We start from the raw sequence: 72089 nt of genomic DNA, 5'->3' as shown, positions 1-72089 counted from the left end.
TTTAGAATTAAATATGATGATAAAAGTAAAAGGAGCTTTTAAAATTTTATGATGACATTCAAATGTGAACTGTTACTATGCTTGTTCTTATTCCTTTAGGCATAGCATTTCCTTTTATTTTTCCATTTAAAAATTAAGAAACTGAGGTTGGTGGAGGTTAAACAATTTGCCAATTAGTTGAATAATGGAATTTGGCTTTAATCTACATGTTGTGGCTCCTATGTCAGGGATCTTCATATTACTATTATTATTCCAAATCATTTTATGACTTTGCACCATTCCCTCCAGACTCCTCCATAAGGACAAATGCTAATTGGCCTTGCATCTCTCTGTGAAGGAAGACCATCCCTTGTTCCAGGAGTCAGCATACTGCAGCCCATGGGTCAGGTCTCATCACATATCTTTGTACTGGATACAACCACACTCAAATGTTTGTTGTCTGTGTCTGCTTTCACACTTCAAAGGCAGGGTTGAACAGCGGCAACAGAGACTATAGGCCTGCAGAGCCTAAAGTGTTTATTATCTGACCTTTAGCTCAGCCGGTAAGGAATCTGCCTGCAATGCAGGAGACCCCACTTTGATTCCTGGGTTGGGAAGATCCTCTGGAGAAGGGATAGGCTACCCACTCCAGTATTCTTGGGTTTCCCTGGTGGCTCAGCCGGTAAAGAATCCACCTGCAAGGTGGGAGACCTGGGTTTGATCCCTGGGTTGGGAAGATTCCCTGGAGAAGGGAAAGGCTACCCACACCAGTATTTGGAGAAAGAAATGACTCCAGTATTCTGGCCTGGAGAATTCCATGGACTGTATAATCCATGGGGCTCACAAAGAGTCGGACACGACTGAGTGACTTTCACTTTCACGTTTACCTAAAAAGTTTACTGACTTCTGGCTTTTATTGTCATCTCAAATACTGTAGAATACATGCTCATGAAGAGTGATATTCCAGAGCTCTCTAGTAACATCAACAAGTGCACTTTTCAGCTCTTCAGCCCTTGATCTTTCAGATCAAGGTGGGAAAATGATTCACTTTAATCTTCATGTATGTCTTTCCCAGGAGACTTGGTTTCTCAATATACACTCAGTCGTGTCTGACTCTTTGTGACCCCATGGACTGTAGCCTGCTAGACTCTTCTGTCTGTGGAATTCTCCAGGCAAAAATACTGGAGTGGGTTGCTATTCCATTCTCCAGGGGATCTTCCCAAGCAAGGGATCAAATCTGAGTCTCCCACATTGCAGGCAGATTCCTCACCATCTGAGCCACCAGGGAAGCCCTCTCAGTACACTGGAAACATTTGTTCTTAAGAATCCCTCTGACCCTAGCTTCATTGACTAATAAATCAGGAAGGAAGGGACCTTAGAAACGTGGTTCAGCACCGTCACTCGAGGGATGAGAACACTGAGACCCACAGAAGGAAAGCACTGCCCCTCAAGTTAGGCAGTGGTTGGCAGTTAGATGAGAACCCAGCATCCTGACATCTAGTGGTTCTGTTATCCTGAAAACTAATTTAGACTGAATTATGGTTCCTCACTTTCAGATTGCAGGTGGAATTTTTATCCATGTATTTTGTGCTGGGAAAGAAAAAGCCACAGATTAAAAGAATCACAAGACAATTCACATTAGGATCTGGAGCTCTTGAGCCTAAATGTGTAGACCAAACATTTCCTTCTTTCGCTAAGAAAAATTACAAAGAACAGCCTGGACTATTCATTTTGGTCTCTTTTGCCCCTGATTTTTCTCATCTCCTAATTCTCTCCTGGCTAAGCACATTGTTGATGTTACTATCTGACCTAATGTCACAGAGGGTTCAGAAGATCAGACTGAGCCTGTGACAGCTGTTCAAACAGCATAAGGGAGTCATGGAGAGAGAAGTTCATGGAGAGGCTACATTCCTGCTCTGGTTTCTGAGTTTCTTTGTGTTGTTTCTGGGTGAAGATCACAGTTTCTGAATTTTTTCATCCATCAGTTATGTGGGGGTTTTTATGGTTCTATAACTGAAGAAAACCAAGTCTTTTAAGGAAACCTAAGCCTACCCACTGGATTAATGGTGTTTTGTGGCCCAGTTAACCTTCGTGAAGAGTTGGGTCCCTAAAGACAATTAAACTCAGCAGACTGGAACTTCCCGGGTTCAGTGGTTAAGACTCCGTCCTTCCAACACAGAGGGCACGGGTTCAGTCACTGGTTGGGGAAGCAAAGATTGCACATGGCCTGTGGTGTGGCCAAACAAAACAAAGAAAAACAAACAAGCAAACAAAAAAACTCAGCAAGACTTTCAATGGGAAAGTGGCTGGAACCATAAAAGGCCCAACAGCAGGCAGGTTGGGGAGCAGGAGAAATCATGGCAAAGTCACACCCAGAGGGTGATTTCATTGGACAGGCCATTACAAACAACCCCAAAACCCAACAGTAACTTTTTAGACGGATTGTGTAACATTGATGATAACTCTCATGACTGGGTGTGGAATATAGTTTCTCCCTTCCCAGCAGCATCTGGTCTCTGATTCTAGTAACAGGGCCTCCTTCTTTCAGGGAGTTCACTCGTATTCAGTGTGTACAGCCTGAATGGGGTTTTCCCTCACAGGGCTCTTGCCCTTTGATCAGATGTAGTCCAATGATCCAAGCTAAGCCACCTGGATTATCTCTCTCAGCAATTCTATCCTAAACACAGAGGGTTGATGGGGCAGAGACCCATGTAGGGACATTTATCCTACTGTGCGGATACCCCAGTCTGCCCTGAGCCCAGTCTTTACAAGGTCTGGTTGCTCTCCTGTTTCCTGAGCTCACTATTCCCATTTATTTATTTTTATTTTATTGCTTAAGAAAGTAGCATTCTGTTTTTGTTGCTTTTGGAGTGTTTAAGTGACCCCAAGGGGCACAAAATAACTGGGCTTAACATATGTTATCTTATATATTTAACAAAAATACCAACTATTATTACGTGTGTAGGTTAAATATATATGATTAGTTGCATGCATGAGGAAATTGAAGTTATAGATAGCTTAAGTAAGTTGCCAAGATTTATGCCGGTAACAGGGGAAGGAGCAGAGGCTGGAGCTCAGGACTGTTGCACCCTGGATCCAGGACATCACAGAATCCATGAGTGGACAGTGTGTCTGTCGGAAGGCAGAAGTCTGGGTCTCAGGAAGCACCCAGGATTGCTGCTGGGAAGCCAGTTGTTCCTTGAGGAATAGGAGCCTTGCATCAATCCCACCCCTCCCCCACCCTTTTTTAATTTCCTGAAAGTGGTCAAATTTTACCTGCTGTGTTTTATCTCTTGGTATAAAGGGGTTAAGGTGCATTTTTCTGAGTCAAAAATCATTTTACAGGTGAGGGAACCAAGCTCCAGAGATGGCAAATGGATTTTGACACACAGCAAGGTCATGTAGCAAGTTAGTGCCAGATCAGGGATCGAGACTAGGGGTTCCTGACTGCTCATGTGTCAACCTTTCCAGTTTTCCACATACGCTTACTTCCTTGATGACTCTGGAAGGGGTGGCATGTTATGTTTTCCTGCAACAGTAGAGTGAAGTTGCACCAGATACACATTTAACTTTTGTGAATTTAAGTGTTTAAATACTTGGCAATGGAAGGAAACAGGAATAGAGAAAGAGCAAATTTTAATATCATGATTCCATCTGTCAGTCTGGCTTACGGGCCAAAGGAAAAATGAGATGGAAGAGGTGAGTATGATGATCATTTAGTAGGTTTCAAATCTCATATATCTCTTGCAGTGTGAGCATCTAACCATTTATAAAACACATGGCCATGTGTGTGTGTATTTCTTTTAAAATTCAATGTGGACTCTGATACACAACCTATCTATTTATACTAACCTCTATCCCTCCCAAACTCTAGCTGTCTGTTCAATACTGGAGGAAAAAAACTGACTCTGGTGGACTTCCTAACAGCTGGTGTTGTAATTTATAGGCAAAGACATTTTCAAGGATAATTTGAACTGCAATTATTTGCTAGTGTACTGATTTTAAAATTTCAGCCCAATATAAGTTGCAGTCTGTGCCTTACCATAGTGGGAGGCAGTCAAATGTAGTGAGACTGTAGGACATGGGTCCTTGTGTTACAAAATTCATATTGATAGGCATTCCAGGTGTGATTCTGAGAATCTTTATTTCCCGATATTATAGGGAAAACCCGATGTAAAATTTTTAGTATAAATATCTGTCTATATTTAGTGCCAAAGTGCTAGTTAGTAATATATTTATTGTAATAGAACTGATCAAGGAAATTTTGTAATATTAGCTAAATATAGTAAAGAAAAGAGCTAGCTGGTGCTTGTAACTCTTAGTTCCTATTCTCTATATTTTATCTTTATTTGTCTTCATAAACTGAGGAATTCAGATCCAGATTCTTCCCAAAGGTCTACATCTCTGATGATGGAAATATTGATACTCTCATCTATTTATGTTTTAGTTATCTATTGCCTAACAATTTGTATGAAAGCAAATCTTAATTGTTTAAAGATACAAGTATATTTAGTTTGAAGTCTGTCGGCTAGGCGGTTCTGGTCTCCCATGGGCTCATTCTGTGTCTGCGAGCAGCTGTGGGTTGGATAAGCAACTCTGCTGGTCTTGCCTAGGCTTTCTTACACGTATGTGGATCAGCTGGTTAGAGGCTGGGCTAGGACAGTCTTGGCTAGTACAGCTGAGGTCTCCTCCAACAGGCTAGCTCGGGTTTGTTCATATGATTGTGGCAGGGTTCCAAGAAGGAAAAGGGAAGCACAAAATGCCTCTTGAGACTTCAGCTCAGAACTGGCATAACATAGCTTTCTCCATATTTTATTAGCCAAAGCACATCACAGGACTGGCCTAGATTCAAGGGGTGAATAAAGAGACTCATTATTTTAAATTTTGTTTGTTTATTTATTTTTTACTGTGCTGGGTCTTCATTGCTGCACTCAGGCTTTCTCTAGTTGCGGCAAGTGGGGGCTACTCTCTAGTTGCGGTGTGCAGGCTTCTCATCGCAGTGGTTTCTCCTGTTGCAAAGCGCAGGCTTTAGGCTTGTGGGCTTAGTTAATCCTCAGTATGCGGGATCTTCCCGGATCAGGGATCAAGCCCATGTCCACTGCATTGTCAGGTGGATTCTCTGCCACAGGGCCACGAGCGAAGTCCAAGAGACGCATCACTTTGATGGAATAGCTGAAAAAAATATTTTTAAAGAGTGTAGATACAATAAGCGGAGAAGGCAATGGCACCCCACTCCAGTACTCTTGCCTGGAAAATCCCATGGACAGAGGGGCCTGGTGGGCTGCAGTCCATGGGGTTGCTAAGAGTCGGATACGACTGAGCGACTTCCCTTTCACTTTTTACTTTCATGCATTGGAGAAGGAAATGGCAACCCACTCCAGTGTTCTTGCCTGGAGAATCCCAGGGACAGGGGAGCCTGGTGGGCTGCTGTCTATGGGGTCACACAGAGTCAGACACGACTGAAGTGACTTAGCAGCAGATACAATAAGAGCTATACTTGGGACTATTTTATTTTACACCGATTTTTCATAACTTCAAGTGTCTTGGTATCTGTCAGTGAGCTCTGATGTGTTCTCCAGACACATTTTTGTTTTCCCTGGGGGAGAATTCAGGTTCACCAGTGGCTCATGGTGACTGATGCATGTAGGTTATTAGCTTTTCTTTCAGTCTATTCTCTCCCAACAGGGTTCCTGAGGTTGAGGCAAGGTTTTTAACAGAGAGAGTTCTAGGCCTGTCAGAACCTGACCTGGAGATACATTTATTTCAGATTTGTAATCAAATCCTGCGCCTGTTAACTCAGAACTTTGACCATCTGGACATGGCGCAAATTGACAAATACATTTGTCAATTAGGATTGTTCAGAAAGGCAATTATCGCTCAAAATAATGATAGAATAATCATTACTCTCTTTCTTGATCTTCAAAGGAGAGGAACATAGATAAAAATATGGCAAAGAATACTACTTTTGATAGCTACAGTATAATTGTTTTTTTCCTTAGCAGTGGTAGAGATGGTGGAAGTGGTATGTGTGTATGTGTGTGTAAATGAATAAACTAAGAATGTCAGCAAAAGTTCTTTGAATAGAACAGTGGCTCATTATCATTAGAAGTCAGCCAAGAGGTGTATAGTGTTCTTGTGGCTGCTGCTGGTGCTGATATGGGTAGAGTATTAGTCACTGATGAAGATGAGGGCCACTGGCTCTAGAGTTCAATAATAGCTTGACTTCATAGTATAAGATCTCTCAGACATACTTTAAATTATCTCTAGATTATTTATCATTTATAATATAAAAGCTATGAAAATAGTTGCTGGAGTGCCACCAATTCAAGTTTTGCTTTTTGGAATTTTTGAATTTTGTGTTCAAATATTTTCTTTTTTTTTTTCCTTTTTTTTTTATTTTTAAACTTTACTGTGTTCAAATATTTTCGATCTGCGGTTTGTTGAATCTGTGGATGTAGAACCCATGAATATGGAAGGCCGATTGTATTTGTTTTCTTTTTCACTTTGGTTTTTGTTCCCCTTTTCTTTCTTTCCTGCCTTTTTTTGGATTACTTGAATATTTTTAGTATTCTATTTTAATTTTCTCTTGGCTGTTTGGCTATATCTTTTTGTATTAGTCTTTTTAGTGTTTGCCCTAAAGATTATACTGTGCACCTATGCTAGGTCATTTCAGTCTTGTCCAATTCTTTGTGATCCTATGGACTAGAGCCTGCCAAGCTCCCCTGTCTGTCAGTTTCTCCAGGTGAGAATAATGGAGTTGGTTGTTATGCCCTCCTCTAAGGGATCTTCCTGACTCAGGAATTGAACCTGTGTCTCTTTCGTCTCCTCCATTGGGAGGAGAGCTCTCCATATAAGCTTAATATTTCAGTCCTTACATATTGTGCTGCTGCTGCTGCTAAGTTGCTTCAGTCGTGTCCAACTCTGTGCAACCCCATAGATGGCAGCCCACCAGGCTCCCCCGTCCCTGGGATTCTCCAGGCAAGAACACTGGAGTGGGTTGCCATTTCCTTCTCCAATGCATGAAAGTGAAAAGTGAAAGGGAAGTCACTCAGTTGTGTCTGACTCTTAGAGACCCCATGGACTGCAGCCTACCAGGCTCCTCCATCCATGGGATTTTCCAGGCAGGAGTACTGGAGTGGGGTGCCATTGCCTTCTCCATACATATTGTATGTCTCAAAAAAATGAACAGTCTGGTTTTGTACGTCAGGCATGTGAGTTTGTAAGTCTGCCCCAAGCAATTAATCCATATGTATGTACCCTTATTGTCAGTGTTTTGAAGCTTGCAGAAATCAACATATCCACATACTAATTCCTAAATCTGTGTAACCTTATATGGCAAAAGGGACTTTTCACATGCTACTAATTTAAAGATCTTGAGATAGGAAGGTTTTCATTCTCAATTATCCAGGTGGTTGCAATGTAATGACAGGGGCCCTTAAAGATGGAGGTGGGCGATTAGGATTGGAAAAGGCGGTGTGACAACAAAAGCAAAGACGAGTGGGGTGGCCACCATCCAAGGATGGGGACACCCACGGACAGCCACCATAAGCTGGAATAGGGTAAGAAGGAGGACTCTTTACCCTTGGAGCCTTCAGAAAACACCCAGTTGACACTTTGATTTTACCTTCACTTCAGACATCCAACCTCCAGAACTAAAAGAGAATAAATTAATGTTTTTTTTAAAGCCACTTAGTTTATGGAAATATGTTACAGCAGCAATGGAAAAGCACAATGCAAAAGATCAAGAAAAAAGTCAGAAGGGTCAAATATTTAATGGAATTAGGCTAAGATGGTTTGGTTTTTCCACCTAATACTAGGGATGAGTAACTAAAGTCTGTTGAACATAACTTCCTAAGGTGTGGCCGTGCCCTATTATAATTTGATTTTGTGAAGTCTTTTAAATGCTACATTGACTGATCTATCCATTCATAATTGTCACAGTCTTACTTTGGATATTTATTATATTCATGTGGACCTTAGGTAAGTTGTGCTTTTATGAGACCAGTTCTATTTCTGTAGGTTTGATTTTGCATAATTTCACTTTGATCAATTCTCTGTTGATTTAAAATTTTACTCTCAGAGGTCAAGGTAATTCCCATTATTACCAGTGATATGGCACAGTTGTATTCTGGACTCTAAACACCAAGGCTACTTATCAAGAAAGGTTTATATTCAAACAAGCAAATCGTTTCTGAAATTCTGAACTCCCTTTTTCATCATGTAAAACAGAAAAGTTGGTACCTAGTGAAGTGAAAGTCGCTCAGTCGTGTCCTAGTTTGCGACCCCATGAACTATACAGTCCATGGAATTCTCCAGGCCAGAATACTGGAGTGGGCCTTCTCCAAGGGGTCTTCTCAACCCAGGGATTGAACCCAGGTCTCCCACATTGCAGGTGGATTCTTTACCAGCTAAGCCACCAGGAAAGCCCTTTTGTGTACTGACTTCAAAGCCTTATTAGTAATCACGTGGCTAAGGCAGCAGTAAATGCTTAGTTAGATACATCTTCAGATCATCCCTCTTCCTCTTATTTTTTGGCTGTTACAATACATTTTTCATGTATTGTACAAATTTCATGTATTTTCATGTATTAGTGAAAAACTAATATTTGCTGGTATTTCTTAGTTTACCCTTTACAGTGAATGTTTTATAATTGACATCTTTAAATGAGGAGAAGTGATGAGAAGAGTTTTTTCAGTGTAATGTCACATATTGCAGCTCATTACTCAATCGAGTAATGCTCGATTCTATAACCCTCAATTATTACACAGTGAAGTGTAAAATATTATGAAACATAAATTCCTAAGACAGTTTACAGGAATAGATGTTAAAATAATTCCACTGTAGAACCACACAGGCCAAAACTCTATAGTACATGTGTATGGATGCACATTAGCAATCCCAGGCAAACACCATTTCTTTATTTTAGTGTGAAAATTCTTTATTTTCTTTCATGCCTTCTGAATTAAAATTAGCTAGACGTTCACAAACTCTTAAAGAATCCATGGACAGACCAGGAAAGATGCAATTTCCTGAAACTCTTCATGAAATGTGTGTGTAGATGTTTGTAGACTTTTTTAGGGGGTAGATGTCACATAATTTATATCAAATTCTCACAGGGGACATGGCCTCCAAAATGTTAAGACTGCCAACTCTAGACTCAGAGGTTATAACGTATACCATTATTTGCTATTATTTTCTGACTGCGAAACATGTTAAAAGGCAAGTGATTGAAGCTGGTCTGAAGCTTAGTTCCAACCTAACCAGCTTAGTACCTGTTTTAAAATTAATCTATTTCAAATATTTATATAACCACATGCCCTCCGCAGGCATTTGGGCTGTGCCACCTCAGCTCATTGATTGAGTGTAAGGCTGGTGATATAGATACAGTCAGAAGGGGCCTGTTGAAATTACAGATCTGCAGGAAAGTTTGCAGTGGTACTTTGGAATTTGTAATTATTTTTATAAAGTTTTCTATGTGGTCACTACTTAAAGGGGGAAGAGTAGCACTGTGACATCACTTAGGGACTTATAAGAAATACAGAATCCATCTGCTTTTCCCCTTTGCCCCTTCTCCTTCCTACTAAACCATAATCTGCATTTTAACACCATCCTTGAGTGTTTTGTATATTCATTAAAGTTTGAAAAATACTGGAGCAAGTTTTAGAATCAACCAGTCCCAAAGGCTTTTTTCCCTCTTTTTCTCTCTCCTCACTGATAAAAAAGAATTCTAATTAGGGTAATAAGAATATTTTATTAGGTATGGCTGGTTGCTTCAAAGCATTTTTTCTCATTTTTTTAAACAAGCTGTATTTTAGCTTCTTAATTAAGTAACATTGTGTATTAGTTAATGCCCTCCTAAGAAATGAATATACACATTCAAATGTCATTAGAAGCAAGCCTGAATAAACAGTAACATCTAGGTAAAAGGAGTTTCCAGTATTAGAAGTGTGTTGATCTCTTCACAAATGTAGTTTCAACGTCACTTGATTCTTTCAGAAGCAGCAACTTGAACCTTCGAAACATTTAGCTCTATCTGTGTAGCAACCCTTGTAAGGATCTTTTTTTTTTTTTTTTTTTAATCAGAATGAGATGCCAGGAGACTGTCCGTCTCTCCTAAGGGCATTAAGTGAGTGGACGTTCTCTAAATACCAATTCAAATGAGAAACAAAACAAAACAAATATATTTCTGCATGGGCTTGCCGTGCTCAGAATTTGCCAAGTGGTTGGTTGGTTGGTTGGTTGGTATTCCTTCCCATGACAAGGGCTTCTTAGCACTGTGGATCTCTTCTTTTCCACAGTTAGAAGATAAACCTTACAGGAATATGGAGCATGTTTTCTTGCTATATGTGTTTTAATCAGAACATGATTAACTGGCTCAATGGATTACTCAAGAAGCTGCAGGTTTTCTTCTCTCCTTTAATTCTCTTTGCTCCCTTACCTATTCCCAGTGAACTGCTAATAGTGAATGTATTTATTTAACTGCCCTCTGCATTTTATAATCTCTCTCTCTCTCTCTCTCTTTTTTTTTTTTTTTTGCAGCAGATTTCAGGCTGCTTCTAAACTCGAGGCCTGGCCCTGTTCTGATCACTTGGAGGAAACCGTTTTAAAATATGCCCATCACAGTGGTTCCTGCACAGACGTTCATTCAAGCTGCTTAGTAACCACCATCACTGCATCCATGTGCTCCAGAAAGTTTCCAACCATAAGGAAAAAAAAAAAAAGAAAATCATTGCTTAGCCATGAAATTAAGCCCTGGAAAACCATAAATTCATTGGAAATTGGATGCAGGCAATTACAATAAAGGTTAGATCCCTTTCCAATTTAATTTAAAATTTTGTTTCAAGTAAAAAAAAAAAAAACCTGTAAATGTTGGTAATTGCGCTAGACACAATAATGGCCTAAAGATGTTTATGTCCTAAAATCAGTGAGTAAGTTATCTTTCAAGGCAAAAGGGGCTTTACTGTCGTGATTAAATAAGAATCTTCAGGTGGGGAGGTTAGCGTGGGGTAGCCAGGTGGGCCCAATACCATCACAAGCATCCGTTTAGAAGTGGGGCAGGAAACCCAAAGTCAGTAGTGGATGTGAAGGAGGTAGCGAGAGGCTGTGGTAATGCCGGGAAGCAGCCAGGAGCTGAGGGAGGCAGAAGCTGAAAAGTCCAGGGAAGGAATTTTCCTTCAGAGCTTCCAGAAGGATGCAGCCTGCCAACACCTTGACTTCAGCTCTGTGAGACTGTTTTTGGACTTCAGACCTTCAGAGCTGTAAAAGAACAAATTTGTGTTGTTCTAAGTCAGGTAATTATTTTTTTCTAGCATTAACAAGAAAACTATTACAGTTACATAGATATTTTATTATTCTATAATTTTATGTAAGTGAATTTTTTATTTTAAAAAATGGCTGCATTATGGGTTATTACTAACTTTTTTTCCCTAAAAATGGTGATTAAGAAAATCCTTTCTTATTTCAACACCATTATCAACCTGGAAATTTTTTAGAAATAACCAGCCTGTAGAGGTTATGAGTAAACTATGATTTGGTCTGAGTTAACTGTGCCACCTACTTGGCACAGAGTGCTGCATTGTCATGGCAAGTTCTGAGAGTTTGTGTTTAGCTGTTTGCTTTGGGGAGTCAGAAACGTGTACATTCAAATCCTGGTTCTGCAACTTCTTGTACCTTTGGGTAAGAATTTAACTTTTCTAAGCTTTGGATTCCTTATACAAAAGAGAGGGATCACAGGGGTGTTGTGAAGGGTATGTGAAGTAATACATGCAAAATACTTAGCAGAGTTTCCAATAAAAGTAACTACTGCAGGTTGGTTAAAGCTACAGTAGGCTTGGCCATGGCCCACCAATGTTTGTTACTTGTAATTACATCTGAGCTACCCCGATAGGCCATGGATGAACCTAAAGTTTCTAGGCAATGAGAAATCTAATGATAATCAGCTGCAAAGAATAATCTTAAGTGTGGAAAGAAATGGTATCTTAAAAGTGTGTATGTTCTTTGAAAACACTGTATTCCCTCAATGGTGAGATGTGTATCCAGTCTGTTCTCTATGTGGCAAAAAACACTGCCTCCTGTGCTTAGTGTGTGGGAGGTCATTTTTCCTTACAATATATTAATCTCTCAGCAAAAGATAACATTCTGCCTTGTTTTGCATTAGGGAATTAAATAACTAGGTGATTGTTGACATAAAAAAATAGTACTGTTACAATATTGGATGTAATTATGCTATTGTCTAATTGGGGACTGCTGCTTAATTTCAAAGGAGGGGCAATGGCACCCCACTCCAGTACTCTTGCCCGGAAAATCCCATGGATGAAGGAGCCTGGAAGGCTGTAGTCCATGGGGTCGCTGAGGGTCAGACACGACTGAGTGACTTCACTTTCACTTTTCACTTTCATGCATTGGAGAAGGAAATGGCAATCCACTCTAGTGTTCTTGCCTGGAGAATCCCAGGGACAGGGGAGCCTGGTGGGCTGCCGTCTGTGGGGTTGCACAGAGTCAGACACGACTGAAGCGACTTAGCAGCAGCAGCTTAATTTCAAAAGCATTTTTTTCTTATTTTCTCACTTGTGAAATTGAGGCAAAACATTCACTATCCTGTAATAGACTCACTTTATTTCTCCTTATTTCTGAAATGAAGGCCTAAATGTTAATATACAACCTAGAAGATGTACATAGGAGAAGGAAGTCACTTTTTTGGTAGCAAATTTGTAATTTTATTTATTTATTCATTTATTTTTAATTGAAGGATAATTGCTTTAAAGTATTGCATTGGTTTATACCAAACATCAACATGAATCAGCCATAGGTTTACCCACGTCCCCTCCCACTTGAACATCCCTTCCACCTCCCTCCCCATCCTGCCCATCTCAACCCTGGTTTGAGTTCCCTGAATCATACAGCAAATTCCCATTTGCTATCTATTTTACATATGATAATGTAGGTTTCCATGTTACTGTCTTCAAACCTCCCACCCTCTCCCGACTGCCCTCCCCCAGCTGTGTTCATAAGTCTGTTCTCTTTGTCTGTGTGTCCATTGCTGCTCTGCAAATAGGTTCATCAGGATCACCTTTCTAGATTCCATATATATGCATTAGTATGTGATAACTGTTTTTTTTCTGTTTCTGACTTACTTCACTCTATATAATAGTCTCTAGGAAGTCTCTTTTTAAATGCTGCACCGGAAGGTTTCCCAGCCAGGTGTGAAGTAGGTGTAGTAGTCCTGACCAGGATACACAAGCACATTAAGACTCACTATGTTCCTCTTTTACTTTGTCAAGCTCCTAATGGAATTATGGAGCAGCACTGACTCAGGGTTGAAAGGCCTGGTTCTTGTCTCAGCTTCACTATCAACCAAACATTGCGACCATGGGCATCAGTATCGTCATCAGGTCCCCAGGTGTCATTGATAAAATCAGGAGCTGAGTTTCAACTTGTGTGTTACCTTGGCAAAGTTTTGCAACATGAGTATGCTTGTATTCTAACTTGCTACTCTTTTAAGTTGACTCATTTTAAATTTTTTAAAGGAAATGTTCTATAATGACTGAAAATTAAAAAAAAAAAATTGTTCCAACATCACAAATAGCAGGTAACCATAAAATGAATACATGAAAATAAAGCCTTGTTAATCCAAGATAGACAAGGTAGTCTGAAGATTCTGGGACACAGGCTTCTCTGTAAAAGGCAATTTAGAAAGTGTAAGAGAGGTGTTGGAGATATATTAGCACAAAACTGAAACCTTCTCCTGGACCAGAGAGGCTGGAAGAGATTTGAAGAGAGAATAATATTTCACCATGTGACTCACTGTTGTTTAATGTTCTATGTATTCCCTACAACTTATCATTTTCTAGTGGAATGTATCCCATGCTTTGGGAAGCACTCAACTAGGTTAGTTCAACAGTGTTCCACTGGCAAACATTTTGACCCTCAAATATTATCAAGTCATACAGAAAGGCAGACATGCTCAGATGGTGAGAAATTATCTTCCAAGGGAATTCATGATGGGTAGAGAAGTTTCTCTACTGGGAAAATGTGGATTGGGCCACATCTCCTCTTATGCAGTGAAGTTTGGAAACGTGACCCAGAGCAGTGGAAGTGGCTGACCTTCTCCCTGGGAATCCAAATTCAGGAGTCCATTGTCTGAACAAATACACATATGAAGATATTGAATAAATGAAGAAAAATTTGCAGCCCCTCACCGTTGACTTGGGTTACTTCTATTATGTTAAATATGGAGAAGCTTATAGTTTTAAGTAATATAAAGACCAAAAGAAGTTTATGAAATGTTTACAAGCCATAGAAGGCCTCCCCAGGTGGTGCTAGTGGTCAAGAATCAGCCTGCTAATGCAAGAGACATAAGAGACCCAAGCTTGATCCCTGGGTCAGGAAGATCCCCTGGAGAACAGAATGGCAACCCACTCCAGTATTCTTGCCTCTGGAATCCCATAGACAGAGAAGCCTGAAGGGCTACGGCTCATGGGTCACAACGAGTCAGACACACCTGAAGTGACAGCATGCACACATAAGCCATAGAAAATGGATTAAACTTGGATCCTGATCTTTTGCTACAGATTAATCTGTTTGTCATGGAATTGTGTACTGACTGCTGTATTTGACATCCATCATATATTAAATGATTCTTACCCTGAAATATCAAAGTCGAGTGGAGGAGAGTTGGGAGCAAGAGGAGAAACTCACATGTGCTAAAGATCAAAGATTTGATCAGCAGGCAGGTGAGGGATAGTGTTTTGGAAGCAAAGGTGATTAAGATCCCCAGTGTAAGCGTGACTCTGTGGGACACTCATAACTCTTACTGAGGGGGAGGGAGCTAGCTGGACCAAAGTTAAACTAACTCTTCCTTCTCGTTAGGGATGTGAGGAGATATATTAGAACACCAGACTAGTAGGTAGCCTGGCAGCTGAATATCAAGTCAGAGAATTGAGTCCTGTGTAGGCTGGGGGTAGTGGCTACTTGGGGAGACGTCTGTTTTGAGGGAATGCTTTCAGTCAGGACTTGGAGGCATGAAGATGGATGGGGTTGGTCATAGACCTGCCCCCTAGAGGAAAGGAGTTTGCATGAATTAGGGCAAAGGTTCAAGCCCTCTAAGTAACTGGCTGGAGTTGAGGGCCCACTTCAGTTTTTGAGATAGACTAGAGAGAGATTGGGATTGGAAACCAGTAGAGTGGGGACTGGTTATACATTTGATATGGCAGAAAGATGAGTCTACCATGTAGGACTGGGTCCACCTATTGCTAATGGCTGATGTGATGTGGGCATGGGGTGATCCCTAATGGGCCACCAGCTTGAATTCTCCCTGGCTTGGGGTGTGGTGAGACTAAGCTAACAGTTAGTATTCATGACAGGTTGCCCAGACTCTGATGGGACATGAAAATTCCTTAGTCACTAGTTATAATCCAAAACACATGTACTTCTGGGAGGTACATTTACATTAAGAATAGCTAATGTTTATTTGAGCATTACTCTATGCCAAGCACTGTGCCAAATAACCCTTCCACACACTTTATATCTTATAATTACAAAGCAACTCTAATAGGCAAGTGCTATCATTACTGAGCAAATAAATGAGAGAGGTTAAGTAATTTGCCCCAAGTCACATTGGTAATAGTGGTAATGTTGGAATTCTAATTTGAGTTGTGGCATCTGGACAGCCTATGTTCTTAAACCTCTCAGGTATATCACCCCTGAAAGTCCCGAGTCTCCCAGAATTGACCCCATTAGTTACGGGAGACAGGACCTCGGGGAGAGGAAGACTTTGGGCTTAACTGCCTCCCCCTGAAAGATGCCCCCTCTAGGCCCAGCAGCAGCAGCAGATGGACTAGTGTCCATTTCTGTGGGGTTCAGAAAACTGTTTTGCACTCCATCATCCCTGCCTCTTTGTGGGAGCCCATTTGGCATAAACCAGGCTGCTTCTGCTTTTGTAGGTGGGCTGCCTTGACCATAAGTGGAAAATCCATTGCCTCTTACTGTGAGGAATCTGCAATGCTCAGTTCAGTTCAGTTGCTCAGTCATGTCCAACTCTTTGCGACCCCATTAATTGCAGCGCGCCAGGCCTCCCTGTCCATCACCAACTCCCGGAGTTCACTCAGACTCATGTCCATCGAGTCAGAGATGCCATCCAGCCATCTCATCCTCTGTCGTCCCCTTCTCCTCTTGCCCCCAATCCCTCCCAGCATCAGAGTCTTTTCCAATGAGTCAACTCTTCGCATGAGGTGGCCAGAGTACTGGAGTTTCAGCTTTAGCATCATTCCTTCCAAAGAACACCGAGGACTGGTCTCCTTTAGGATGGACTGGTTGGATCTCCTTGCAGTCCAAGGGACTCTCAAGAGTCTTCTCCAACACCACAGTTCAAAAGCATCAATTCTTTGGCACTCAGTTTTCTTCACAGTCCAACTCTCACATCCATACATGACCACTGGAAAAACCATAGCCTTGACTAGACGGACCTTTGTTGGCAAAATAATGTTTCTGCTTTTGAATATGCTGTCTAGGTTGGTCATAACTTTCCTTCCAAAAAGTAAGCGTCTTTTAATTTCATGGCTGCAGTCACCATCTGCAGTGATTTTGGAGCCCCCAAAATAAAGTCTGGCACTGTTTCCACTGTTTCCCCATCTATTTCCCATGAAGTGATGGGACTGGATGCCATGATCTTAGTTTTCTGAATGTTGAGCTTTAAACCAACTTTTTCACTCTCCTCTTTCACTTTCATCAAGAGGCTTTTTAGTTCCTCTTCATTTTCTACCATAAGTGCAATGCTACCTCAGTAGAAGAAATAAGCTACACAATTTTACCCATTACTTTGAAAAATTGGTAACAAGCTTGGGTGAGAGAGGACAAAGCAAGTGGATCAGACATTGATATTGGGCTCTGTCATTGAAAACAAACAATGGCACCAAGACTGAGGAAGACAGAGCAAGTGGGAGTGGTCCTAGCAAGTGGCTGACACACAGGCACGGGCCACTGAATCTCAGACCAAAACTTGTTATCAGTGGCAACACTGGGCTGATTCCCCCCAGCCAACTGGACAGCTTAACCAGGTGTTCATTATCAGTCCTGTACCGCTCCTCATCTTTATCAGCTACCCCAGCAAGAATGATGAATAGAGTACAGACAAGTGCATGTGCGCATGCTCAGTTGCTGAGTTTTGTCTGACTCTTTGTGACCCTATGGACTGTAGCCTGCCAGGCTCCTTTGGCCATGGAATTTTCCAGGCAACAATACTGGATTGTTGCCATTTCCTCCTCCAGGGGATCTTCATGATCCAGAGATTTAACCTGTGTCTCCTGCATTGGCAGGTGGGTTCCTTTACCACTGAGCCACCTGGGAAGCCCCACAGGCAAGTGACTACTTGAATAATTACAATCAGAAGCCTAACACATAAGATTGTGTAAATTAATGTAAATCGGTGATTCTCAACCCTGGCTACACATCAGAATCACTTTGGGAGCTTTTAAAAACTATGAATGCTTTGGCTCCACCCCCAGATGTTCTGATTTAATCAGTGCTCAGGCATAAGTGGCTTTTAAAGCTCCCTGGGTGATTTTAAAAGTACAGTCAAGTTTGAGAGCCTTTGTGTGAATCATTCCAAGTAAATGTTTCTTTGATTTCTCTGGGAGGAAGCATTTCTCCCTAGCAGTATTGTCTAGAAATGAAAATCAGAGTGAAGAGTCCTGCTTGGGGGCTCTGCTTGGGCATTTTCATGTTGATTGTTTCCAATCATGTCTGTGCTGCCCCAGCTCACTTGTCCCTTCTGTCATGTGGGTGCACCCATCACCTTGGCAGAATGTTAGACCCTATGAGAGAAAAGAGAGAGAAGCAAGAGAATCTGTAATGCCTGGCAGATAGTATGTCCTTATTAAGTGTTTGTTGAGTGAATGTGAGGAGAGAGGGGATGATCCATTCACTTTAGACTTTTACATACTCAATGTGATAGATTTTATATGTCAACCTGTTTGGGCACATGGTGCCCACAATATTTGGAAAAAACTGTCAGCCTTAATGGTTGCTGGAACCAATTCCTTATAATAAACCCCATACATGTACCTGTGTACATGGACCTACACCACTGATTCTTTGGGGAACACTAACATAGTTAATTCTTCATTGTCTATGAAAAATCAAAAGCTTGGGTGTTTCTGTGAGAGTGTGCTTGGATTAGTTTAACGTTTAAATTGATGGACTGAGTAAAGCAGAGTGCCCTTCCTAGGTGGGTGGCCCTCATTCCATCAGTTGAAGGCATAACGACAACAAAAAGGCTGACTCTCCCCTGAACAAGAGGGACTACTTGCTGGACTGCCTTTGAGTTGGGATAGAGACTTTTTCATGCCTTTAATCCAAAACTGAAATGTTGGCAACTGCTGGATCTCAAATCTGCTAGCATTTAGTTTAAATTACACCACCAGCTCCCCTGGTCTGCAGCTTGCCAACTGCAGAAATTGGGATTGCCAGCCTTAATGGCTGCTGGAACCAGTTCCTTATAAGAAACCCCATACATGTACATGCATACATGTATGTGCACCACTGGTTCTTTGGAGAATGCTAACACACCCACTCCAGTGTTCTTGCCTGGAGAATCCCAGGGACGGGGGAGCTTGGTGGGCTTCTGTCTATGGGGTCGCACAGAGTCGGACACGACTGAAGCGACTTAGCAGCAGCAGCAGCAACACATTTAGTTCTTTATTGTCTATGAAAAATCAAAATGCTATTCATTTCATATCAGTACTTTCTGTAATAATTAGTGGTTATTACATTTTTTATTCTCAACCTCTTCTAGAATGAATTTCAGGATGTAAAAATATTCAATCTGACAAATTGATTGAGGAGCTCATGTGTCAAAACTGAGGTAAACACTTTGGATAGGTAAATGAGACAAATTATCTGTCCCTCTTCAGCATTCCCTCTTCTAAAGAGAGACAAATAATCATTAAAAAGTACAAGAGGTTATTGGCATTTCAGTAGAAGAGTACACAGGTTATAGATGGGCTGGGAGTAGCCATTTCACTCGAAGAGAGCTGGGGGAGCCTTCACTGTGCCGGCTGGAACCTCAATGTTGTGCTCAGTTGTGTCTGACTCTTTAGAGACCCCTTGAATTATATTCTGCCAGGCTCCTCTGTCTATGTGATTTTCCAGGCGAGAATACTGGAGTGGGTTGCCATTTCCTTTTCCAGGGGATCTTCCCAACCCAGGAATCAAACCTGCGTTTCTTGCGTCTCTTGCACTGGCAGGAGGATTCTTTATCACTAGCACAAGAAACCTCAACATTGATTTTATTTTCCTCATATTCTCTTGCATGACACAGGGAGTAGCTACCTCAGAAGTGGCCAGACCACTGAGCAGAGTACTGGGACATTAGTGCTAGATAGGCTTTTTTTCTCCCCTAGAAGGACAGACATAAGAGGACTGGCACTGATGTTTCCTGAGTGAGTGCCAGAAACCATACTCATCCTCCAGCTTGGAGAGGGCTGGTAAGGCGACTGATACAGGGCAATTGGGTGGCCATCAGTCTTGAGGGCACTTGATAGTAGAGGAGAGAAAAGAGGAGTTTCTAATATAAGAATTAGATGTCAGAGAATCTGAGAGCCAGATTTGTTCAGCAGTGGAGTTTGGAAATGCAAGTGACTCCAGAACTAAAGGCAATAAGCCTCTACTCTGAATTTTCTTCTCTATCGGATAGTCACCAGATGACAAGTGACTCTGTTGGCTGATGTTAATCAGTAGAAGGGAACTGTATGATTGCTTACATTTGTCTGATCTGACTTGCTACAAGCACCAAAATGCTCGAAAAGTCCAGGTCCTTCTGAGGCAACAGACAACAGGTGTCTTCAGAGGACTGCAGATGGAGGGCCTCTTTCATGGGAGGCTGTTGTCTCCCATCTCTCCTAACTGCACCACTTGCTTGCAATCATATGATTAAGGGGTTAATAATTTGGAAGCAGGCAACACTGAAAAGGAACAGAAAAATATGCTTGTTCTAGAAGAAGGAACTTGTTTGTTGTCAGCCTGAAAACATCCATTTTTGGAGCTAGGCTAGAGATGCTCATGATCACTCTTTCAGCATGTCTTGCTAGAAATCACAGGGCTCAGAAAAATTTCCAAGAGTTTGTCATCAGAAAAGTTTCTGTCCCTTCTTGGTTATCTCTAATGGCTTATTACTAAGCACATAGGTACTCAGGAAGTGTAAGTTCCTTTTTCCTTTACTGACTAGCCTGTATACCCAGGCAAACCTCCTAAGGGCCCTTGTGGAGTCACTGCTTCTGGTCTACGTCTTTGTCACTGTGGCTGCCCCACTGCCACGAGCACCTGTGTGTTCCATTGCAACCAGGGTATTTGTTGTTGAAAAAAAAATCGTGTATAAGTAAACATGCACAGTTGAAATCTGCTTTTCTAGATCACATATACTGGCAAAATGACTGGAAGTGTACTGAGAGACTGTCCTGGATAAGTAAATTGACAGTTTATTGTTTGACTAGTTGCATTTGTTTGCCAAAATGGAATAGTGCTCAAAACAGTTTATACTTCCACAGAGGTAAAATTTGTATACTCACTACTAAACATTTCATAGGAATAGTCTCTCTTAATTTTAGCTAAACCATAGACTGACTTGCTGGGAATATGACTCAGAGGATGAGAGCTGTGGAAAGAGGAAACGACAAGAAACGAGGATGAGGTGTGAGAAAGACAGCTGAATTTGAAGTTGATCTGAAATTGTCAATGAATATAAAACACTGATGAAAGAAATCAAAGATGATGCAAATGGAGAAATATACCATGTTCATAGACTGAAATAATCAATATAGTGAAAATGAGTATACTACCCAAAGCAATCTACATATTCAAAGCAATCCCTATCAAGCTACCAATGGTATTTTTCACAGAACTAGAACAAATAATTTCACAGTTTGTATGGAAGTACAAAAAACCTCAAATAGCCAAAGCAATCTTGAGAAAGAAGAATGGAACTGGAGAAATCAACCTACCAGACTTCAGACTATACCACAAAGCTACAGTCGTCAAGACAGTATGGTACTGGCACAAAGACAGAAATATAGATCAATGGAACAAAATAGAAAGCCCAGAGATAAATCTACAAACCTATGGACACCTTGTCTTTGCAAAGGAGGAAAGAAAATACAATGGAGAAAAGACAATCTCTTTAACAAGTGGTGCTTGGAAAACTGGTCAACCACCTGTAAAAGAATGAAACTAGAATGCTTTCTAACACCATACACAAAAATAAACTCAAAAGTGGATTATAGATCTAAATATAAGAACAGAAGCTATAAAACTCTTAGAGGAAAACATAGGCAAAACAATCTCTGACATAAATCACAGCAGGATCCTCTATGACCCACCTCCCAGAGTAATGGAAATAAATCAAAGACAGACAAATGGGACCTAAATAAACTTAAAAGCTTTTGCACAATGAAGGAAACTATAAACAAGGTGAAAAGACAGCTTTCAGAATGGGAGAAAGTAATAGTAAATGAAACAACTGATAAAGAATTAATCTCAAAAATATACAAGTAGCTCATGCAGCTTAAATACCAGAAAAATAAATGACCCAATCAAAACATGGGCCAAAGAACTAAATAGACATTTCTCCAAAGAAGACATACAGATGGCTAATAAACACATGAAAAGATGCTCAACTTCACTCATAACAATAAGGTACCATCTCAGGCCAGTCAGAATGGCTGCTATCAAAAAGTCTACAAACAATAAATGCTGGAGAGGGTGCAGAGAAAAGGGAACCCTCGTAACATTGTTGGTGGGAATGCAAACTAGTACAGCCACTATGGAGAACAGTGTGGAGATTCCTTAAAAAACTGGAAATAGAACTGCCTTATGATTCAGCAAACCCAATGCTGGGCATACACACTGAGGAAACCAGAAGGGAAAGAGACACGTACCCCAATGTTCATCACAGCACTGTTTACAATAGCTAGGACACAGAAGCAACCTAGATGTCTATCGGCAGACGAATGGATACGAAAGCTGTGGTACACATATACGATGGAATATTACTCAGCCATTAAAAAGAATGCATTTGAATCAGTTCTAATGAGGTGGATGAAACTGGAACCTATTATACAGAGTGAAGTAAGTCAGAAAGAAAAACACCAATACAGTATATTAACACATATATATGGAATTTAGAAAGACGGTAATGATGACCCATCACTTCATGGGAAATAGATGGGGAAACAGTGGAAACTGTCAGACTTTATTTTTCTGGGCTCCAAAATCACTACAGATGGTGACTGCAGCCATGAAATTAAAAGACACTTACTCCTTGGAAGGAAAGTTACGACCAACCTAGATAGCATATTCAAAAGCAGAGACATTACTTTGCTAACAAGGTTCGTCTAGTTAAGCCTATGGTTTTTCCAGTGGTCATGTATGGATGTGAGAGTTGGACTGTGAAGAAGGCTGAGCGCCGAAGAATTGATGCTTTGAACTGTGGTATTGGAGAAGACTCTTGAGAGTCCCTTGGACTGCAAGGAGATCCAACCAGTCCATTCTGAAGGAGATCAGCCCTGGGATTTCTTTGGAAGGAATGATGCTAAAGCTGAAACTCCAGTACTTTGGCCACCTCATGCGAAGAGTTGACTCATTGGAAAAGACTCTGATGCTGGGAGGGATTGGGGGCAAGAGGAGAAGGGGACGACAGAGGATGAGATGGCTGGATGGCATTACTGACTCTATGGACGTGAGTCTCAGTGAACTCCGGGAGTTGGTGATGGACAGGGAGGCCTGGTGTGCTGCGATTCATGGGGTCACAAAGAGTCGGACACGAATGAGCATCTGATCTGATCTGATCTGAATGATGACCCTGTATGTGAGACAGCAAAATAGACACAGATATAAAGAACAGTCTTTTGGGCTCTGTGGGAGAAGGCAAGGGTGGGATGATTTGAGAGAATAGCACTGAAGCATGTATATTACCATATGTGAAATAAATGACCAGTCAAAGTTTGATGCATGAAACAGGGCACTCAAAGCCAATCCACTGGAAAAACCCTGAGGGATGGGATGGGGAAGGAAGTGGGAGGGGGCTTCAGCTTGGGGGACACATAACACCCATGGCTGATTCATGTTAATGTATAGCAAAAACCACTACAATATTGTAAAACAATTAGCCTCAATTAAAATAAATTAATCAAAATAGTAAAAGAAATAGACATTTCTATTCTAGTCAAATTGAGGATAATAACTCAGGAACTACATCTCAGAAAGCTCTGAGAATCGTTCTGCATGTTAGAAGTCAAGGCATAGTTGTGTAAGTTTGAGACAGACGGCTGTACATTAAATGATGTATTATTGACAGTTTACACAATCCAAATCTAAATATCATTGTGGCCCCTTACAAGATTAAGAAGGAAAAAAAGATTAAGAAGGAATGTTATCTTTTAAAGAGTTGTCTTGCTGATGCTGTTCAACAGCTCATGTTGTTCTTTATGGTTGAGCTGTTACTTCTACTGAAGGGGGTGGTTTGGTGGACACTCAATACAGGTGCACAATGCACAGTAGAGGGGAGCGAGCAGGCCAAAGTGCAGAGGACACTTTTTCATGTTTAAATTTTCATATTTCATATTTTCCATCTTTTCATGTTTCCATAAAATATGAATTTTATTTCACAATATGTAGAACATGAAAAAAACAGAATTTTAGTAAAAACAACTTCATTGCAAACCTACTTCATCCTAACAAGTTAACAGGAAGTTTTTCTTAAATTCCTAAAGGGCGTTTGAGTAACGAAGGCTCGCAATGATACTAGGGGATGCAAAACCTTGTGGTTTACATCGAGGATGGTACTCTTAAACTAGTTTGGGAAAAAGGCACCAAATATCAATTTCTATTATGCTTTTGTTTCTTAAGCCAGTATGTTCACCAAAGTTGTGTATTACCTCCGTTATAAAAAGTTAACTTGCTGTGGGTACCACAATGGGAAGGTGGCATAGCTAAGGTCTGAACCATGATGACACTTGCCTGTAGAAGAAGTCATGTTATCTGTTGATAGAGGGTTGACTTTTTCATTTTGACAAGAAAACCACTAGCTCTTTGATTTGGACTCCATTTCTTTTTTTAATTTTTTTTTGAGTTTGGAACAGAGAAAGGTTTATTACAGGGCCATGCAAGGAGAAGGGTAGCTCATGCCCTAAGAACCTCAAGGTTACTGAAAGCTTTTAGCAAAGCTCTTGTAAAGCAAAAGATGCAGGAAAAAAAAAATAGTACTGATGTTCTGAGGGCTTTGCTTTTAATTTTTTTTTTTCTGGTTTTAATCGATCAGTTTTGATGAATTGAAATCAAAACTCTATACTCTTATTCTATGAAATCATTTTTTCAGGGATAAGATAGAAATGCAGAAATTTACCCCAAACCATGTGGGCCCCATCTTTCAATCCTGTGCAACTAGAGTGGGTCTGCTTCCCAGGAAGCAGAGAAACCCCAGTGAACAGTGCTACCTGGGCTTGCTCAAGACGACGCTGAGCCAGAGTATCTTTTAGAATTTACCCCTGGATGAAATCTTCATTTTATGACATACTAGCTTCAGTTTATTAAAAAAAAATATTTTGAGAAGTAGTAGAAAAGGGGAGTTTATTCTTAGAAAATACTTTGAAGTTAATAGTAAAATGTGCAGTTGAGTTGCTATTGCTTTGGGTCATCTCTGTTACTCTATCTATCGTACGTACAATATTTTTACCCAAACAAGGATAAGTGTTTATATGTGATGAAGATGCTTCGCAGCAGAACGTCAATATGAGTGTCCAGAATTGGTAACTAAGACAACAGACATTTTCTGTTGGAGGCAGCTGACCACAGTTGTCCACGCAGAGCACCCACAAAGAGTTGACAGGAAACCAGAAGAGAAGTGAAACTCTGGTAAACATCGCCTGTGATGGATAAATGCTTTATTGTCAATAGGAACAAATCAGAGTTACAAAGGGACAGCTCTGTCTGTGAATCCAGATCACAACCCAGTCAGGCTAGGATGTATGTGTAGTAGCTAAGGAGAGTATCTCTGCAACATGACTCTGGAGACTTCTACAGAATTCCAATGGGCTTGAGGCGGTTTAAATTTGACCTTTACTGGAAGCCAGGCTGGTCTGATGAATAGGCTGCTTTTTATCTTGTGGCAGTTGGGGCTTGTGGCCAGAAACTTCCTTGTGGATATTCCACACCAAGCCACAGGTCTGGCCAATCAGAGTCCTCCAGTCTCATGACCGTGGTGATGTGTTCACTATGAGAGAACCAGTCACTGAAGTTGGGAGATGGGGGTCCTGTTCCTGGCAGGCCCTGAGCCAAAATGCATGATGGTCATGAGAGAAGAATATTACCTGAGGAAAGCAGTGGTACTGGGCAGACACAAGTGGCAGAGAACCACTCTAGGGGAAGTGGGACGACAGCTGAGAACCAGGAAAGGGGAAGAGAGAATGAGATTTCAGTTAGAGCAAGAAACAGAAGGCACCGGTGTGCAAGTGAAAAGTAATTCACCTAGCAGTGTTTGTGTTGTGGGGAGTGAAGGGTAATTTTGAGGAAATGATCACTTTTCAAGTCATGTAATTTTGTGGTATTTATATTTCCTACCATACTTAGATATTTATACAATCAGAAAAACATATTCATTTCAGAAATATTTAGTAAAACCTATGTGTTTTAACATTTGAGATATAGTGGTAAAGAAAACAACATGCCCCAAGGAACTTACTACAGAAGATTTAAAGGGGATTTCTATCATGCAACCCAGAGAGCTTTATGCTCTTCTATGGAATAACTGAGGGGCATGCCGTCTGGACTTAAGAGCTAAATTGTGTAACATGCCTAGTGCAGCATGCATGTGTCCAAAAGAAATTATACAATGCATGCTAGCTCCTTTTTGTTTTCCATATGCATTCAAAATTCTTTGGATGCTAGTCATTCTTGAATTAAGAAAACAAGCACTCAATTATCAGGAAGATTATCTTTTGGAAGATCTGTGATATTGTTTGTTTTTCTTATGACATCAGTTTCATTAAACACACTTAGAAAATGATCTGTTCGGAAGTGGAAGGTGTTATCTTCTGAGTCTCAAAACACTTGGAGGAAAGCACAGATGGAATAGAGAATGGTTAGGGTTTTCCTAGGTCCAGGAAAGAGAAATTATGTGAGACTAGAAGCTGCATGTGGGATTTTTGCTTTGGTTTACTAATTTGGCCGCTTCTCGAAAGATCTTACCAAATTTCTCTAGGCTCATAGTGGTTTTTGCAACACAAATCATTTTGAGGGCAATGTCCTAAAAGCTCATGCCTGAACAAAATCAAAAGATAAATTCTGTAGGATGTGTCTCACTTGCATTTCAGGGTGAGATCTTGTGGAAACTCTAGGAGTAAACTCAACCAGGAGAGGGTGTTAACCAATGCGACGTAGGTACAGAGCTGTGGTGAGAAAGAAAAGCACAAGGCAAATCCAGAGTTAACAGGAGGATGGCGAGCAGAGTTGGGAGCATCCTGAGGCCAGTCCAGTGGAATGCCCAAGGCAACTAGTTAAGGTCTCAAGGTCTGTGCGGGCTCCAGAGAAAGCCTGGGGCGTGCTTGAGAAGAGCATTTTCTAGTGGTTCAAAGCCATACATCCAACCCCATGCCTAAGAATGAAGAAGGTTTTGGGGCTGGGGAGATAATGGCATTGAAACATGTATAATATCATATATGAAACGAGTCGTCAGTCCAGGTTCGATGCACGATACTGGATGCTTGGGGCTGGTGCACTGGGACGACCCAGAGGGATGGTACGGGGAGGGAGGAGGGAGGAGGGTTCTGGATGGGGAACACGTGTATACCTGTGGCGGATTCATGTTGATATATGGCAAAACCAATTCAATATTGTAAAGTTAAAAAATAAAATAAAATTTTTTAAAAAATGAAAAAAAAAAAAAAGACACAAAAAAATTAGAAAAATGCCCTGCCTACAGTGTAGAAAATACACTGGACTAGAGCTGGAGCAAGCCTAGTCTACAAGAAGTGTTTCTCCCTCATATGTACTCCTTATAAGGAAGACAATGCAACCACTTCTTTAGAAAGTCCTAATTATTTTGTCATAAAGTTTCTATCAGCTGTCAGATCTTAGGATTCTTGTTTGGAGAATGTTGGAAGCAATGTGTTTTGCTTTGTGGACCATGAGTTCCCAAGTCCAGCTCAAGGACAAGCCTAAACATTCCTGTATTTTATTTCTGAAACAGTGATTCTGTAACATAAACAGGCCGTGACACCCAATTTTTCATGCCGTTATGACAAATGTACTTGAAAGAAACCATGACCTTTCTTAACCCCTTCTTCACCCAGATATACTCGCAATACCCCTGACTCTGGCTCTGTGACAAGTATATATGCTTGTGAGGATTAAATCATGGAGTTTTTCACCTAGATCCTGGCAGACAGTTAATCATCAAATGTGAGTTTAGCTGTCAGTTGTAATCAGCAGCACCAGCAGCATTATTCTCAGCATCTGAATGCAAGTCTAGCATGTAAACATCATGGTAGTGACAAGAGTATTCCTTGAACCTATTCTTACGCTCTCTTTTTTAAAATTGGAGGATAAATGCTTTACAATATCATGTTCATTTCTGCTGTACAACACTGTGAATCGGCTCTATGTACACATATATCCCCTCCCAGTTGAGCCTCCCTTCCACTCCTCTAGGTCATCACGGAGCACTGAGCTGAGCTCCATGTGCTATACAGCAGCTCCCCACTAGCTATCTATTTTAGACCTGGTAGTTTATGTATCTCATTCCTCACTCCAGTATTCTTGCCTGGGGAATCCCATGGACAGAAGAGCCTGGCAGGCTGCTGTCCATAGGGTTGCGAAGAGTCGCACATGACGGAAGCGACTTAGCAGTAACACTAGTGTATATATCTCAATCCTAATCTCCCATTTTGTCTCTTCCCGCTTCTCCCCTTGTCTACAAAGTGGAAAATATATGGGGGGTGGTGGTACTCTCATCTTGGGACTGCTTAGTGAAAGTACTCCCTTGGACTGGTGGGCAGGAGAATTCTGAAAGCACTGTCTTTGACTTGGTATTATTATGAAAGGTAGATTAGCTTCCATTCCAGGGGCCAAACCAGGAATAGACTTTGGGTAGTGACTGGGTCATGGTTAGTACCTCGACAGCTTTGTCTCAACCTCCCTGTTTTACCTCTTTACCCTGTTTCAGCTACACTGCACTCCTTTAGCTCACGGGTTGCTTCCTCTCTGGGAATATCCTTTGTGCTGTCCGTCAGTGTAGACTCTCCTGCCTGCAGCTCTTTATGTGGCTGGCTGGCCCTTCTCATCTATCAATTGTCAGTTTATCTTCCTTCCTCAGCCAGGTGTTCCCTGAAAAATCTCACCAAAGCTGATCTCTCTCCTCTATCATAGGAATCTCTCTACCATGTTCATAGTAGAGAATCATGCAAATTTTCTGAATTTGCAATTTTATATTTGTATTGCCTATTAAAAATCTGTATTTACTATAATGTTTAATGCAATGCTAATTTAAATATAAGTATTGTAAGTATTGTTGTTCAGTTGCCGAGTTGTGTCTGACTCTCTGTAAGCCCATGGACTATAGCATGCCAGGCTTTTCTGTCCTTCACTATCTACTGGAGTTTGCTCAGAATCATGTCTATTGAGTCAATGATGCTATCTAACCATCTCATCCTCTACCACCCTCTTCTCCTTTTGCCATTAATCGTTCCCACTTTCAGGGTCTTTTCCTGTCAGTGGGCTCTTTGTATAGGTGGCCAAAGTATTGGAGCTTCAGCATTAGTCCTTCCAAAGAGTATTCAGGGTTGATATCCTTTAAACTTGATGGGTTTGATCTCTTTGCTGTTCAAGGAACTCTCAAAAGTCTTTTCCAACACTGCAATTCAAAAGCATCAATTCTTCAATGCTCAGACTTTTTTATGGTCCAACTCTTGCATCCAGATATGACTACTGGAAAAACTGTAGCACTGACTATATGAACCTTTGTTGGCAAAGTGATATCTCTGCTTTTTAATACGCTGTCTAGGTTTGTCATAGTTTTCCTTCCAAGAGGCAAGTGTCTTCTAATTTCATGGCTGCAGTCACCATCCGCAGTTAGAGCCCTCCAAAATAAGATCTATTACTTCTACTTTTCCCCCCTTCTATTTGCCATGAGGTGGTGGGATAATATAAATATTGCATATTTTCAGCTGAAGGGTTTTGAGACAGTTGCAGAGGCAGGAAGGTCACTCTGATCTTCTCCGCACATCCCTTTCTTTCCCTCCTCCCTCAGGGAGTATCAACGTTAGTTACTCAGTTTTGTCTGACTCTTTGGGACCCCATGGACTGTAGCCCACCAGGCTCTTCTGTTCAAGAGTTCTCTAGGCAAGAATACTAGAGTGGGTTGCCATTTCCTTCTCCACAGGGAGTATCAGTAGGGAATAAAACCCTTGTGTGAGGATTGCCATCCCTATAACATTCTTCTCTACAAAGACAAAGGGATGCCTGGGGCATCCAAAGAAGCTTTTCTAAATGTCCCCTGGTCTGCTACACTTCAGCATTTGCTGGTGGCTCAATGGATCTCCAGTGCAGGAGACACAAGAGACACAGGTTCAATCCCTGGGTCAGGAAGATCCCCTGGAAAAAGGAATGGCTACCCACTCCAGTATTCTTGCCTGGAAAATTCCATGGACAGAGGAGTCCAGTGGGCTACAGTCCAGGCAGTACAAAGAGTTGGACATGACTGAGTGCATTCATGCACACACAAACACATACTACTACACTTAACCTCATACTCTTGGCCCTATCATATTTCTAGAGTAAAAATACCCCATTTAACCATTACTTCAGATCTTCAGTTCCTTAAGGTTCTCACTTGTAAAACTTGTGTTATTTAAATTTCATATTAAATAATGTAAGCTTTTCTCCTACGAATCTATCTTTGTCAGTTTAATTCTGAGACCCAGCCAGGGACGCTGAAAGGGTTGAGGAAAACTTTTTCTTCCCCTACAATACCACACACTGAATGGCTAACAAACAGCAGAAATTTTAGTTCTGAAGACTTCAAGTCTGAGATCAGGGTGCTAGTATATTTGCCTTCTGGTGAGAACCTCTTTTAGGTTGTAGACTTCCAGCGTCTCCATAGACTATGTCCCCATATGGTGGTGTGTAGGGAGGAACAAGCTCTCAGGACTTTTATAAGGGCACTAATCCCATTCATGAGGATTCCATCTCATGACTTCATCGTATCACTACAAACAAAGCTAGTGCAGGTGATGGAATTCCAGTTGAGCAATTTCAAATCCTGAAAGATGATGCTGTGAAAGTGCTGCACTCAATATGCCAGCAAATTTGGAAAACTCAGCAGTGGCCACAGGACTGGAAAAGGTCAGTTTTCATTCCAATCCCAAAGAAAGACAATGCCAAAGAATGCTCAAACTACTGCACAATTGCACTCATCTCACACTCTAGTAAAGTGATACTTAAAATTCTCTAAGCCAGGCTTCAGCAATACGTGAACCATGAACTTCCTGATGTTCAAGCTGGTTTTAGAAAAGGCAGAGGAACCAGAGATCAAATTGCCAACATCCTCTGGATCATGGAAAAAGCAAGAGAGCTCCAGAAAAACATCTATTTCTGCTTTATTGACTGTGCCAAAGCCTTTGACTGTGTGGATCACAATAAACTGTGGAAAATTCTGAAAGAGATGGGAATACCAGACCACCTGATCTGCCTCTTGAGAAATCTGTATGCAGATCTGGAAGCAACAGTTAGAACTGGACATGGAACAACAGGCTGGTTCCAAATAGGAAAAGAAGTACGTCAAGGCTGTATATCGTCACCCTGTTTATTTAACTTATATGCAGAGTACATCATGAGAAACGCTGGGCTGGAGGAAGCACAAGCTGGAATCAAGATTTCCAGGAGAAATATCAATAACCTCAGATATGCAGATGACACCACCCTTATGGCAGAAAGTGAAAAACTAAAAAGCCTCTTGATGAAAGTGAAAGAGGAGAGTGAAAAGTTGGCTTAAAGCTCAACATTCAGAAAACTAAGATCATGACATCTGGTCCTATCACTTCATGGGAAATAGATGGGGAAACAGTGGCTGACTTTATTTTTCTGGGCTCCAAAATCACTGCAGAGGGTGACTGCACCATGAAATTAAAAGATGTTTACTCCTTGGAAGGAAAGTTATGACCAACCTAGACAGCATATTAAAAAGCAGAGACATTACTTTGTCAAGAAAGGTCTGTCTAGTCAAGGCTATGGTTTTTCTAGAGGTCATGTATGGATGTGAGAGTTGGACTATAAAGAAAGCTGAGTACCAAAGAATTGATGCTTTTGAACTGTGGTGTTGGAGAAGACTCTTGAGAGTCCCTTGGACTGCAAGGAGATCCAACAGGTCCATCCTAAAGGAGATCAGTCCTGGGTGTTCATTGGAAGGACTGATGTTGAAGCTGAAACTCTAATACTTTGGCCACCTGATGCGAAGAGCTGACTCATTTGAAAAGACCCTGATGCTGGGAAAGATTGAGGACAGGAGGAGAAGGGGCGACAGAGGATGAGATGGTTGGATGGCATCACTGACTCCATGGACGTGGGTCTGGGTGGACTCCAGGAGTTGGTGATGGACAGGGAGGCCTGGCGTGCTCTGGTTCCTGGGGTTACAAAGAGTCAGTCACGACTCAGTAACTGAACTGAACTGAATCCTAATTAACTTGTGGGGTCCTCAACTCGTAATACCATCACATTGGAGAGTACAGTTTCTGACATGAATTCTCAGTTCAGTTCAGTTGCTCAGTCATGTCCTACTCTTTGCGATCCCATGAATCACAGCACACCAGGCCTCCCTGTCCATCACCAACTCCCGGAGTTCACCCAGACCCACGTCCATGGAGTCAGTGATGCCATCCAGCCATCTCATCCTCTGTCGTCCCCTTCTCCTCCTGCCCCCAATTCTTCCCAGCATCAGAGTCTTTTCCAATGAGTCAACACTTCGCATGAGGTGGCCAAAGGACTGGAGTTTCAGCTTTAGAATCATTCCTTCCAAAGAAATCCCAGGACTGATCTCCTTCAGAATGGACTGTTTGGATCTCCTTGCAGTCCAAGGGACTCTCAAGAGTCTTCTCCAACACCACAGTTCAAAAGCATCAATTCTTCAGCACTCAGCCTTCTTCACAGTCCAACTCTCACGTCCATACATGACCACAGGAAAAACCATAGCCTTGACTAGACGAACCATTTTTGGCCAAGTAATGTCTCTGCTTTTGAATATGCTATCTAGGTTGGTCGTAAATTTCCTTCCAAGGAGTAAGTGTCTTTAAATTTCATGGCTGCAGTCACCATCTGTAGTGATTTTGGAGCCCAAAAAAATAAAGTCTGTCACTGTTTCCACTGTTTCCCCATCTATTTCCCATGAAGTGATGGGACCAGAGGCCATGATTTTCGTTTTCTGAATGTTGAGCTTTAAGCCAACTTGTTCACTCTTCACTTTCACTTTCATCAAGAGGCTTTTGAGTTCCTCTTCACTTTCTGCCATAAGGGTGGTGTCATCTGCATATCTGAGGTTATTGATATTTCTTCCGGCAATCTTGATTCCAGCTTGTGTTTCTTCCAGTCCAGCATTTCTCATGATGTACTCTGCATAGAAGTTAAATAAACAGGGTGACAGTATACAGCCTTGACGTACTTCTTTTCCTATTTGGAACCAGCCTGTTGTTCCATGTCCAGTTCTAACTGTTGCTTCCTGACCTGCATACAAATTTCTCAAGAGGCAGATCAGGTGGTCTGGTATTCCCATCTCTTTCAGAATTTTCCACAGTTTATTGTGATCCACACAGTCAAAGGCTTTGGCACAGTCAATAAAGCAGAAATAGATGTTTTTCTGGAGCTCTCTTGCTTTTTCCATGATCCAGAGGATGTTGGCAATTTGATCTCTGTTTCCTCTGCCTTTTCTAAAACCAGCTTGAACATCAGGAAGTTCACGGTTCACATATTGCTGAAGCCTGGCTTAGAGAATTTTAAGTATCACTTTACTAGCGTGTGAGATGAGTGCAATTGTGCAGTAGTTTGAGCATTCTTTGGCATTGCCTTTCTTTGGGATTGAAATGAAAACTGCCCTTTTCCAGTCCTGTGGCCACTGCTGAGTTTTCCAAATTTGCTGGCATATTGAGTGCAGCACTTTCACAGCATCATCTTTCAGGATTTGAAATAGCTCAATTGGAATTCCATCACCTCCACTAGCTTTGTTCATAGTGATGCTTTCTAAGGCCCACTTGACTTCACATTCCAGGATGTCTGGCTCTAGGTGAGTGATCACACCATCGTGATTCTGGGTCGTGAAGATCTTTTTTGTACAGTTCTTTGTGTATTCTTGCCATCTCTTCTTAATATCTTCTGCTTCTGTTAGGTCCATACCATTTCCGTCCTTTATCGAGCCCATCTTTGCACTAAATGTTCCCTTGGCATTTCTAATTTTCTTGAAGAGATCTCGAGTCTTTTCCATTCTGTTGTTTTCCTCTATTTCTTTGCATTGATCGCTGAAGAAGGCTTTCTTATCTCTTCTTGCTATTCTTTGGAACTCTGCATTCAGATGTTTATATCTTTCCTTTGCTCCTTTGCTTTTCGCTTCTCTTCTTTTCACAGCTATTTGCAAGGCCTCCCCAGACAGTCATTTTACTTTTTTGCATTTCTCTTCTATGGGAATGATCTTGATCCCTGTCTCCTGTACAATGTCACGAACCTCATTCCGTAGTTCATCAGGCAATCTATCTATCAGATCTAGGCCCTAAATCTATTTCTCACTTCCACTGTATAATCATAAGGGATTTGATTTAGGTCATACCTGAATGGTCTAGTGGTTTTCCCTACTTTTTTCAATTTAAGTCTGAATTTGGCAATAAGGAGTTCATCATCTGAGCCACAGTCAGCTCCTGGTCTGGTTTTTGCTGACTGTATAGAGTTTCTCCATCTTTGGCTACAAAGAATATAATCAATCTGATTTCGGCGTTGACCATCTGGTGATGTCCATGTATAGAGTCTTGTCTTGTGTTGTTGGAAGAGGATGTTTGTTATGACCAGTGCATTTTGTTGGCAAAACTCTATTAGCCTTTGCCCTGCTTCATTCCGTATTCCAAGGGCAAATTTGCCTGTTACTCCAGGGTTTCTTGACTTCCTACTTTTGCATTCCAGTCCCCTATAATGAAAAGGACATCTTTTTTGGGTGTTAGTTCTAAAAGGTCTTGTAGGTCTTCATAGAGCTGTTCAACTTCAGCTTCTTCAGCATTACTGTTTGGGGCATAGACTTGGATTACTGTGATATTGAATGGTTTGCCTTGGAAACGAACAGAGATCATTCTGACATGAATTCAAGAGGGACAGAAACATTCAGTCCAGAACACTTTATCTTTTTAGAGGGCAAAAATGAGAGCCTCTTCCTCAGTGGGGGTTAATCAGATGATTTGGCCACCAGGCAGTCAGGATTTGAGTACCGGCTATTTAAAGTAGGTGTCTGGGAAGGCCACGTGATCCATTCCCAAGGATCTTGTGGCCCATGGGAGGTTACAGCATCCTCTTCTGGGAAAGGAAGTCCCTGGGACCATAAGGAGCTAAGTTCAGGTGCACACACTTTTGTGGAGAAGCAGAGTCTCAATTGGCTCATTGTCTGGACAACTTAGAATGAGCTCCCCCAGTCACTTTTGAATGATATGCTCATGCATCAGTGTATTAGAATGAGGGGGATATAGTAGATACTCAGAAGTTTTTCCAGTACATGAAACAACAAATGAAGGAGCCTGGAGACTTCGTGGGAATTAGAGTTTGGGATTACTCATATCCCAGCAGCATCTTATTCTGGAGTACTCATTAAGTAAATATCCTAATTTATATTTCTACAAGATACAAATTATCTCTGTTTATGGCACATAGCTTGAACATGAGGAAATTTCATGGTTTCCTGACAGCCTCTTTCTCCCAGGGGTCAGGAGAGATCCTGGAAGCCATGTCACAATACAGCAGAATCCGGAGAAATAGTCTTGAATTATCTGACCCCAAAGTATCCAAACTTCCCAAAATGCATGTAATGAAAAGGATGTATGGAAGGTCTCCTTTACTTTCTGAATCTTGCCTGTTTGGCTCTTAGAATCCACGTGGTTTCTAGATCCTCACAGGGCTGGCAGGATCAGTAAATAAGTCATACTTTGCCTAAAGGCACCTCAAAAATGGTTTTTCTATTACAGCTCATCTCACCAATAACTAAGATATCTCCAAGATCACTGGAAACTTGGAGATGAACAGAATCCTTTCACCCTCAGCTCAGTCTCCTCTAGACAAAACACCACAGCTTTATAGAGCCAGTGATAGGGTACTGCCAAGTTAGCACTTAGGGGTAACAGGAGATGGGGATCCAGGGAACCAGAACTAGAAAGACATGGGGGATAAGTGTCCATGGTGGGGGAGAGGGTAGAGAGGAGAGAGTAGGGGAATGTCTTTAGTCAAGAGGGTGATTTACAAAGAGGAGACAATTGCAGCCAACAGGAACAAAAGGAGAAAGAGACACGGGGTGGGGGGAGGGGGGCATTTGATGGACAGAAATGGCTGAAAATAGAAATTAATAAATCAATCGGGATTCTCCAGCATGTTCTCTGTACATCCTTTTTTTTTCATTCTTCACTCACTGCTCATCAGCTCTCTACACTTTCTGGTCGGCATGGAGGAGTAGGGTTGTCCCGTGGTGACTTTGTTTTCAGTTTTTAACTGAACACTTCGAGCCACAGCTGAGACTGGCAAGCTCTTTGATTTGCTCTTCCAGGTTCCTTCAGAATAGACAACTGGTCCAGCTTGGGTCAGAGGTCCAACCCCAGGCCAATCACAAAGGGCTGAAGATCTGGCTTATGTAGTAAACAGCTTCTAGAAGTCCAATCCTGTGGATGGGCAGTTGTAGGGGTGGGGAATACTGGTCTCATCAAGCCCTTGGCATCTATGTCTGGGCTGTCATTTCAAGCAGTAGGTAGACTTCTGCAGTGGAGAGAGCAGGGAAGGAAAAGACCTAGAAAGAACTTGATGGATAAGCTGTTATGCTTCCCAAGTTCTAGCTGTCTTTATCACATTTAAAAAAAAAAAAAAAAGAAATCTTTGAGTGAAAGAGACTTATAGGAAGAAACAACTGGAAATAGCTGGCTAGGGTGAAAAACCTAAAGTTGGAGACTGGACAGAGGTTTCTCCTCCCTCCCTCCTTTAAAACTACTTTATTGAGGTATGAGTGACATAGAAAAAGTCATACAGATTTAATGTATGCAACTTGATGAATTTATAAAGAAGTATATACCCATGAAGGGCTCTCAGATGGTCAGCAGTAAGGAATCTGCCTGCCAGTGCAGGAGATGGGATTTGATCCTCGGGTCAGGAAGAACCCCTGGAGAAGGAAGTGACAACCCAGTTCAGTATATCCTCTTAGCAATTTGGGGGGAATATAATACAGTATTGCTAACTATCTGACTGCATTTTTTGACATAGATTCATTTACTGGTTTGGGCAAGAACTTGGTTTTAACTACCCTGTATACCCCTTTTCATCCTTTCCTCTTCTCTATGACAAAAGGAGCACATTTGAAGATGATTTGGGTAGGATTAGAAGTGTCTTCTTGGAAATAGTAATTGTTCCTTTAGGGACTTGAGTGCAGTCTTTCTCCTGATCTCATTAACGATAGGTTCAGCCAGCCATGTTAGGCAAATCCTGGAGTTAGCTAGGACTTTCTTTCATCTCCTGGCCCTAGGTCTTTTCTACATAAAACTTTATTTCATCCTTTTTTTCTGTGACATTTGCTTTGGCTATTATCTCCAGAAGTTAAACTATGTCAAAAGGTTTTTTGAAAAATGAGCTTGTTGCCCTCATTGCCTCCTTGTCATGAGAACAAAGAGACAGCTTCAAAGGCTGCAGCAGGTATTAAGACAACACCTTTTTTTTTTCTTTTCCCTTTTCCTGAATCTAGGCTGGTGAATCTTAATCAAAATGTTCTTTCTCATAACCTCCACCCATGCTTCTGAAGTGCCTTTCAAACAATTTATTTTATTTTAGAATCTTTGTGTTTTATTTAGGTCCCAATAGACATCACACATCAAATTTAGAGAAGTACTTTTCCTTCATGCCCTCCCCGGGACAGTTTGAATTCCTCTCCTCATACTCCAGTTTCTCCAACACAGTTTTCTCCATTGCCTTGTTTAGGATTGTTTTTCACTGGGGTTTCCCCTTAAGACCAAAGGAAAGAATGGAAGTAAGTGGATGTTCTTAGAGGGTAGAGAATTCCCTAGAAGGTTTCTTCTCTAGGAATAAATGCTGTGATGTCCACTTAATATCTTCCTCTTAAACCATCTGGAGTAGGCACCCCTACTTTTATGAATAGAAAGGGGATTTATCATTAGAACAGAAAAAGATACAATATAAAAGAAATCAGACTTATGTAAACTGTAATCTCGGTGATACTTTAACTTAACTGCTATTCATCTTGGCCTTCTTTGGAGGCTCTTTCCATCTCTTGTGATCTGGTATCTGTCTTTGGGATGCAAAGTAGGATCAGAAGTAGAGTCCTGACTGGATAAAGTAGAGGTATATGTTCCCCATCCATGGAATTTGTGGGGCACTGTTTCACAGTCAGAAATGGGATGTTTTTAAGCCCATTATTGGCTAGAGATCTTGAACCATGTTTGTCATAAGTGGAAAATAAATTGCAATGGCAACAACAGGGATCATGTAACAGAGGCATGTGGGTGTCAAAAGCAAATATCTTCAGTGGCCTGGACATTTTTTGCAAGGGAGGAAAATGGGAGACTCTAGGGGACAAAATCAGAGATGAGGTAGACCTAAGGAAAAGTCTTGAGGTGCACAGAGTATCCCTCTTCTAAGATTACTGATTACTTTGTCATTGATGCTGAGCTAGTTTTCTGGGTTTGATCTGGGACAAAGGAAGCTGTGATATGATCATGCCAATAAGAACAAAAGGTCTCCTTCCAAAAACATCACTCATGCCTCCTCAGACACCTTCCACTTTCCTCTCCTTCCCTAAGTTTAAGGAGGTCTGTCAAATATTAATACTATTCCCAAGAAAGAAGCTCATCAACTAGACTATACTGAAGGCAAAAGTTTTGCCTCTCCCTTGTCCCTGACCCCAGGCATTTGTCATTTAATAGGAAAATTTAGGCCAGAAAACCATGGAACCTGAGAGTCTCCATATTTCAAGTTTTCTTTGGCTAACTGCCTTTCTCTGTTTTCCATATGCCGATATGGAAGCATATGCTGTTTGAAGTTTTAGCTTTTTTCTTAGCAATTTACTTCCTTCTTTGGTCTACCTTTTTCCCCCCCATTAACAGTTTAATTAAAATAGACTACAAAGTTAGAACTTGATAAGTCAGATAAAAAGCCTGCTGTTACACAGAGAAGCAATTCTTCTACACAGCTGCCACCGTAAAGATAATGAGCTCGTCTTTACATATGTAATCCTCTTAGTGCCCTGTCTACCAGCTTGGTCTTGTCGGGGAGACTCAGCATCTCCATGGGTTCTGTGGTCAGTGTCATCTCTTAACTCTAGACCTATCTTCCAGTGGCCTAGTGCACTCTACACGTCTAGGTAGGGTAACGTCAACAGGGCAGTGCTGGTTCATAGGTAAATATTGGGTAGTTCTCGCTTCCAAAAGCAATCAGATGCTTCTATGGTACAAAATACCAAAAAGGAGACAGGCATCCAAAGTGGAAAGAGGCTGGGGTAAAAGAAAGGAGGTAGCTAGAGATTGGAGAAGGCAATGGCACCCCACTCCAGCACTCTTGCCTGGAAAATCCCATGGATGGAGGAGCCTGGTAGGCTGCAGTCCATGGGGTCTCTAAGAGTCAGACAAGACTCAGCGACTTCACTTTCACTTTTCACTTTCATGCATTGGAGAAGGAAATGGCAACCCACTCCAGTGTTCTTGCCTGGAGAATCCCAGGGACGGGGGAGCCTCATGGACTGCCGTCTATGGGATTGCACAGTCAGACACAACTGAAGCGACTTAGCAGCAGCAGCAGCAGCAGCTAGAGATTAATAGAAATTAAAAGGAATTATAGAATTATAGAATTCCCTGGTATCTTAGTAAGTAAAATAGAACCCAGTGGTTCTCAACTCAGTCTACACTAATGAATCACCTACTTAGAAGTACTTCTGGCTTCCCAGCCAGGCTGAAAGGCCTCGGGAAGCTAGCTGGTCTTCTTGGCCCTTAAATCGCACACTGGATGGCCTGGCCCCAGCTACCCTCTCCGAGCCACGCAAAGAAGGATGCTCCTGGCTCTCGTCGGCCTCCCAGGAGAGGCAAGAATTGAGTACTGTTAATAACTATGGACTGGAGACCCTTTGGAGCCAAAAGGAAGACAGTCTTGAGTCTTTCTTGTTATGGGCTGTAAATACCACATAAGGAACGAGTGCATGTGATGCTGGAAACTTGTAAAGAGGAACTGCTCATGTCTGAAAGGCCTAAGACAGATGTATCTTTCAAGTTCTTATCGAGAAAATGACTGAAGAAAATGATGGGTCAGGAAGACCAGTGGAAAACTCCCCAGGAGAGAGCCATAGAAAATGTACACTTCAGAAGAGAGATATAATCAGAGAACTCAAAAAAGGAAAATATATCATGTATGCCCTCAGAAGGGTAAAAAGATTTTTATTCATGTGCATGAGATTACTCAAATAGATGATCAGATATACGAGTGCCTTGAACATGAGCAAAACTTTTGTGAAAACTTAGCTCTTATTATGTGTGAGAGAACCCACACTGGGGAGAAACCTTATAGATGTGATATGTGTGAGAAAACCTTTATCCAAAGCTCAGATCTTATTTCACATCAGAGGATCTACAGTTATGAGAAACCTTATAAATGTAGCAAATGTGAGAAGAGCTTTTGGCACCACTTAGCCCTTTCAGGACACCAGAGAATGCATGCAGGTAAAAAATTCTATACATGTGATATCTGTGGCAAGAATTTTGGTCAGAGCTCTGATCTGCTTGTCCACCAGCGAAGCCATACAGGCGAGAAACCGTATCTGTGTAGTGAGTGTGATAAATGCTTCAGCCGAAGTACAAACCTCATAAGGCATCGAAGAACTCACACGGGTGAGAAACCATTTAAGTGTCTGGAGTGTGAAAAAGCTTTTAGTGGGAAATCCAGTCTTATTAGCCACCAGAGAACTCACACTGGTGAAAGACCCTACAAATGTAATAAGTGTGAGAAAAGTTACCGACACCGGTCAGCCTTCATTGTTCATAAAAGAGTACATACTGGGGAGAAGCCCTATAAGTGTGGTGCCTGTGAGAAATGCTTTGGCCAGAAATCAGACCTTATTGTACACCAGAGAGTCCACACAGGTGAGAAGCCGTATAAATGCTTGGAATGTATGAGAAGTTTTACCCGGAGTGCCAACCTCATCAGGCACCAGGCAACTCACACTTACACTTTTAAATGCCTTGAATAGGAGAAGAGCTTCAGCTGTAGTTCAGACCTTATTGTGCATCAAAGAATTCACATGGAAGAGAAACCACATCAGTGGTCTGCATGTGACAGTGGCTTCCTCCTAGGCATGGACTTCGTTGCCCAACAGAAAATGAGAACTCAGACAGAGGAGTTGCATTATAAGTACAGTGTCTGTGATAAAAGCTTTCATCAGAGCTCAGCCCTTCTTCAACATCAGACAATCCACTTCGGTGAAAAACCATATATCTGTAATGTGGCTGAGAAAGGTCTTGAGCTCAGCCCTCCCCATGTATCAGAAGCCTCACAGATGTCTTGACCAGACAAGAAGTTGTTATACCATTAAAAAAAAAAAAAAAAAGATGTATTTACAATGTAAGAGAACTCATTTAAGATGGAGAACTCAAACTCAGACTTTCCTCAGAGCTCAGACTTTATTGGGGACCAGAAAATCTGCAGTTGTAGGAACTTGAGAAATGGTTTGACCAGAGAGCTGTCTTTACAGAACCGTATCAATCACTCCAGTGAGAAACCTTACAAATGCCCTGAGTTTTTGGAAAACCTCAGTCCAAGCTCATGTCTGATCACCCCCAAGAGGATTTATACAGGTGGGAAACTTACAAGTTCAGTGAATGTGAGAAAGCTATCTAGCAATGCTCACCTCTCCTCATTCCAAGAGAATTCAGATCAGAGGATGATATTTTTTTAATGCCCTGTGAAACAGTGCTTCAGACAGTATGCACGCCTCATTGGACGTCAGAAAGCCCCACTGGAAAGAAACCCCAACAGTTGTGAAAAAAGCCTCTTAACGTAACTGTGACTTTATTACCTATCAGAGAAGCCATACAGGTGAAAATTTGTGTATTTGCCTTGAATGTGGCAAAAGCATTAAGTGGAGAGCTTTCTTGGGTTTGCAACCCACACCACCTCCCCCCTGCCCCCGCCCCTCCGCCAAAAAAAAAAAATCTGATGAAGGACCTTATGAATTCTCAGAATGAGAAAAACTTCTGTCAATGATCAGTTCTTGTACACCAGGGGACTTGTATAAGTGAAAGACCCTATAAATAACCCTAAGTCTGGGGGGAAAAAAAATCCTTGCAGGAAATCTCTACCTTATTGGGCCCCAAAGAAACTACTCTGGAGAGCATTTTGTAGACCTCTAAAGAGGTCTAACTCGATTGTGTACATTTAATAGATATGAGAAGAACTGTTCTCATAGTTAGTTGACCCCTGTAGTAGAGATGACTTTTAATGGAGTCGACATGCAAACCGTTTTGTTTAGATTCCCAGAAACGTTTTCTGGGAAGAGCTAGAGCAGGTCAGAGTAGGCCTGATGGGTAACTCAGGTAAAGATGCTTTTCTTTTATCTGAACCACTGAATGATTGCTTTACTTTCAGTTTTTAAAATTTGGAACTCCAATAAAAGGAAGGACTGTAATTGAAAAAAAAAAAAAAGAAGTACTTCTTGAAATACTTATGCCTGGGCCCCGTGTTCTTGGGTTCTGATTCAACTCAGGTAGAGGCCTGAGTATTATTGATATGTACAGCCAGATTTGAGAAACCCTGATTTAGGATCAAAAGAGTCTTCAGAGTTTTCAGTGTTTTCAGAAATGGTTCCTCAAACTGAGGGAAATAATAAGATTTTCTCTTCTGCCACATAAATGTGGACTCTCAATGGAGAAGGCCCTAGACTCTGATTTTTATAGAAGCCTCCCTGATACTAATTCAGATAGTTCATGGACCATCCTTGGAAAAATACTCCAGAATGGAAAGAGAGTGTTTCCTTTCTATGTACTAATAGTTTATGATTCAGTTCAGTCAGTTCAGTCTCTCAGTCATGTACCACTCTTTGCAACCCCATGGACTGCAGCCAGGCTTCCCTGTACATCACCAACTCCCAGAGCCTACTCAAACTCATGCCAATTGAGTCAGTGATGCCATCCAACCATCTCATCCTCTCTCATCCCCTTCTCCTCCCACCTTCAGTCTTTCCCAGCATCAGGGTCTTTTCCAATGAGTCAGTTCTTCGCATCAGGTGGCCCAAGTATTGGAGTTTCAGCTTCAGCATGAGTCCTTCCAATGAATATTCGGGACTGATTTCCTTTAGGATGAACTGGTTGGATTTCCTTGCAGTCCAATGGACTCTCAAGAATCTTCTCCAATACCACAGTTCAAAAGCATCAATTCTTCAGCACTCAGATTTCTTTATAGTTGAACTCTCACATCCATACATGATGACTGGAAGAACCATAGCTTTGACTAGACAGACCTTTGTTGGTAAAGTAATGTCTCTGCTTTTAAATATGCTGTCTAGGTTTGTCATAGATTTTCTTCCAAGGAGCAAGCACCTTTTAATTTCATGGCTGCAGTCACTATCCTCAGTGATTTTGGAGCCCAAAAATACAAAGTCTGTCACGGTTTTCACTGTTTCCTCAGCTATTTGCTATGAAGTGATAGGACCGGATGCCATGATCTTAGTTTTCTGAATGTTGAGCTGTAAGCCAACTTTTTCACTCTCCTCTTTCACTTTCATCAAGAGGCTCTTAATTCTTCTTTGCTTTCTGTCATAAGGGTGATGTCATCTGCGTACCTGAGGTTATTGATATTTCTCCTGACAATCTTAATTCCAGCTTGTGCTTCATCCAGCCTGGCATTTCTCATGATGAACTCTGCATATAAGTTAAATAAGCAGGGTGACAATATACAGCCTTGACATACTCCTTTCCCAATTTGGAACCAGTCTGTTGTTCCATGTCCAGTTCTAATTGTTGCTTCTTGACCAGCATACAGATTTCTCAGGAGGCAAGTCAGGTGGTCTGGTATTCCCATCTCTTGAAAAAATTTCCACAGTTTATTGTGATCCACACAGTCAAAGGCTTTGGCATGTCAATAAAGCAAAAGTAGATGTTTTTCTGGAACTCTCACTTTTTCAGTGATCCAGCAGATATTGGCAATTTGATCTCTGGTTCCTCTGCCTTTTCCAAATCCATCTTGAACATGTGGAAGTTCTCGATTCACATACTGTTGAGGCCTGGGTTGGAGAATTTTGAGTATTGCTTTGCTAGTAATATAGTGTGTGAGATGAATGCATTTGTGCAGTAGTTTGTGCATTCTTTGCCATTGTCTTTCTTAGGGATTAGAATGAAAACTGACCTTTTCCAGTCCTTTGGCCCCTGCTGAGTTTTCCAGATTTGCTGTCATATTGAGTGCAGCACTTTGACAGCATCATCTTTTAGGATTTGAAATAGCTCAGCTGGAATTCCATCACCTGCACTAGCTTTGTTCGTAGTGATGCTTCCTAAGGCCCTCTTGAACTTCCAAGATGTCTGGCTCTGGTTGAGTGATCACACCATTGTGGTTATCTGGGTCATGGAGATCTTTTTTGTATAGTTCTGTGTATTCTTGCCACCTCTTCTTAATATCTTCTGCTTCTATTAGATCCATACCATTTCTGTCCATTATTGTGCTCATCTTTGCATGAAATGTTCCCTTGGTATCTCTAATTTTCTTGAAGAGATCTCTAGTATTTCCCATTCTATTGTTTTCCTCTATTTCTTTGCATTGATCTTATAAGGCTTTCTTATCTCTCCTTGCTCTTCTTTGGAACTCTGCATTCAAATGGGTATATCTTTCCTTTTCTCCTTTGCCTTTCACTTCTCTTCTTTCCTCAGCTATTTTTAAGGCTTCATAAGACAACAATTTGCCTTTTTGCATTTCTTTTTCTTGGGATGGTCTTGGTCACTGCCTCCTGTAGGATATCACAAACCTCTGTCCATAGTGCTTCAGGCACGCAGTCTGTTGGATCTAATTCCTTGAATCTATTTGTCATTTCCATTTTATAATCATATAATTGTTTATGATGAGCATGTTTCTTTTCAGCTTCATAAGAAGCCTATGAGGAAAACAGTATCATCCCATTTAACAGTTAAGGGAACTCTCATCAAGGAGATTAAGTAACTTGTGCAAGAACTCAGAGCTAAGAGTAAACAGCAAAGTCTGAAATCAGACATGGATGTTAAGTTGAAGTGCTAAGGACAAGGAAAACTTTAACCATGAATTCACTTTCTTATACTTTTTCATGCTTCCTGTTGGCACACTGGGCACATTGGCTGAGCCCCAAGGGTCATCAGCTTGTGACTCCGAGGACAGAGGAGGGGACCTGGCTGAGAAGCAGAAACAGAGCTATTGACATAGCCCCACCAAGGCAGGCAGAAGTTCTGGGGAAGTGCTGTGGTCAGAATGCTGGCCCAGGGCTGCAAATTCTGCGAAACTGTAAGCTTAGTCATCCTTGCATGTAAGAAAAAGCCAATAGTTTTAGAGAAAGTTAGAAAGCCTCACAGTTTTAGTTCTTGCTGTTTTTTCCTGCTGTCTCAACTGTCCATCCCAGTAAGGAAATATACCCTCTACCTGTAAAGAGCACCTGAAAGCTCCATAGTTACCAACTTGTGGCTATAAAAGCAACAGGGAGAAGGGTGGCATTGGCAGGGCTGTGAAGGATCATGATGGAGAAGGGAGGGAACTCACAGTAGTGATCTGGTCTTGGCTGCTTCTGGCTTCTGTTAGTCATTTTTTCTCTGTGCCTAATCAGAAGGGAGCATCTCCCCTGAATTATACACATGTTAGCTGAAAACAAATACAGCTCAGCTGTGGTTCAGGGTTCTCTGTATTCTGGACTTTATTCCACTGCTTGCTGGCTACTTTCATATGGACGCCTCAGAGTGGGTTAAACATGTTCATCTTCTAGCACGTTCTCAATATCAGAGACTCCTTCCATTTTCTCCTCAGTTATTCCAAGGGGAAACACAGCATCTCCCCTTCTCACCTTAGAGCTAATTTAGTGCCAAGTTCTAGGGCTGACACCTAGAACTTCTTATAGGTCCTTCTTGGGTCTGACCGCTTCTCCCTCTTCTCATTGTCACAGAACTCTATTACAGTCTGCCTGGACCACAGCAGGAGCCCTGCTTTCACTGCTTTTCCTGCATTCATGCGTGCCCCATGCTTCCATTCTGCCACTGTGTCAGACGAGCTAACTTTAATGTTACACATGTAGATTTCTATAAAACCGCTTTTAGGATAAAGATCAAAACCTCTGACTTGGCTGATCAGGCTTGGCCCTGCCCACTTCCCCAGCTGCCTCCTCCTTGCTTTCTCAGTCCCATTCACAATGATCTCCTTCGATCTCTTGCTTGTTTTATATTTGTTCCTCCTTTGGGGTCTCTGTACTTGTCTTCCTAATGCTGGTTCTCCATCTCCTTTGCCGTGGTAATACTTCCTCATCCTTTGAATCTCTACCTAAATACTATCTCCGTTGTGTCCTTTCCCGCCCTTCAAAACCAGCTTGCTTCCTCCAGCAGTGCACCCTGCCTTCCTGCCTACAACTTCCAACTGCTTATATGAACATGCAGGGCCAGGCAGGGGCTCAGCCTGTTGCATCAGCACTTTATCCCCATCATAACTCAAGTGATTAGCAGGAGGTACGCTATTTGTAAAGGAAGAAATAAAGGCATATTAAATGATGGGTGTGACAACACCCCCCCCCATTGTTACACAAACACATTTGCATTTTATCCATTTGGGCTACAGCCTTGAGAACTTCAGTTACTCAACTCACGTTTTGATATGAACACCTGACTAGAATGGAGAAGACCCTGATCAAAGACTGCTTCCTAAATACCCTCTGCTATTCTATCCCCTGTGATCCTATTAAGGATTTGATGAAGTGGGTAGAGCTGCTGTAACTGCCTGCAAAAGAGGGACCTGGAGGCCAGTGAGGTGGACTGATGGGTGCAAGGTCAGACCAAGGTGAGGCCTGAAAGGGGAGAGAGTCCTAATTAGGATTTCTTTCTGGCACAGGGGGTGATAATGTTAGTAATTTCAGGGCTTTGAATAAACTGATTTCGAGGTACCATAAAACCCTATTAGGTAGTATAATGATGATCTTTCCTTGACAGATAGGGAAGCTGAGGGGGTAAGTGACTCAGGGTCAGTGAGGTACAGAGAGAGTTGGGCTCTGTGCTGCCAGCTCTCTGCTCCTCTGTCTTGCCTACACTCAGAGAAGCTCCTGGCTTCCTAGGTACCATTTCCATCATGTGGAGGAAAAGGAAAAACTTCAACAAAAAATGTTTTTGTTTGCTATTCACGCCTTTAGTGATTCCCTGTTTCCTTTGTGCCACATCCTGTTTTTCGTGGGCCTCTTCATTCTTCATGGAAGACAGAAAGTTGGGTTGCTGCTGAAGGAATAGCCACAACAACAACAACAAACTCAAACCTTGCTGAACAGCGCCTCTGAAACTGTCTACATGCTTTTCCCATTGAGCACGTGATGGTCTTTTGTAAAGAAGATGCTCAGGTTGTCTCTTTTCCAGTTTTGAGTAAGAAAAACCGCCAATGATATGATGTGTGCTGGGTTGAAGGTATCTTAGTTGTTCAGGTAAGCTCATTGGTAAAGTGGAAAATGTTTTGAGTTTCAATTCAGACTTGGTGTTTAAGCCCTGCTTTGTCATTTAGTCGTGCGATAAATAGCAAGTCACTTAACCTCTCTGAACCCACGTCTCTTCATCTATAAAGTGAGATAATAGCTTTGTCTTGTGAACAGTCATTGTGAATTGTAAAGCATCTTTCTATATCATAAGGGGATTGTGGTGGTGTACTTCTTTTAGGAAAAGGAAAGAACATAAAATAGAGCATTTTCATTAATACTTTGAAGGAGAGTGCTAAAGAAACAGACTCTTCTCTCTAATTAGGCAGCTGGTGCCATTGAAAACATTAAGTAAGTTTTCTGGTGGCCAGTGTGTGATGGGACTCAAAGCAGGGAGAGGTGGAAAGAGGGAAAGAGGACAGAGTGAGCAATTTCTCTTCTTTAGGCTTTGAGTTGGACAGGCTGGAATGGCTAGAGTTGAGGCGACACATAAAGATGGTTACTGTTTCTCTTTTCTCAGTAATCCTTAGGGAGAGGAAATTGATTTTTTCTTATGTTTCAATTTAAGATTATTGACAGTGTCAGCCAGGAACACTGTTGAAGATATGTCAGGGCTCTCTGGGAAATGGGCCATGATGAACCTGCAAGCTCAGGAGGGCACGGTGGCCTCACTTAACACTAATTTGCCATTCCTTTCCTAGATCTAAGTTAGAACGATGCGAAAGATACCCAGAGTCAGGGATATTAAGAAATCTTAGCCTGGGGACTCTCACTGCCCTCCTGTGTTTACGTAGTATAAATCACCAGAGTTGAAAGATGGCGTTTTATGGTTAGGGGAAAAAGTTATAGCCACCTAACTAACAAAGCATACTCACCAGTTCATATTAGGTATTGTTGTTGCTAAGTTGTGTCCAACTCTTTGTGACCCCATGGACTGCAGCATGCCAAGCTTCCCTGTCCTTCACTATCTCCCAGAGTTTGCTTAAACTCAAGTCCATTGCATTGGTGATGCTATCTAACCATCTCATCCTTTGTCACCCCTTTCTCCTTCTGTCATCAATTTTTCTCCACATTGGGGTCTTTTCCCATGAGTCGGCTCTTTGCATCAGGTGGTCAAAGTATTGGATCTTCAGCATCAGTCCTTCCAATGGATACTCAGTGTTGATTTCCTTTAGGATTGACTGGTTTGATCTCCTTGCAGTCCAAGAGACTCTCAAGAGTCTTCTTTAGCACCACAATTCAAAAACATCACTTCTTCTACACTCAGCTTGTTTTATGTTCCAACTCTCACATCCATAATGACTACTGGAAAAATCACAGCTTTGAATATATGGACGTTTGTTGGCAAAGTGATATCTCAGCTTTTTAACACACTGTCTAGGTTTGTCGTAGCTTTTCTTCCAAGGTGCAAGTGTCTTCTACTTTCATGGCTGCAGTCACATTCGTAGTGATTTTGGAGCCCAAGAAAATACAATCTGTCATTGTTTCCACTTTATTTCCTTCTATTTGCCATGAAGTGGTGGGTCTGGATGCTATGCTCTTAGTTTTTTTAATGCTGAATTTTAAGCCAGTTTTTTCACTCTCCTCCGTCACCATCATCAAGAAGCTCTTTAGTTCCTCTTGGCTTTCTCCCATTAGGGTGGTCTCATCTGCATATCTAAGGTTGTTGATATTTCTCCCAGCAATCTTGATTCCAACTTGAGGTTCATCCAGCCCAGCATTTCGCATGATGTACTCTGCACATATGTTAAATAAGCAGGGTGACTATATATAGCCTTGTACTCCTTCTCCACTTTTGAACCTGTCCATTGTTCATGTTCCATTCTAACTGTTGCTTCTTGACCTGCATACAGATTTCCCAGGAGGCAGGTAAGATGGTCTGGTATTCCCATCTCTTTAAGAATTTTCCACAGTTTTTTTGTGTGATTCACACAGTCAAAGGCTTTAGCATAGTCAATGAAGTGGAAGTCGATGTTTTTCCTTTTGAACTGTCAGATGTGGAACAATGCCTGGCTCTGTGGTCCTCTTGATGACAGGTGCTGTCTGGGAACAGGCTGGACCCAGATGAGGGTCTTAAAGGACACAGAAATACCTGCCAGTGTATTCTCCTACGCGTTAGTACAGATTCATTTTCAGTTTACGCCATACATGGGTCCGTGAGACAGCCGCACTGGCAGCTGATGTTTGTCTGGCTGTTTCCATTCATCATCTGTACTATGGTTCTCTCATTGCTCCAGGTCTAAGGTGGAGGTTTGGGAGTTTGCTGCTTGTGAGACCAGATTCATGTTGATCAAACATTTGCTTAGCCTTTACTAATATTCTGAGCCCTCCCATGTATATTAGGTTATTAAACTTGTTTCATTCAATCTTGGTGGTGGTTTTAGTCACTAAGTTGTGTCTGACTCTTGAGACCCCATGGACTGTAGCTTGCCAGGCTCCTCTGTCCATGGGATTCTCCAGGCAAAAATCCTGGAGATTTCCTTCTCCAGAGGATCTTCCTGACCCAGGAATCGATCCCAGGTTTCCTTCATTGCAGGAAGATTCATGAAGTTCTGCAAGGTGCCTATTATGATTTTGTTTTTTCTGCTGAGAAAACTGAGGCTTAGAGGTGATTAGCAAATTGCCTAAGACCTGTAGGTGGTGACTAAGCCCCCATCAGCTAGTGTTCTCAAATGTGCCTAAGTATTTTCAAGTTAATTCCTGTGCACTCTCCTTAAGCCCCAACTGCCCAGTGAGTGACACTGACCTTGTCATCAGGATATTCTGTGCCATTCAACTTTGTGGAGCAGAAGATGGCAGAGGGGGCTCTCCATCCCTCCTGAGTTCCTTTCTCCAAGCTTGTTCACTGATCTTTTGACTATAAGGTGCTCTTGAGGTTGCCAACTCCCAAAGCCTCCAGTCTCCTGGCTCATTAAACATGCTGCTTTTGTGAGAAGTCACTTTCTATACATCTGTTGCCTTCTGGTTCCAGCATTGCACTGAGGATTGAACAGTGGACAAAAGCTAACAGCCATGCTCTCAGGAAGCTTTTTGAGTATAGGAGACAGCAAGGAAATACTGTCATATCAGAGCAGTAATAATCCCTCTAGGAAGCAAAGTAGGGCATGAGGGTTATGAATGATAGGGTACAGTGTTAGATGGAGAGAATAGAGGAGACCTCTCAAAAGAGGTAGCACTTGAGATGGAACTTCAATAATATGAGCAGAGTCTTATGGACACCTGGAAGGAAAATGTCAGAGGAAACAGAGAGTGCAAAGGCCTGGAGGTAGAAACAAGCTAGATGAACAAGAAGGCTGAATGACTGGAGCGGGTGAGGGAAGAGTGAAAGGAAACAAGATAAGATTGGTATCTGGGAGAAGTGGACACAACACTCAGATTGTGGTAAGGGGCTTTGGATTTTCAGTGTGATGGGAATCCCTGGAGGGTTTTTGAGCTAAAATGTGATACACCTTTTTAAAAGGCACAGACTGAGCGACTTCACGTTCACTTTTCACTTTCATGCATTGGAGAAGGAAATGGCAACCCACTCCAGTGTTCTTGCCTGGAGAATCCCAGGGATGGGGGAGCCTGGTGGGCTGCCGTCTATGGGGTCGCACAGAGTCGGACATGACTGAAGCGACTTAGCAGCAGCAGCAGCAGCAGCAGCAGCAGCATATTGGTAACAGACTGGTATGTGGGGGTGGGGGGGAACAGTAGAGTAGACAAGCCAATTAGGAGGCTGCTCTAGCAGACCTGGTTAGGCACATTGGTGGGACAGTGCTGTCAGAGTGGCTGAATTTAAAATCTATTTTGATGGTAGAGAAGTTGTATTACAAGATAGAGTGAAAGGAATGCTATAATAGAGATAGAATGTGCTCCGAGGGAACAGGAAGGTGAATGATTGATGCTAACTTTGGTCAAAAGACTATAAAATTCAGGGGTTGAGAGGGGAAGTGGCCAGGGATCTGAGCTTTAAAAGAAATCCTCCAATTCATGTTTGTGTCTGTTCATGGTCGGTTTCCTAAGATTTTCCCCTTGCCCTTTCTCCCTCTGTGACTATTGGCTTCTTTGTGTTTATTGCTCCATAAGTGAGAAATCCTCCTTCAGTCTAGAGGCAGGGGTGGAAGAAGCATGCTTTTCTCTCAATAGTTAAGACCATATGCCAAATTAGAATGGAGACCCAAGACTGTTTTTCCCTGTGGCCGTAATCATCAGATCTCAGAGTGAACCTTCATTGCTCAGTGACTCATCAAAGCCAGGACAGTGAGGGAGTTTGGAAGTCTTTGTAACAGGAAACTTGTGAAATCCCCTAACCCAGGGAGCTCGGGCTTGGGGCCTAGAGGTCCAGTAAACCTTGCTGTGTGGGCTGCCTGATAACTTTCCAACCTGCTTTTTGTTGTTCAGTCACTAAGTCATGTCTGACTCTTTGTGATCCCATGGACTGTAGCATGCCAGGCTTTCTGTCCTCCGTTATTTCCTGGAGTTTGCTCAAACTCATGTCCATGGAGTCAGTGATGCTATCTAACCATCTCATCCTCCACCACCTCCTTCTCCTTTTGCTTTCAATATTTCCCAGCATCAGGGTCTTTTCCAGTGAGGGCTCTTTGTATCAGGTGGCCAGAGATTTGGAACTTCAGCTTCAGCAACAGTCCTTCCAATGAATATTCAGGGTTGATTTCCTTTAGGACTGACTGTTTTGATTTCCTTGCAGCCCAAGGGACTCTCAAGAGTCTTCTCAAACACGACAATTTTAAAGCATCAATTCTTCAGCACTCACACTTCTTTATGGTCTAGCTCTCACATCCATACAAGACTACTGGAAAAACCATAGCTTTGAATATATGGAGCTTGGTCGCAAAGTGACATTTCTGCTTTTTATTATGCTGTCTAGGTTTATCATAGCTTTTCTTCCAAGGAGCAAATGTCTTTTAATTTCAGACCTGCTAGGGAAGAGCGTTTCCAGTCATTACTCCTCAGACTGAGGTAACTTCTGTGAGTGTTTGTTTCTGTCCTTCAGGGCTCTTTTTACCTGGCTCACCATTTTCTCAGGCTTGACTAAACATTCCTTTGTGATATAGATACAAACATCATCATGACAAAAGGCTTAAGATTCCAGATGCACTCAGTCTATCAGGGCCCTGATAGACTCTCATGCAGAGTTATTCTATTAACAAATCTGTTTCCAATGTCAATGCTTCATGCAGAGTATGAATATGTTCCTATATTGTCAAGTGTCATTAGCTGACATTGATAGGAGAGTATCCTATTTTGGGGAGGAATAAAAGCAGTCTGTCTGAATTTTCCTTGGAGCACTTGTCAACTATTAGCAAATTTATTGTAAGTTATAAATGTGTGTATCCTGAACTAGATTTTAAGCAGTTGGAGAACAGTGTGTCTTACTCATATTTTTTTTTTCTTCCAGGATTAGAATAGTCATAATCAGACCATGCTTCTTTTTTTTTGTAAAACAATCGGAAAACATTATGCTGAAATGTGTGCATCTATTAAAAAAAAAAAAAAAAGCAAATTTGCTGGTGCCATAATTTAACCTGTTTCATTGGGATAAACTAATATTCAATGCTGCTTGGTATAATTTCAAGTTTGAGCTTTTAATTATTTTTACTCCATTTGTAGAAACTGATGAGGAATTCTAAATAGCTCATGGCATTAAATGGCATTTATTGTTCCATAAATCTTGATACTCAAAAAGGAATGCTAAGTAGACTAGCAAAACTCTAAAACAATGAACAGATAAGCTCACTTCTTTCTCAAATATTTGGTACAGAAAACACATGGTCATACAAAAGCAAAGGGAAACTGACAGAAAGGAAAGCTCTCCTGCTTTGGGATCTATACGAATTGTGGATATTTTCAAACCAAAGATGGATTATTTAGAGACAGTGCTTTTTCATATCAAGTAACCCTCTTTATGAATAAAACATGGCAAAGCGTCAAACTGAATATTTGTCAAGTTGTTTAAATATTCTGTGCCTTAGCTCCTTTAGATAAGAAATGGAAAACATAGTTACAAAGTTATTGAAATATTCAACAAGATGTAACTGTAAAAGAATTTAGTACTGTGCCTGAATTCACAGTGAGCACTCGAACAGGACTATTATGATAGTATGGTAAGTGCTCAGTAACTTTATATTGCCTGAATGGAGTGTTTTTGGGAAGAGACGTCTGTTGGCGTAAGTGAAATCCCGTGACTGTCGCAGGGCAACAGGCAAGAGCTAGTGACCTTCATCCCAGGTCCATTCCTTTCCTAACAGGTCAGGGCTGGGGCTGTGGTTGGTGAAAAATGTCAAGGTTTTTTTGGGTGTGCCAAAAAAAAACCCAGGGCGCTAGTCTATGAAGGGTATTGCCAAATATCGAGGATCTCCTCCTCCAAGTATTGAGGTAGAAATTGCTGGGCAGTCAGTGTAGGACTGTGAGACCTCGGTCTTGTTTTCAATAAACATCTCACTCCATTAACCTTAAGCTAATACTGTTTGTCCCAAACTCCTGGAATGTGTCCTTGGACTGATAAATTATCAGCACTCAGATCCAAGGAAGTGTGGTAATTAACTTCTGTTCCATATGCCTGAGGGAAAAACAACTGGTGGTCATTCATGTCTAGCCCATACATCTGCTACTGCTGCTTCTAAATCACTCCAGTCGTGTCCGACTCTGTGCAACCCCATAGACAGCAGCCCACCAGGCTCCCCCGTCCCTGGGATTCTCCAGGCAAGAACACTGGAGTGGGTTGCCATTTCCTTCTCCAGTGCATGAAAGTGAAAAGTAAAAGTGAAGTCGCTTAGTCGTGTCCGACTCCTAGCGACCCCATGGACTGCAGCCCACCAGGCTCCTCCGTCCATGGGACTCTCCAGGCAAGAGCAGTGGAGTGGGGTGCCATCGCCCATACATCTGGTCCACTGTAAAGTGGCCAAGGGGCGTGAAAAAGGGTGGCAACTTAATCTGAGGATCAAGAGAAGCCATAAAGATTTTAAGTTAAACATTTTGACCTTTAAACTGGTTAGAAATGACATATTTTAAGAATGGGAGCCAACCAAAAATGTACAGATTAATACTGGTAAGGTTATAAACTGTTGTTAAGTCCCACCTTTGGGAGGACTTGTTACTCTTTCTCAGTGTCTATGCTGAGAACTTTGTAGTTTCCTTCTCTTTAATAAATCCTATTTGCTTGCTACAATGAGTGTTTGTGTGTTTGTGAAGTTCACTCTTTGGTTCTGCGAACAAGAACTCAGATTCCTGTTTCAGCATCATGAGGAATGTCAAAGGCTGAAACTTTTAATGTCTGGGCCACTTGTCTGATAAGCTCTATCCTATCAGCTCAAGTCATGAAATGGAGCAGAATAAATTGACACTCAGTCCTAATCCATTTCTACCTTATTAACTTTTTGAAATGTGACTTTTGGTTGCTGTTTTGTAATTTCTACCTAGTCACATGGTACAGAGTGTCATGAGCAGCCTTGCCAGGCAGAACAAACTCCCTCTGGTGTGAAGGTTGGGTCTTCTTCAGGACAGACCTCTAGTGACAGGTTTGGGGAATTCTGAATAAAGATAAAACAAGGCCTGTGGTTGCCTCTCTCAGGTACCCAGATACTACACATGCTTCAGGTATGTGTGAGTGCCTGCTTTTCTTGTCAGGACCAGAACCTGAGAGTTTCCCAACAGCTTCCATATCGGCTTTACTCTTGGCACAATTTAATTGGAGATAAAGATGACTCCTAGTTGTAGATTTCTTGATACCTTATCTTGTTTAATATTCACCAAAAGCCTGAAATAAGTATTATCTCCTTTATCCACATGAAAGTACAGAGGTTAAAGTAACTTCCAAGGTCATAGGATAGGAAGGATTTAAACATAATCGTTTAAGCTTCAGCTATACCACTCACCTCCCAGTAGGTGTCTCATTTATTAAAAAGTGAGCTTGCAATGTTACATGAAAATAATTTTAATTAGTATACTGTTGAGCCTGTTCTAGTCCTTTGACCATTCTCCGATCACTCATTTAATAGCTTTTGTTAATAAAGGAAATAAAGTGTTAATACTTTCAAAACAACTATTTTCTGGTAGCTGAGAAAATTTGTACCATGTAACATTGTACCATGTAATATTGAAACATTTTCTAGTGATACCATACATGTAGAAAGCACTTTAAACATTTCGTGACTTGCACCTTTTTTGAGCTGTGATGAAGAAATTTTATATAAGTGAGGATGTGTTATCCTTCAAAGCGTGCACTGTTGGAGGTCAAATATTTATTTCAACTTACGTCACCATTGATCCCTCACTTTGGGAATTATTTTCAGACCGAGTTAACAAGCTGTGAAAGAATCTGTCTCGTTTTAAAAATAATTTCATCTACTACTGAGACTACAAATACATGTGTAACATTCACTAAAGATCTGTTGCCCAGCTCATTTATATTCAAGATCATATGCTTTAGAGATGATGTGGGAAATTGAGATCTGTTGATTAAGATTTCTCCATTTACTACATATGGCATGCCTAATTAAAAATTGGAAATATTTTTATCCACTAAAGCCCACCCACTTTCTTCCATTTTGCTTGACATTGTCAAGAGTGTTTCACCTTCAGACATGTCTAAATACAGTTTAGTTGGACCCAGTATGGAATATATAATCTGCACTACTGTTTAGAAGCAGTACTCCAGATCCTACTTTTGAATTTTTATAAATATTAATAGTTCAATTTCATATTTGTTAAATGGCACACATGTGGCTTTTCTCAAAATTTCAGTTCTTGAAGTATTGAGAGAAATTAGATTTTTTCCCCCTTCTCTATAAAGATGGAGGTGGTCATGTCCAACTCTTTTGCAACCCCATGGACTGTAGCCCTCCAGGCTCCTCTGTCCATGGGATTTCCTAGGCAAGAATACTGGAGTGGATTGCCATTTCCTTCTCCAGGGGATCTTCCTGACCCAGGGATTGAACCCAGGTCACCTGTGACTGAGCCACAGGGAGCCTCCCCCGACTAAAGATGAGATGAGGATAATTGTCTAAGGCACTACCCAGAAAGGGGCCCTGTGATGCTCAGTGTGGGCTTTGAATCAGAAGTCTTTAAGCTCTGACTCTACCACTGTTTGTTACCAGTCTTAACAGAAAATACCTGGCCTTTCTGTGACTCAATTTCATCGTTGCTTTCTTGGTCTCTGTGTTGCTGTTAGAACTCTATCGGTGTATTGCTTTGCTGGGTAATCTCTTTTTCCTTTTCTGGTAACTTAGAAGTTTTTGTTTTTGTTCCATTTGATAGATATTGTTTAACCTGCTCAGGAGTTCTGGTGCTTATTCAATCTGAGATTTCATGTATTTTACTAATTCAGAAAGCTTCACAGTCATTACCTCTTTGAATATTGCTCTCCTTCATTCTCATTTTTTAAAACCTCCTAATAGACATTTGTTGAATGCTCTCCTTCTGTTCTCCATCTTTTAACATCTCTTAGAGTTGTATCATTTTATCACTTACACATCTTGGGTTATTTCCTCAGCTCTTTTTTAATTGATTATACATTGACTGGATTGAGTTAGTTGTTTTTTACCTCAACTAGATTTTAAATATCAGTGAAAAGCATATGCATTTCTAGAAGTCCTATTTCTAGATTTCTTGTATTTCTTGTGATTCCTTGTGTTTGTTTCCATTCTTTTATCTCTTCAGGCATTCTAAGCTTATTCCAATTATTTGTCATTCTCAGAGGCTATTCATTTTGCTTATTCTGTCCACTGCTTATTTTCTAGCATATGTCATCATTTTTGACTGGGACCCTCATGTATGTCATTTCTTCCCCCTGTAGGCATTTCCCATGGCACTGATTCAGAGCAGGTTTTCATTTTCTCATACTGTTTGTCTCTGTGGTACCAGCTTGAATTTTCATCACTTATGGGCATTATAAGTTGGACTCAAACCTCCAGATAATATAGGCTTGAGGTTTTGATTAAGGTAATTTTTAAAAAAACGTATCCAAAATCCAAGATAGTGAAAATATTATTGCTATCTCCCTGTGACAGTAGGCAGATTTTTATCTGTTCCCCATTTCCTAAGGCTATAGCACTTTGAGGGTCCTGGCTTTATCCAAGGATTTACATTTCAATTTCTGATCTCATGCAGGTCCGATCACCTGCGTGGACATTAGGACCTGAGCCCCTGGCAATTAGAGGAGACCTCCCTGGTTCTGTCTCCTCCTGCATAGTAGTCCTGTTGAGCCCTGGCGATCGCAGTGTCAGTGTGTGTGTATTTCCCACTATTTTATTTTATGCTCAAGGCTTTTTCTTATTTTTCCTAACAACCTCAATAATGTATTTAAAAATGCTTTTTCTTTCTCCAGAATTTCTAAGCATTTGCAGTGGGAGTAGTTATTTTTTAGTTCGGTCTATCATATTCATAAAATCATATAGTGTTATCTTGAAGATTAAATGAAATTTTGCATGTATGGAATTTGGTACCTGATGGTAAGTTTGATATTTTCAGTATTAGCCATTATGACAGGACAATTTGCATAGAGTCTAAATGAACTTCAGATTACTGCGAAGAGGACGAGTTACTTGAGCACATATTTTTGGTTATTTCTACACACAGTCTCTTGATGAGCATATGTCAAGTTCCTAACACTGTTCCTGGAAGATCTCCACTTCCTTAGCACAGCCTCCCAGCAGAAGATAGCTATCTCCAGTGGCTTGCTTTTGTCAGCCTTCTCTTAACCATTTCACCATCATCTTAACCATTTCATCATCTTTTCACAATAGCTTTATGGAGGAAACAATTTAATTCTTTGCCTGTGATGGTTAGCGTTAGTCACTCAGTCGTGTCCAACTCTTGCGACCCCAGTAGTGCCCGAGGCTCCTCTGTCCATGGGGATTCTCCAGGCAAGGATACCAGAGTGAGAAGCCATTGCCTTCCCAACCCGGTATTGAACCCAGACCTCCTCCTGCATTGAAGGCAGGTTCTTACCATCAGAGCCACCATGGAAGCCCCCCTACAATGATACATAATGCCAAGTATATCTTTCATTAAGATACAAGTGAAATTAACATGATTTTCAAAAGTGACAGATTTTTTTTTTCACAATAAAATGAAACCTGAGATCATTGGAGGGCAATGAACAAAGATAAGATTTAATGTTAGCCCTTTTTGACTATGCCTGTCCATTTACCACAATTAATGTCACAGGTTATTGATGCTGAATATTACAGTGTTTTGAAAATAATTAACTTTTTAAAGTCAGGGGATATTAAGAAATGTATTCTAGATTCTTTAGCACAAAGCATCCTTCCTGCTTTTAGGAATTTTTCAGATTTTTGCAAAAATATGTATTACTACACTCCAGTATTCTTGCCTGGAGAATCCCATGGACAAAAGAGCCTGGTGGGCTACAGTCCATGGGGTCGCAAAGAGTCGGACACAACTGAGCGACTAACACACACACACACACACATACCCATGAAGGCTTCCCTGGTGGCTCAGACGGTAAAGCGTCTGTCTACATTTCGGGAGACCCAGGTTCAAGCCCTGGGTTGGGAAGATCCCCTGGAGAAGGAAATGGCAATCCACTCCAGGACTAATGCCTGGAGAATCCCATGGACAGAGGAGCCTGGTAGGCTACAGTCCATGGGGTCACAAAGAGTAGGACATGACTGAGCAACTTCACTTTCACTTTCTATACCCATGAAAGTAGTGTTTTTAACAAAATAGAATTATTATAATCAACCAAAAATTGAACTAGCCTATAAGCAAAAACTGAGAATAGTTAATGTTTAGTCTTTTCATAGAATATTTCATTGTCCTTAATTATGCAAACAAAATAATGTAGAATCACCAAGCTATATTCAGAGTAAAATGATTCACTGCAAATGGTTTATTAACAACAAAGAATAAAAATAGACCAGGTATTCTATTAAAAACTCTAGACAAACTAGAAATTAAGCTAAGGAAAATAAGAGATAGAATCAAATATAGGATAAAAGCATAAAAATAAAGCCACGAGTAGGCTTTTTGGAAAGACCAGTAAATATCTCAAGTCCTGGCAATGCAAATAATGGAGAGACCACCCATACAGAGTGTTTGAATGAAGGGATAGAACAGAAATATTAAAGCAATTAAACATAGAAGTGATAAAATAAAAAATGCGAAGTGAAATTTTGAAAATACCAGCTACTAAAAACCTTAAGTAGCAAATATAAGTAATGATCACTCTAGATTTTAAGGATTCACTATTAGGTTTCAGCCTGGAGTACCTCACATGTGAGTTCTTTCAGATCATTCTTAAGCTATTTCTCAATAAAGAAAAAAATCTCCATAAAAAAAAAAAAAAAACTATTCCAGATTTCTGTTAGAAATCTTCGAGTTAAGGCATGTATATTCTCATCATTTTCTTAATAACTGACAGAAATGGTAGGAAGAACATAAGTCATCCTCTACATCATCACAATAAAAGAAGGGATAATGTCTACAACAACCTCAAATTATAAAGCACTGGCCAGATTTTGCTGAGAGCTGAGAGGTACTCTTGACCTGCAAAATAAGGAATGGAACTCTTATGGGAGATGTGGACTGTCCCTGTAGAGACTTGGTTCAAAACCACAAAAATGCAAGGAAGTACAGCTGAACAATATACCTTATTATGGCATTTCCAGGCATTTCTACTTTCTCTGAACAGCCCTCCTAGTTGAAGTAGGTACCTGGGGTAGGGTAGAGGAACCCAAGAAAAGGAAAGTTGCAGTTACAGATTGCATCAGAGAGGTTACAGGGCCATATAATAGTTAATAATGTTAACCTTTATACAACAATTAGTATGTGAGAGATGCTACTCGAGACTAAATGTTATCTTGCTAAATTTTCATAACCTATCAAAGAGTTATTACTATCCCCATTTTACAGATGAAAAAAAAAAGATACAGAAGTAAAAATACTAGTTACCGAACCTTGAGCTAGTAAGTAGCATGCCTGCTAAGTTCCTTCAGTTGTGTTTGACTCTCTGTGACCCTATGAACTGTAGCCCGCGAGGGTCCACCATCCATGGGATTCTCCAGGCAAGAACACTGGGTGGGTTGCCATGCCCTTCTCCAGGGAATCTGCCTGATCCAGGAATTGAAACTGTGTTTCCTCTGTCTCCTGCATTGACAGGCATTTTTTTTTTTTTTTAAATCACTAGCACCACCTGGGAAGTTCCAGAGTCTGTATTTTTCATTATAACCCTCTGTGACTTGCCTTCTCCTTCCTTCCATTTCTATTATACTTTTCCCTAGGTCAATAAGATAGTGAGAAGGTAAAGGAGATCAAAGGGGAAACTGCAGATTGCCAGGTCACATCGTATTCTTCCATAGAATGTTCTTCATCTGAAATCTAGCAGATAAATTATACAAAATTGGGTAAAAGTATTAAAAGGAAATCAATGATATATGTTGTAAAATGAATTGCCTGAAGAAAGATAGGAAGGGTTCACTTTAGTAATTCTCGCTTTTTTGTTATCCAATAAAGTATAGATAATGTCATTCTAAAAATAAGAAAAGCTCAGATGATTATATGATAACAGGATAATCTGAAAAGCCAGTTGGAAAAGCTCAGAAGGAATAGAAAAGAAACCTTACACATTACAGAATGAAAGTAACAAAAGGTAGAGAAATAACAAACTCAAGCAAAGATAGAATGGATGGCTTGGAAGATCATCTGAAATGGAGCAATAAGAATAAAGGTTTATTAAAGATTTGTTGTTATTGTTCGGTTGCTCAGTTGTGTCTGACTCTTTGTGACCCCATGGACTGCAGCACACCAGGCTTCCCTGTCCTTCACTATCTCCTGGGGCTTGCTCAAACTCATGTCCATTGAGTTGGTGATGTCATCCAAATTTCTCACCCTCTGTGTTCCCCTTCTCCTCCTGCCATCAATCTTTCCCAGCATCAGGGTCTTTTCCAATGAGTCAGTTCTTTGCATCAGATGGCCAAAGTATTGGAGCTTCAGCTTCAGCATCATTGTTTCCAATGAATATTCAGCATTTATTTTTTTTTAGGATTGACTGGTTTGATTTCCTTGCAGTCCATGGGACTCTCAAGAGTCTTCTCCAACACAACAGTTCAAGAGCATCAGCTCTTCAGTGCTCAGCTTTCTTTAGGGCTTCCCTTATAGTTCAGCTGGTAAAGAATCTGCCTTCAATGCAGGAGACCCTGGTTCAATTCCTGGGTGAGGAAGATCCCCAGGGGAAAGGATAGGCTACCCACTCCAGTATTCTTGGTCTTCCCTGTGGCTCAGATGGTAAAGATACTGCCTGCAATGTGGGAGACCTGGGGTCAATCCCTGGGTTGGGAAGATCCCCTGCGAAGGGAAAGGCTACTTACTCCAGTATTGTGGCCTAGAGAATAGTCCATGGGGTCACAAAGACTTGGACAGGACCGAGCAACTTTCACGTTCAGTCTTCTTTATGGTCCAACTCACATCCATACATGACTGCTGGAAAAACCACAGCTTTGACTGCATGGACCTTTGTCAGCAAAGTGATGTCTCTGCTTTTTAATATGCTGTCTAGGTTTCTCATAGCTTTTCTTCCAAGAAGCAAGTGTCTAATTTCATGGTTGCAGTCAACATCTGCAGTGATTTTGGAGCCCTCCCAAAATAAAGTCTCTCACTGTTTCCATTGTTTCCCCATCTATTTGCCATGAAGTGATGGGACCAGATGCCAAGATTTTCATTTTTTGAAAGTTGAGTTTCAAGCCAGTTTTTTCACTCTCTTCTTTCACCTTCATCAAGAGGCTCTTTAGTTCCTCTTTGCTTTCTGCCATAAGGGTGGTGTCATCTGCATATCTGAGGTTATTGGTGTTTCTCTGGGCAATCTTGATTCTAGCTAGTGATTCATCCAGCCTGGCATTTCTCATGATGTACTCTGATATAAGTTAAATAAGCAGGGTGACAGTGTGCAGCCTTGACATACTCCTTTCCCAATTTGGAACCAGTCTATTGTTCCATGTCAGGTTCTAATGTTTGCTTCTTGACCTGCATACAAATTTCTCAGGAGGCAGGTCAGGTGGTCTGGTATTCCCATCTCTTTAAGAATTTTCCACAGCTGGTTGTGATCCACACAGTCAAAGGCTTTAGCATAGTCAACGAAGCAGAAGGAGATGTTTTTCTGTAATTCTCTTGCTTTTTCTATGATCAAACAGATGCTAGCAATTAGATATCTGGTTCCCCTGCCTTTTCTAAATCAACCTTGAAGATCTGGAAGTTTTTGGTTCACTTACTCTGGAAACTTAGCTTGGAGAATTTTGAGCATTACTTTGCTAGCATGTGAAATGAGTGAAATTGTGTGTTAGTTTGAACATTGTTAGGCATTTCCCTTCTTTGGGATTGGAATGAAATCTGACCTTTTCCAGTCCTGTGATCACTGCTGAGTCTTCCAGATTTGTGGCATATTGAGTACGGAACTTTCACAGCATCATATTTTAGGATCTGAAATAGCTCAGCTGAAGTTCCATCACCTCCACTAGCTTTGTTTGTAGTGATACTTCCTAAGGCCCACTTCGCACTCCAAGATGTCTGGCTCTAAGTGATGATCACACCATCATGGATATCTGGGTCATTAAGATATATTATTTTTTTTGTATAGTTCTTCTGTGTACTCTTACCACTTCTTCTTAATCTCTTCTGTTTCTGTAGGTCCATACTGTTTCTGTCTCTTCTTGGGCCCATCTTTGCATGAATGTTCCCTTGAAGTGAAATGAAGTGAAAGTCGTTCAGTCATGTCCAACTCTGTGACCCCATGGATTATTCTGTCCATGGAATTCTTCAGTCCAGATAACTAGAGTGGGTATCATTCCCTTCTCCAGGGGATCATCCCAACCCAGGGATCGAACCCAGGTCTCCCACATTGCAGGTGTATTCTTTACCAGCTGAGCCACAAGGGAAGCCTGAAACGTTCCCATATGCTACTGCTAAGTCACTTCAGTCGTGTCCGACTCTGTGTGATCCCAGAGATGGTGGCCCACCAGGCTCCCCCATCCCTGGGATTCTCCAGGCAAGAACACTGGAGTGGGTTGCCATTTCCTTCCTCTAATTTTCTTGAAGAGATCTCTAGTCTTTCCCATTGTGTTGTTTTTCTCTATTTCTTTGCATTGATCACTTAGAAAGGTTTTCGTATTTCTCCTTGCTATTCTTTGGAACTCTGCATTTAGATGCGTTTAGGTGGGTGTACCTTTCCTTTTCTTCATTGCTTTTGTTTCTCTTCTATTCTCAGCTTTTGTAAGGACTCCTCAGACAACCATTTTGCCTTTTGCATTTCTTTTTCTTGGTGCTGATTTTGGTCACTGCCTCCTGTATGATGTTACAAGCTTCCATCCATAGTTCTTCAGGCACTCTGTCTGTCAGATCTAATCCCTTGAATTTGCCACTTCCACTGTATAATCATAAGGGAGTTGATTTAGATTACGCCTGAATGGTCTAGTGGTTTTCCCTACTTCAGTTTAAGTCTGGATTTTGCGATAGGAGTTCACGATCTGAGCCACAGTCAGCTCCTGGTCTTATTTTTGCTGACAATATATAGCTTGTCCATCTTAGGCTCAAAGAAAATAATCAATCAAATTTTGGTATTGACTATCTGATGATGTCCATGTGTAGAGTCTTCTCTTGTGTTGTTGGAAGAGGGTATTTGCTATGACCAGTGCGTTCTCTTGGCAAAACTCTGTTATCCTTTGCCCTGCTTCACTTTGTACCCCAAGGCCAAACTTCCCTGTTACTCCAGGTATCTCTTAACTTCCTACTTTTGCATTCCAGTCCCCTATGATGAAAAGGACATTTTTTTTGGGTGTTAGTTCTGGAGGGTCTTATAGGTCTTCATAGAAGCATTCAACTTCAGCTTCTTTGACATTAGTGTTTGGGGCATAGATTTGGATTACTGTGATATTGAATGGTTTGCCTTGGAAACAGGGGTCATTCTATCATTTATTATAGACACAAAAGGTAAATAAGGGAGGTCTAAAATATGCACAACTGGTATTTTTGAAAATGAGGACATAACAGATTGAACAGACTCAAATATTAGGTGTCAAGGAGGATGAATTTCAAGAATGCAGTGAGATTCAATACTAGAAAAAGTAGTTAATTACTTTTCACATTATCAATAAAAAATATATTGATAAATGCTAAAAAGGCATTTGAAATTTGAAACACATCCTGATTTAAAAAAGATAAATTTAGTGAAATAAGATTAGATGAAATTGATATATAAAAAATAATCTCAAGCTATCAGGCATGTTTAGTTGTTGAAAGACTAGATTTCGTCTCATTAAAACCACTATAAGAGCAAAGCTTCTGTTCAGTTCAGTTCAGTTGCTCAGTCATGACTGACTCTTTGTGACCCCATGGACTGCAGCACATTAGTCTTCCCTGTCCATCACCAACTCTGGAAGCTTGCTCAAACTCATGTCCATTGAGTTGGTGATGTCATCCAGCCATCTCATCCTCTGTCATCCCCTTCAGTCTGTCCCAGCATCAGGGTCTTTCCTAATGAGTCAGCTCTTTGCGTCAGGTAGCCAAAGAATTGGAATTTCAGCTTCAGCATCACTCCTTCCAATGAATATTCAGGACTTATCTCCTTTATGATTGACTGGTTGGATCTCCTTGCAGTCCAAGGGACTCTCAAGAGTCTTATCCGGCACCACGGTTCAAAAGCATCAATTCTTTGGCATTCGGCTTTCTTTATGGTCCAGCTCTCACATCCATGCATGACTGCTAGAATGTGGTTCACTGGAGAAGGCAATGGCAAACCACTTCAGTATTCTTGCCTTGAGAACCCCATGAACTGTATGAAAAAGTGAAAAAAAGCTTCTGGTATTAATTACTATTTACCTTTATTCTTTAATATTAGCCAATTCAATTAGATGAGAAAAATGATTATATTAAAAACATAAATGATAAAGAAGTAATGTTGACTCACATTTTAAATGGTTATAATGAATAAGCATATCAATAAAAATATGTAAAGTCTAGAAATAGAAGAAAATATAGTAATTCTGTGAAAATACTTAGCCTTGATAGTAATCAAAGGCATGCAATTTAAGACAATAAAGGCTTTTTCCTATTAAATTACAAAACTAAGCTTAATAGAAATATTCAAAATTGCCACTTGTGAAACAAACATTCTTAGGTACTTTCAGTAAGACTACGTGTTTGTACAGCCTTTCAGAAGTCTTGGAAATAGTATTAAAAATGTTACTACAGTTTGATGCAAGCATTTCACCTCTAGATGTTTCTCCTGAGGAAATAATTGGGTAAGTGTCCAATATAAGCAAGAATGTGCCTTAAACATTTTGTTTTTTTAATAACAGGAAATTACAGATACCTGGTTTGGTTATGATCTATTGTTAAGAAACTGGTCAGAAGGTTTTGTTTAATTTTACTATTAAAAAAAGATTGAGAGGAGTGGGAGGGAAAGCGGATCCCCGAGCCCTGCACGAGCAGATAGCGTGGGTGTGGCCCTTATCCACCTCCCCTGTCCCCCAGGAACGCCAGTGGGGTGATGCGCTGAGACCTCATTTTTCTCGTTCCCCTCGTGGTGCCTCTTCACCCACAGGTTTCTTCATGGGCTGGACTGTAGTTGTGATGGTCAGAAGGTCAGCGGCTTGGCTGCCAGTTACTACCTGATCCGGGCCCCCTGTCCCCGCCAGGTGGTCTGGGTGGAGGGCAGCGAGCACCTGGGAGGCTGGATCCACTCAGTATGAGGGCCAGATGGTGTTATTTTTGAACTTGGACCTCAAGGAATTTGGCCGGGGGGCAGCCCTGGGAGTCTGGACCCTGCTCCTGGTTTCTGAGCTTGGCTTGAACTCAGAAGTGTTGCCTGTCCTGGGAGGCCATCCAGGTGCCCAGAGCAGGTTCCTGTATGTAGGTGGTGCTCTACCTGCCTTGCCCTCTGGCATCAGGGGGCTCCTCCGCCCTTCACCTCCCTTCTCCAAACTTCTGTTCTGGGCTGGACTGAGGGATTTGACCACCCCTAGTGGCAAAGACCCTGATGAGACTGTACACAGTCTTGCCCAGCGTGCCTTGCTTCTAAGGTGACATCTTTTGCAGCGGAGTGTTTGAGCTCACAGCATTAGCTCAGCATCAGGTCCTGTTTCCCAGTCTCTTCCAAGCTGAGCAAACCCATCGTTCCATATTACAGGGGCCGCTGCTGGGGGCAGGGTGGGGCCCACAGCTGGGTTCAGCACTTACTCGCCAAGCTCAGGCTGAGTGCATCATGATGCCAGTAGTCACTCCATGGAGGGCTGGAGACAATGCCCCAGGCCCTCAACACCCACCTGACTAGTAGGGGTGTCAGTGTTCTCCAAGGCCAGCCTGTCTGTGGGCTCAGTCTCCAGGCAGAAGGTGCTGGAAGGTGTCTCTAGGGGACAGCAGCCTGGAGGCGGACCACATTATTAGTGCCATTCCAGCTTCAGTGCTCAGCAAGCTGCTCTCTGCTGAGGCTGCATCTCTGGCCTGTGCCCTGAGTACCATCACTGCTGTGTCTGTGGCTGTGGCAAATCTGCAGTACCAAGGAGCTCGTCTACCTGTCCAGGGATTTGGACATTTGGTGCCATCCTCAGAAGACCCAGTCATCCTGGAAATTGTGTATGACTCCATTGCTTTCCCTGAGCAGGATGGAAGCCCCCCGGCCTCAGAGTGACTGTGATGTTGGGAGGTTCCCGGTTACAGACACTAGAAGCCAGGGGCTGTCTTATCTCAGGAACTGTTCCAACAGGAGGCAGAGAAAGCTACTGCGACTCAAGTAGGACTGAATGAGCTACCAAGTCACTGCTTGGTCCATCTACACCAGAACTCTATCCCCCAGTATACATTAGGTCACTGGCAAAAATTGGAGTCAGCTACCCAATTCCTGGCTGCTCAGAAGCTGCCTTTGACTCTGGCCGGAGCCTCCTATGAGGGCCTTGCTGTCAATGATTGTATGGAGAGTAGGCTTCAGGCAGCAGCCTGTGTCTTGGGCACAGAACCTAACAGTTGGTCCTCAGCTCCCACTTCTTGCCCCTGGTGGCAGGGATTCTCTCACCTATGAAAATAAAAGTTGCTAAAGCTTGAAAAAAAGAAAGCTTGGAAGTACTGCTGCTGCTGCTGCTGCTGCTAAGTCGCTTCAGTCGTGTCCGACTCTGTGCGACCCCATAGACAGCAGCCCACCAGGCTCCCCCATCCCTGGGATTCTCCAGGCAAGGATACTGGAGTGGGTTGCCATTTCCTTGGAAGTACACAGAACAAAAATTGTGTATATCTAGGTGGCAGGATGAGTTTAATTTACATTTTATGATTTCTTCAATCATCTATTTGTATAAAAGTTTGTAAAAACTTTTAAATATATCATGTTACATAGAGAAAACAATATATATACATATATGTATTTATTATTTGATTCCAGATGCCAATAAAAATGCTTAGGAAAAAACCCTGAAATTTAAAATGTTAATGGTAGCTGCCTCTGGGAAATGAAATTATGAATGATCATTATTCTTCATATGCATCTTCCTGTGCTTTTCCAAACTTTTTTCTTTTCTGTAATTAAAAAAAAAAGCAAATTCCAAAAGCAGAGTAAGAAACATGAAGGAAAGTAACCTTTACCCTATTCATTAAATTAAAATTTGCTCTTTTTTTTGTTAGTTCCTTAATCCTTGATTTTAAGTGTGATCCCAGTAGGGGGCTCATTTGAATTGTTTCACTTTCACATCCGTATTTTATATTTCCTCCAGGAGACTTATTTTGAGGAAATATACAAATTAAGACTATATTTTAAGAAATGAAAGTAAAAAAACCACCTCACAGTCCCATGCTTCTGATCATTTCAATTTTCAGTTCTCTTGGACAAGACACAGGACTGTCTCTCTTCATGGTTTTCATTTCATCAATTTGAAGTTGAAGTAATGAAATGGGAATAAAAAGATTATCTATACTGAAATAAAGCTTAATGGAGCTCCATGTTCCTCCTCCTGTATTTTCTCCTTAAATTGTAATGTTATCATTTATCTTAGTTTGATTAAGAAAAGAAACCTTCTTGCCCCACCCTCCTGCTGCCTATTATAACCCTCCATTTCATACAGCTCCTCAGAGCACTCTTCTAGTTGCTGGATGGCTTCTCCTTTTTTCTCCCTTTCTTTTCTTACACTATTCCTTTGCAATAACCCTGCCCTATTAGGGAGAGATGATGTTCAAGAGGTAGCCAAAGCCAGGTCAGTGCTGATGCTCAGTCATGTACAACTCTTTGTGACCCCATGGACTATAACCCAACAGGTTCCTCTGTCCATGGAATTTTCCAGGCAAAAATACTGGAGTAGGTTGCCATTCCCTTCTCCAGGGGATCTTCCCAATCCAGGGACTGCATCTCTTGTGACTCCTGCTTGGCAGGCAGATTCTTTACCACTGAACCACCTGGGAAACCCTGATAAAAAATGAAATTTATTTAAAATTCAAGTAATAGAAAAATATGGGATAAATAAAATATCATTTAAAATCCCAACACAGAAGTGTATTTTTTTCTGTTTGATTTTTTACAATTTATTTATTTTTAATTGAAGGATAATTGCTTTACAGTATTGTGTTGGTTTCTACCAAACATGAACATGAATCGGCCGTATGTTTACCCATGTGCCCTCCCACTTGAAGATCCCTCCCACCTCCTCCCCATCCCACCCCTGTAGATTGTTACCTGGGTTGAGTTCCCTGAGTCATACAGCAAATTCCCATTGGCTATCTAGTTTACATACAGTAAAGTATGTTTTGTTTCCATGTTACTCTCTCTATATATCCCACCTTCTCCTTCCTCTCCAACAAGCCATGTCCATAAGTCTGTTCTCTGTGTTTGCAACACAGAATTATATTCAGTGATATCCACACATTGTTAGTATCTCTTGTCTGGATGTACTCAGATTGAGGAGCATGACTAGATCAATAGCAAGAAGCAATTTAAGAAAAAAAGCATCAATCTATACTCAAAAAAAAAAAAAAATACTGAATTTACCTTGAACTAAACCAAAAGAAGAAAATTAAATGGAAATAATTTCTAAGTGAAAAATTAGCATTTCATCCGCAAAAGACATTAGAGGTGTTAAAATGTTAGTCACTTAGTTGGTGTCTGACTCTTTGCGACCCCATGAACCATAGCCTGCCAGCCACCTCTGTCCATAGAGAATACTGGAGTGGGTAGCCATTCCTTGCACCAGGGGTTCTTGCCAACCCAGGGATTGAACCTGCATTGCAGGCATATTCTTTACCATCTGAGACACCAGGGAAGCCCTAGGTATTAAAAGACAACACTAAGGTTAAAGAAAAACAGCTTAAGAGAAACTTTATAACGTCATACATATACAAATATGTTCCTATATGTATGCATGTATTGTGCTGTGCTTAGTCACTCAGTCGTGTCTGACTCTTTGTGACCCCATGTTCTGTAGCCCGCCAGGCTCCTCTGTCCATGAGGATTCCCAGGCAAGAATTCTGGGGTTAGTTGTCATTTACTTACTTGGTGGCTTACATTTACTTGCACATGAAATCCTAAGGAAAATAAAAGTAATAAATCTCCCACTCCTCTTACTCCCTTTCATGGTCTCCAGATTGGATAGCTAGACAAACAGATGTAGGTATTTTTGCCCCCCACTGCGGTCATCCATCGCTTTTCAGGCAGACCCAAATTTCTCTAGTAGCTTACCGTTAGGGACTGCGGTTTGTAAATGAAAGCTGGTAGGCTGGTGGAGCACTGATGGAGGACCCTGCTGGCATTCATGGGGTCTTTCTCAGAGCTAGGATTGAAGCATTGCCTAGATAGTAGTTTCTCATGTTAATACTCTGACTGTACTTCATGTGAAGCTTGTAATGTATATTGAGATTCTTGGCCAGCTCCTCTCATTATCACTTATCCTCCAGTGCTGGAAATATTTGCTTCCAATAGATCATTGCTATGCCTTCCACTAGAATTGCCCTGAGCTTTTGGGAACTGTCTCATCCAAGGTTACCCTCCCTGGAGGCCATGGACTGTGGTCTATGACTGAAGAAGGATATGAAGACTCAGCCCCGAGGCTCAATTTGGGATAACTGTGAAGGGTCATTCCAAGTCCAGAGTTCCTTGTAGGATTGAATGAGATTCAGTTGCAACCGCATTGTAGGTCAACTTCATCTTTGACCCAGAGTCGCTTTCCTCACTTTATTACAGCTGTATCTTTTGAGGGTATTCCCCAAAATACCTCTGCAGAAAATGTAAGACAACATTCTCACCACTGGTGATAAATAAAATATTCAGTAAATTTTTCATGAAGGTAAAATTTAAAAGTTATCTTTTATCCATTCTGGTGTGTTACAATGTCCTTTAAAAAATCCATATGGATGCTAGACGGTAATTACAATGTAGAACATCAGCTCTGGAATTTCTTTCCAAGCAATAATGCCAACAGAAAGAAAGGGAATACAATGAAATCATAAGTTGACATTTCCTTTTTCTTGTCCTGATTGTGACCATGCTAGAGGGAGTAATTGCACTCAAACTACAACACAATTGCACTCATTTCACATGCTAGCAAAGTAATGCTCAAAATTCTCCAAGCTAAGCTTCCACAGTACATGAACTGAGAACTTCCAGATGCACAAGCTGGATTTAGAAAAGCCAGAGGAACCAGAGATCAAATCGCCAACATTTGTTGGATCATAGAAAAACCAAGAAAATTCCAGAAAAACATCTACTTCTTCATTGACTACGCTAAAGCCTTTGACTGTGTGCATCACAACAAACGGTGGAAAATTCTGAAAGAGATGGGAATACCAGACCACCTGACCTGCCTCCTGAGAAACTTGTATGCAGGTCAAGAAGCAAACATGAGAACTGGACAGGGAACAATGGACTGGTTCCAAATTGGGAAAGGAGTACATCAAGGCTGTCTATTGTCACCCTGCTTATTTAACTTATATGCAGAGTACATCATGTGAAATGTTGGGCTGGATGAAGTATAAACTGGAGTTCTCTAGGTTGCCCGGAGAAACATCAATAACCTCAGATATGCAGATGATGCCACCTTTATGGCAGAAAACTAAGATGAACTAAAGAGCCTCTTGATGAAGGTGAAAGAGGAGAGTGAAAAAGCTGGCTTCAAACTCAATAGTCAAAAAACAAAGAATGGGAAAACAAAGATGATTGCATCTGGTCCCATTACTTCATGGCCAATAGATGGAGAAGCAATGGAAACAGTGATAGACTTTATTTTCTTGGGCTCCAAAATCATTGGAGACGGTGACTGCAGCCATGAAATTAAAAGACACTTGCTTCTTGGATGAAAAGCCATGACAAACCCAGCTGGCATATTAAAAAGAAGAGACATTACTTTGGCAACAAAGTTTCATCTAGTCGAAGCTATGGTTTTTCCGGTGGTCATATATGATTGAGAATTGGACCACAAAGAAGGCTGAGAGCCAAAGAATTGATGCTTTTGAACAGTGGTGTTGGAGATGACTCTTGAGAGTCCCTTGGACAGCAAGGAGATCCAACCAGCCAATCCTAAAGGAAATCAGTCCTGAATATTCATTGGAAGGACTGATGCTGAAGCTGAAGCTCCAATACTTTGGCTACCTGATGCAAAGAGCTGACTCATTAGGAAAGACCCTGATGCTAGGAAAGACTGAAGGCAGGAGGAGAAGGGGACGACAGAGGATGAGATGGTTGAATGGCATCACTGACTCAATGGACATGAGTTTAAGCAATCTCTGGGAGATGGTGAAGGACAGGGAGGCCTGGCATGCTGCAGTCCATGGGGTCGCAAAGAGTCAGACACGACTGAGTGACTGAACAACAACTGTGTGTCCAAGATGATCTCAACACCCAAAGGTTTCCCTTTGAGTAACCAGTTAATCTCTTCACCTTATGATTCTACTCTATTATTATGCTCTTTTTCCAAAGCTCATTATAACATTATCAGCATGAGTAGAGTTGCTATGTAAGTTGGGTTAGGGAAGGCAAACTGGAGGGGTGCTTTGAATCTCTGTTCACGTAGCCAAATGCCAACTAAGTTGGTTGCACAAGCAACTCTTAAAGTTGAATCCGGAATAGACCCTTCTGCCTTCTCTCCCCTGCTGCTGCTGCTGCTGCTAAGTTGCTTCAGTCATGTCCGACTCTGTGCGACCCCATAGATGGCAGCCCACCAGGCTCCCCCATCCCTGGGATTCTCCAGGCAAGAACACTGGAGTGGGTTGCCATTTCCTTCTCCGA

General features: G+C 41.4%; 1 protein-coding gene and 1 pseudogene across 1 annotated transcript; both read left to right on the top strand.

Annotated features, from left to right (window-relative positions):
* The first annotated feature begins 39521 nt into the window (after positions 1–39521).
* On the top strand, positions 39522–40814 carry LOC133239160 (zinc finger protein 322-like). The gene is given in 1 exon segment (XM_061402771.1): positions 39522–40814. A coding segment is annotated over 1 exon segment (1209 nt). The 5' UTR covers positions 39522–39580; the 3' UTR covers positions 40790–40814.
* Positions 40815–65201: 24387 nt separating this feature from the next.
* Positions 65202–67129, top strand: LOC133239657 (protoporphyrinogen oxidase-like; annotated as a pseudogene).
* Positions 67130–72089: the final 4960 nt, after the last annotated feature.

The sequence above is a fragment of the Bos javanicus genome, chromosome 26 (assembly GCF_032452875.1).
Source record: "Bos javanicus breed banteng chromosome 26, ARS-OSU_banteng_1.0, whole genome shotgun sequence".
NCBI classification, from domain to species: domain Eukaryota; kingdom Metazoa; phylum Chordata; class Mammalia; order Artiodactyla; family Bovidae; genus Bos; species Bos javanicus.
This window is presented reverse-complemented; position numbering and strand designations above follow the sequence as displayed.